The following is a 72,089-nucleotide window of genomic DNA, read 5'->3' as shown; positions in this document are numbered from 1 at the left end:
TATGAATGTACTCAATATGAGGAATATGTATAAACATAAACGTGAAATATGTTAAGTCTTGAAAACGTGACAATGCATGACCAAGTGAAACATCTCAATTCTTGATAAGCTATAATCATAAATCATGCGACAAGGTTGTAACATTTAAAAATTATAACATAAGCTTAAATCATCATCTTTGAGGAATTCATAAACTCTTTAAAGAAAATCATAATCTTTTGTGAGATGTTTACCATTAACTAACATAGACCATACGAGCTATAACATGGAATTCGGTGTCTTTCCCACATTGAAAAGTGTGAACCGTTAGAAATAAGGGTATTTTTTAGCCAAAAATTTGTCACCAAGGATATTTGGGGGCCAAAAGGTGGATGGAGGGTAGTTTTGTACCAATTTGAATAGGTGAGGAAGATTTTATTTCTTTCGCCATTTTTTAAAGGGAAAAAAGGACAAATATACCGCCCGAACTGACGTAAATGGTATGCAGATACCCTCCATCCACATTTTCTACATTTAACATTTTTGGAATAGTTTGATAGTATTACAACTTATTTTCTGAAAGAATCGTGATAGACATTGATAGTTAAATATTGATTGAACGGACCTTTTAGGCTTATTCATTTTGTCCTATTCTCTACTATTTCATGTATATTTTTCGTAAAAGAGATAAACTTAACATCTGAAAATGAAAATTTTGGTTAAAGTTTGAACACATAAATCACTCTTCTGTAATATTTGAAAATGCTAAAAAAAAAATTACATGCAAAGAGAACTGTATCCAATATTAATATTTATCTATGAAATTTTTGCTTAAAGTATTGAAAAACTGCATAGAATGTATTTCCGAATAATTCTCAAAAGAAATGAAATAACAAATGGATTATAAAGAAAGACATCTGAGTTTCCATGGTAGCAAAAGTTAAGATCGCCAACAATCTTCTAGCATGAGGGAGATCTTAACCCGTTTGTGTGATCGTCTGCAAAATTTGGGTCAACATTGACCAGTGTACTTAGAGTGATTTAAGGGATAAGGTCACTCCTATCACAAAGTAGAGTTGGAAGCTACATCACAAACTAAATTTCAAATAAATTCGCATATGTTCCAATTTCAAACAAGAAAATTTCCTAGACTACTATAATGTGTATATGGTGAATTACATATAAAATTAAATGACTTTCATCAAGTTTTCAATGTATTAACGTTTGTCGGTCTGGATTTTGTACACACAATTTTGATATTTTACTGAAATGTGTTTAATGAAGTACAAATTGTGTAGCACAAATTACAACTCATAAAATAGCTAAGTCTGTATTAATAAAGAGTAATTTTTTTGATTTGATTAATAAATTTTAGAATCATTTTTACTAATATTAGAACAGATATTGTGTTGTCTCATTTGCACAAATGTCTCTACTTTGATGTGGTCTTTAATTTTAATCTTCATCACTTTAGTAAGACAAAAATGACCGAAAATATCCCTGAAACCTTAATAACAAATAACGTTTGCTCGGCATAAATTAATAATTTCATATCATAATATAATATAAGTTAATTCTTAAAAGCTATAATAAGTTATGCCACTTAATTTCTAAAGAACCTATTTCCATAGAGGCAAAAAATCGATTCAGATTTCACGAGTTAAGCTGAAAAAGAGCAAAACTTAGTTCCTACAAAATTTATGTCAATAAATACAAAACTTCAATTTTAGAACCTACAAGTTATGCCGTAAAAGACATAATTTAGTTTCTATCAAACTTATGTTGAGCAAAATATTTTTTTCTAAATTTATGTCTAAGGAAAATAGGTCATAGAATGACTACACAACTTATGCCGTGATATAAGGTAAAATGTATATATATTTATCCATTATTTATCCTATATTTTAGTACATTCAATTGTCTTTTGAGTATTAATTATATGATTTTGTGCATAATATAATATTTTTATTGTATAGAAATATGGAGCAAAAACAAATTAAAACTAGAACAAAAAAATAAAGAGGAAGAATAAACATCAAACCATCGAATAGAATACAGTAAAAAATCGAATTATTCATGAGTCCTTTCAAAAAATCCTAAACCTTGCCTAGATTCATCGGATTATGACCGCGGCGGCCATGGGGCAGCCTCCACCACTGGAATTTGCTCCAACATTTAAGGGAGTTATTAATAATTTAGGGCAACCATTGAATACCACTTACGCCAACACCATTAAATCAAGAAACTCACAACACAAACTTATTCCAATGAAACAAGTAGCATATCTCCATGGAGAACCAAGGATAGTGTGGGAACAAGAAGAGGTAGAACAGATGATCATCAACGAAGGCATATCGTTTGCAGTGATAGGAAAATCTTCCTATGGGTGGCTGGAGATCCAGGAGTTACGGAGATTAATACCAAAACAATGTAAAAACTGAAAGGGGATGTAAACATCGGCTTACTAAGTAATAGGTATGTTCTATATGGACTACACTATTGGAAGATTATGTTACTCTACTGTCAATACCACAGTTCTACATCACGCATAGTTATTGATCATATCCTATGAGAATCCTTAAGTGGGATCCAATGTTTGATCCGGAGGAGGAAACATCAATTACGATTGCGTGAATATCATTCCCACCGCTCCCTCCCAATTTCTTTGGGAAGGAAGCAATTTTCTCGTTGGTATTGGCTATGGAAAAACTTTTACAAGTTGACATGGCAACCCAAAATAAAACAAGACCTAGTTGTGCAAGGGTCAAGGTAGAAGTGGATTTAATGGGAGATTTCCCTAATAGAATCAATGTGGGAGTAAGGAAGAAGACAGGGGAATTAGTGGAGAAGTGGGTGGAAACTAAATTAGACTATGCACCAAATACTGCAAAACATGCAAGACATAATGAAAATGAATTATTTATCATTCATCCAAAGTTATACACTAGAGAAGAGAAGGAAGGTAATCTTGGAAAGTTGGCAGGGGAAAAGAAGGAAGAACTGGAAAGAAGATCAAAAGTGAAAAAAAAATGGTGGAGCATAAGGGGGATACTAAGCACAGTGAAACCAATAATTTGAAAGAGCAAAGCAAGAAGAATTTGGAGGAAGGGGATAGATATCATAACCGATATGGAAAGAGAGAACATGTATGGCATCCAAGAAGACATCCATCGATAGATCAGAATGCTCAAACACATAACATGTATGAAGCTTTGGGGGAGAATAAAGAAAAGGAAGAAGGGGAAGTCAGTGGGTAAAAGAAATGGCAGAAGGAAAAATGAATGAAGAGGACAGAAGAGATGTCGATCAATGTGAGGAAGAACCAACAAAGTCACACATTGGAGGAGGGATAAATAGTGATAAAATAGAGGATGAGAACAAAGAAAATGATAATTGTGGGGAAAAGATCGAAGAGGAGAAGAAAGATAATCAAGCGAGACAGGAACACGATATCATAGGGGAAAATCAATCAACAGAAGGATTAAATGAGGGTGAAATCTTGATCAAGGAGAAATACTCAAATGAAATAGGGACATCGAGGAGTACAAATAACTCACCAGAGAATTAACAAGGAGAAAAGATCCAACATCAAGTTGAAGGAGTAAGGAGACTAATTAAGGACAAAAATCACATGGATTGAATGTGGAGCTACCCCCCCCCCCCCAAAAAAAATCCATACCATTAAGCAGTAGGAAAACCAACATAAACTGGATATAGAGGAGGAAGAAAACATGGATGCAAATATAGATAATATAGGTAGAAATTGAGACTTATCACTAACACAGATAGAAAGATTAAAGAGAAGAAACAAAAGAGGATCCAAGCAGAATCAGTCGTCACAAAGAAAGACAAGGAGTAGGATGAGGTCTTCATTGTCATCATATCAATGATAGATAAAGTTCTTTTTAGGAATATCAGGTCGGTTAAAACTTAAAATGCTTGTGAGCGAGTAATCGACTTAAACGAAAGACATCACTATTCATATATTGCAATACTAGAAACTTTTCAAAGTCCCTCCGAACTGGAAAAATATAGGAAAAAGTTGGGATTACCAAATTCTAAGGTGAATTGCTCGGCTAAGATTTGGATTTTCTGGGAGAAGAAAGGTTCTACAGATACCATTCAATAATTCATGATGAATTACAAATTAAAAGGCACACAATTTAGATTTGCTACTTACAACAGTCTATGCGAGATGAAGTACGATAGAAAGATTAGAGTGATGGGAGGATTTGGAATTCGTGGCAAACCAGAGTGTACCTTGGATGGTTGGGGCGGGGGACTTCAACACAATAGTGGATGGCATTGAGAAATTAGGAGGCCCAACACGGTCTTATTTTGAGACACGTGACTTTGTTCGATGTATTAATAAATGCGCTTTGAATGACCTGAAATTCATAGGTAGTAGATATACTTGGTGGAATGGGAGGGTTTAAGAAGATTGCATCTTTGAGAGACTTGATGGGGTCTTTGGAAATAACGTTTTTATGAATATTGCACCAGAAAGTGAGGTCCACCAGGTCACACACCACTACATGTAAAGTGTAACTTTGATCAGGAACCAGTCAGCATGCCTTTCAAGTTCTTGAATTTTTGGACCAAACATGCATAATTCAAGAAGGTTGTAGAGGACAACCGGAGGAATCAGGTTGAGGATCCCCTTTTACCATTTTTCATACAAAATTGAGACGACTAAAAATTGTACTCACGCAGTGGAGCAAAGAGACATTTGGGAACATCTTTCAAAAAATTGCAACTTTGGACGATGTGATTAAAGAAAATGAGGTGCAGTTTGAAATAGCTCCTACGGAGGTCAACAAGGATGAACTTACCAAGGCTAATACCGAGTTAAAGAGATATATGAAGGTGGAAGAAGAGGTTTGGAAGCAAAAGGCGGGAATGAGGTGGTTTACAAATGGGGACAGAAACACAAAATGCTTCCATACATATGTGAAAGGGAGAAGGAGGAAATTGAACATTTAAGAAATCACAACTAGGCTGGGGAGACTATTAACTCACCTCAGAATATTGGAGAGGAAGCAGTAAATGTTATCAGGGAATAGTTTAAGGAAACACAAGAGGCAGTGGACTTTTCACTACTTCAGTGTATCCCAAAAATGATCACAGAAGAGGAGCATAACGAAATGGAGAGGATGCCTACAAAAGAGGAGGTGAAGCAAGTGGTTCTTAACTTAAATGGAGATAGTTCGAGTGGGCAATGTGGCTACTCAGTCCATTTCTTTCAGTATTGTTGGGAAATCATTGAAGATGAAGTTTGGAATATGGTAAGGGCCTTTTTCAGTGGTTTTGAGCTACCAAGATACATAACACACAAAACTAGTCCTAATTCCAAAGAATGAGGTAGTGGAGAGCTCTAAGGATTTAAGACCAATCCGTTTGAGCACGTATACATGAGAGAATCTCATTAGTGCTACCACAGATTATATCAGTGAAGCTGTCGAGGTTTATTAAAGGGAGGAGAATAACTACTCGGGGTTTGTTAAAGGGAAGAGTATAACTAAAAATGTTCTATTATCTCAAGAGATCATAAGGGATATTAACAGTAGAAACAAACTACATAATGTGGCTGTGAAGTTAGATATGGAAAAGGCCTATGACAGAGTCTCTTGGAAGTATCTTATTCAAGTTATTAGGAAGTTTGGCTTCTCAGAAAGAATGATTGACATGATAGTAAAACTGATTAGTAACAACTGGTATTCAGGTAACATCTCGCTAATTGAAAGAACTAGAAAGAAGTTAAAAATTGGAAATAGTCATTTTTGGAAAGAATATAAAAAACTGGAAAATTGTTTAAGTATGTAAAGTTGAGTTTTTGGCCAACATCAAGCGACCATAACTCCTAGATCGGGATGAGTTAGGTGTGTTTCCAGATATCGTAGGAAATATCTTGGAATAATCTTTTCAGCGCCTCCGAGTTTGCACGATTCCGAGTTCGTATGAGTGAGATATGCACATTTGAAGTTGGGTTGGTCAAATAAGGAAAGTCTAATCCGGATTTTGAAGGGTAGTTTAGTCTTTTCCTTACCCAATTACTTAAATCCATTTTTAGTAAATTATTTTGGGTCTAAACTGAATTAGTTCAGTTTACGCAATTAAGAAATACACTAGGGCTTTGAGAGAAAAGAAAAGAGGAGAAATGAGAAGAAAAGCTCAAGATTCGTCGAGTTCTTGCGATTTTGGTTGTGGAATTCGCCAAGGATTCAATCCTACAAGGTATGTAAGACTTTCATAGCATTGAGTTCGTTCACCCACGCACCAATCATGTTTGTTTCAGCGAAATTCGTTTATAGAAAGTTAAGAATATGATGTTCTTGAACTATGTTCTTGAAGTTTGCTTTAGTTCTTGAGATTTGATGGGATTGTGGAGTTCTTGAAGAAATCATGTCGATTTAAGAGTTTTTTTGAGTTAGATTCTTGTGTGTATATATTGGGTATTTGAATCCAAAGAGGGATTGAGAAAAAGAATCGAAATTAGGTGAATTGGGGTTACAAAACAAGGAACAAAAATATAGGACAAGGAACAGGTACCAGGTCCGCGTCGCTAACCTGTTCCTTCAATGTGTAAATTTTCTCTATGCGTCACGGAGAGGTCGCGGACTCCACTGTTTCAAAAATTATTTCGCGATCAAATATTTAAATGCATCTCCGCGTCACGGACTTGTTTTCGGACAGTGATTTCTTGAGATCTTTCCTATCACAAATCACAATCCTTGAATCCATAAATTTAATTCAAGGAAAGTTAAGGGTCAAGTTAAGAAGTTAAGAATCAAGTCAAGAGAAGTTCATAAAGTTTTTCAAAAGTCTTTTACAAACGTTTTAACTTTGTTTTTAAGACTTAAGCTTTGAGTTGAGTAAAGAGTAAGAGTAAAAGTTCTTTTCTTCAAAGATTATACGGGAACTAAGTATTCCAAAGAGTTAGAAATGTTTTCACATTTGAGCAAGAAAGGAAATATCGATTCCAAGAGAGCTTTTAAGCTAAGTTTTGAGTAATTATCTCAAACCANGATTGTGGAGTTCTTGAAGAAATCATGTCGATTTAAGAGTTTTTTTGAGTTAGATTCTTGTGTGTATATATTGGGTATTTGAATCCAAAGAGGGATTGAGAAAAAGAATCGAAATTAGGTGAATTGGGGTTACAAAACAAGGAACAAAAATATAGGACAAGGAACAGGTACCAGGTCCGCGTCGCTAACCTGTTCCTTCAATGTGTAAATTTTCTCTCTGCGTCGCGGACTCCACTGTTTCAAAAATTATTTCGCGATCAAATATTTAAATGCATCTCCGCGTCACGGACTTGTTTCCGGACAATGATTTCTTGAGATCTTTCCTATCACAAATCACAATCCTTGAATCCATAAATTCAATTCAAGGAAAGTTAAGGGTCAAGTTAAGAAGTTAAGAATCAAGTCAAGAGAAGTTCATAAAGTTTTTCAAAAGTCTTTTACAAACGTTTTAACTTTGTTTTTAAGACTTAAGCTTTGAGTTGAGTAAAGAGTAAGAGTAAAAGTTCTTTTCTTCAAAGATTATACGAGAACTAAGTATTCCAAAGAGTTAGAAATGTTTTCACATTTGAACAAGAAAGGAAATATCGATTCCAAGAGAAGCTTTAAGCTAAGTTTTGAGTAATTATCTCAAACCAAAGCAAGAAGTTTTGTTTTAAAAACATATGAGCTAAGTACATTTTGGGAGTAGTATTCAGCACCGATATGGGGACATAAGTTCATAATAACTTAAGTCTCCATAAACCATGTAGCCATCATGTGTAGTAAAGGATCATACTTTTTAGATGATTCCATAGTGCTTTTTAGCATAGACAAGTGGATCCACTTAGTTAAGGCGTCCTATATTAACGGCAAAGTATAGGACAGTTCTGGCAGCGTGGGAAAGATGATGTATCACCACTTAGGCTCATAGTTGTGGTTGTCGGTTAGAGAAACTCCCACTGAAACTATATTACTTTGTTATATGAGTAAGATGAGTTGTTATTGCATTTATTTAACAAACTAAGTTGCTTTTCCACTGTTTTAAAAAGCTTTCCATTTATTGCATGTGTTTTATTGCTTTATATTGAGTTAAATTATTCACGAGTTGAGTAAATCCAAGGTAAGTGTTTCTTTCATATTCCTTTCAAGCTTATGTTATGTTTAGTTTTCCCCTCGCATACTCGTACATTTCAATGTATTGATGCCATTTGTCTTGCATTATTTTATGATGCAGACACAGGTAACTAGGATCAGCATCCGGCGCCTCGTTGATCCAGTTAAGCATTCAGAGTCAGCTGGTGAGCCTCCTTGCTTTCCGGAGGGCTCCTTTTATCATTTGCTTTTAGTATTTTATTGTTAGGATGATCGGGGGTCTTGTCCCGACATCCATCCTTACTTTAGAGGCTTCATAAACAGTCAGTAGTTTAGTTGTCTTTACATTGTTATTTATTATGTTAAGACTTGAGTTGCCATTTTGGCCAAGTTGAATGTTTGACCTTTAAATGTTTTAAATCATTTTTATTAAACAGTTGAGTAGAAATACATTTGATCATTTTAATAATCTTTAGAGTCTTCCACTGAATAAGTAAGTCAGGCCAAGGGTTCGCTTAGGCCCAGCAATGGTTCTCGAATGTCAGTCCCACCCAGGGTGTAGGCTCGGGGAGTGACAAACTTGGTATCAGAGCAAAGAGTTCAAGAGTCCTAAGGAGTCTATGAAGTCATGTCAGTAGAGTCCTAGTTATTGGTGTGAAGCACGCCACTATAATTAGGAGGCTGCGACACTTGGGAAAATATTCTCACTTATTTCACACTCATTTCGTGCGTTAGAGTTTGATCTATAAAAAGTCTCTTTCTAATTCGTGCTTGCGCATGTTTTTCAGTTAAGCATGCCTCCATGGAGAGCTGTCAGAGGTCGTCCTTCTAGGAGGAACATTGAGGAGCAAGGGGTACCTAATGCACCTGAAGTGCATACCCCATGGGGAAGTCACAAATGTTGAGTTCAGGGAAGCGATAAGAATGCTAAGTCAAGCTGTGACTAACCAGTTTGGGCAATAAAGAGGGGCTCGACAAGAAGAGGTTGATACTTTGAGGATCCGAGAGTTTTTGAGGATGAATCCTCCAAGTTTCGCTAGTTCAAGCACTACTGAGGATCCAGAGAACTTTATTGAGAAACTGCAAAAGGTATTTGATGTTATCCACGTTGTCGATGCTGAGTGAGTAGAACTAGCTGCATATCAATTGAAAAATATTGCTAGGACTTGGTTTGACCAGTGGAAGAAGGGTAGAGCTGAGGAAGCACCACCTACGAGTTGGGCATGTTTTGAGGAGGCCTTCTTGAGGCGTTTCTTTCCCTGAGAACTGAGAGAGGCCAAGGTACGAGAGTTTCTTACCCTTAAGCAAGATTCCCTAAGTGTTCATGAGTATGGTTTAAAGTTCACCCAACTATCTCATTATGCTCCGGAGATGGTTGCGGATATGAGGAGTAGAATGAGTTTGCTTGCTGCTGGGCTGTCTCGTTTGTCGATTAAGGAAGGTAAGGCTACAATGCTAATAGGTGACATGGATATAGCAAGGTTGATAGTATATGTGCAGCAGGTTGAGGAAGAGAAGTTGAGGGCTAGAGAGGAGTTTAGAAACAAAAAGGCTAAGACAGAAAGTGAATCCGGGCAGCAAAGAGGTAATGTGAACCATTCGTCCTTTCAGCAAAAGCGAAAAGGACCTGCTCCATCATCTGCTAGTGCACTTGTACCTAGAAACAAAGGTGAGTACAATAGTCAAAATTCACAGCATTTCAAGACTAGACCTGCACAGTCTCAGGGTAGTGTGGCACAAGGAGGTAATTGGGCTCCTGCATATGCTAAGTGTGGTAGAACCCACCCCGGTAAGTGTCGCGATGGCTCCACAGGTTGTTACAAATGTGGACAAGAGGGTCACTTCATGAAAGAGTGCCCTAAGAATCGGCAAGGTAATGGGAATCAGGGAAATAGTGCCCAATCTTCATCAATTGCTCCACCAGACAGGGCTGCAACTAGAGGAGCTACTTTCGGTATTGGCGGAGAAGCAAACCACCTTTATGCGATCATTAGTCGCCAAGAGCAAGAAAATTCTCTAGATGTTGTCACTGGTGTGATCAAAGTCTTTATTCTTGATGTTTATGCTTTGCTAGACCCAGGAACAAGTTTATCTTATGTAACCCCTTATGTTGCAAATAATTTTTGATGTTCTTCCTGAGAAACTCTGTGAACCCTTTTGTGTTTCTACACCTGTTGGGGAGTCTATTCTAGTTGAGTGAGTATATCGTGATTGTGTCATTTCTATCAATCACAAAGACACCATGGTTGATTTAATCAAGTTAGACATGGTAGATTTTGATGTCATTCTAAGTATGGACTGGCTTCATGCCTGTTATGTTTCCATTGATTGTAGAACTCGAGTTGTTAAGTTCCAAATTCCTAATGAGCCAGTCTTAGAGTGGAAAAGTAGTTCAGGAGTGCCTAAGGGTCATTTTATTTCGTACCTTAAGGCAAGAAAGTTAGTTTCCAAGGGTTGTGTCTATCATTTGGTCCGAGTTAAGGATTCCAGTGTTGAGACACCTCCTATTGAGTCAGTTCCAGTTATAAGTGAGTTTCCAGAAGTCTTTCCAGATGATCTACCAGGAGTCCCTCCTGAGAGAGAAATAGACTTCGGTATAAACATTCTTCTAGATACTCATCATATATCTATTCAGCCATATATAATGGTTCTAGCAGAGTTGAAAGAGCTTAAAGAACAGTTGAAAAATCTCTTTGATAAGGGCATTATTCGACCAAGTGTTTCACCTTGGGGCGCTCCGGTCTTATTTGTGAGGAAGAAGGATGGTTCCCTTAGAATGTGTATAGATTATCGCCAGTTGAACAAGGTTACCATCAAGAACAAGTATCCTCTTCCAAGGATTGATAATCTCTTCGATCAGCTTCAGGGTGCTACTTGTTTCTCTAAGATAGACCTCAGATCAGTAAGGGAATGTGATATTCCAAAGACAACATTCAGAACCCGTTATGGTCATTATGAGTTCTTAGTTATGTCCTTTGGTTTAACTAATGCCCCTGCAATATTCATGGACCTTATGAATAGAGTATTCAAGCCTTATTTAGATATGTTTGTTATCTTCTTCATTGATGACATACTAATCTATTCGAGGAATGAAGAAGATCATGCTAGTCATCTCAAAATAGTTCTCCAAACTCTAAAAGATAGAGAGTTGTACGCCAAGTTCTCTAAGTGCGAGTTTTGGCTTGAGTATGTGGCATTCTTAGGCCACAATGTGTCTGGAGAGGGAATTAAAGTTGATACCCAGAAAATAAATGCGGTGCAAAATTGGCCTAAACCCACATCTCCAACCGATATTAGGAGTTTCTTGGGTTTGGCTAGCTATTATAGAAGGTTTGTGGAGAGGTTCTCATATATTTCATCCTCTTTGACCAAGTTAACTCAGAAAACAGTGAAGTTTCAATGGTCTGAAGCTTGTGAGAAAAGCTTTTAGGAATTGAAAAAGAGGTTGATTACTGCCCAGTTTTGACCTTACCAGTAGATACCCAAGGTTTTGTGGTGTATTGTGATGCATCTAGAGTTGATTTGGGGTGTGTATTAATGCAGAATTGCAAGGTTATAGCTTATGCCTCCAAATAGTTGAAAGTTCATGAAAAGAATTACCCAACCCATGACTTAGAGTTGGCGGCTATAGTATTTGCTTTGAAGATATGGCGTCATTATTTGTGTGGTGTTCATGTAGATGTACTCACTGATCACAAGAGTCTTCAGTATGTATTTACTTAGAAAGAGCTTAATCTCAGACAATGAAGGTGGTTAGAGTTACTCAAGGATTATGACATGAGTATTCTTTATCACCCAAGTAAGGCTAATGTTGTTGCTGATGCCTTGAGCAGGTTTTCTATTGGTAGTACCACCCATTTTGAAGAAAATAAGAAAGAGCTAGCAAAAGATGTGCATAGACTTGCACGATTGGGAGTTCGACCAATGGATTCCACAAAAGGAGAAGTAGTGGTGATGAATGGGGTTGAGTCTTCATTAGTGTCAGAAGTGAAAGAGAAGCAAGACCAAGATCCTATTTTGCTGGAATTGAAGGCAAATGTTCATAAGCAAAAAGTATTGGCTTTTGAACAAGGGGAGATGGCGTATTGAGGTATCAAGGTAAGTTGTCTGTACCTAGGGTAGATGAACTACAAGAGACGATCATGGAGGAAGCTCATAGCTCCAGAAATTCCATTCATCTGGGTTCCACAAAGATGTATCACGATTTGAGAGAGGTTTATTGGTGGAGTAGTATAAAGGAAGGCATTGCCGAATTTGTTGCTAAATGTCCAAATTGCCAACAAGTTAAGGTAGAGCATAAAAGGCCCGGTGGTTTGGCTCAGAATATAAAACTTCCAGAATGGAAGTGGGAGATTATCAATATGGACTTCATCACAGGTTTACCCAGGTCTCGCAGGCAGCATGATTCTCTTTGGGTGATTGTCGAAAGAATGACAAAATCAGCCCACTTTTTGCTGGTAAAGCCTACCCATTCAGCAGAATATTATGCTAAGTTGTTTATTCAAGAGGTAGTGAGACTTCATTGGGTTTCGGTCTCGATTATATCAGATAGAGGAGCTCAATTTACTGCGCAGTTCTGAAAATCTTTTCAAAAAGGCTTAGGTTCAAAGGTGAACTTAAGCACTACTTTTCATCCTCAGACAAATGGCCAAGCAAAGCGCACTATTCAGACCTTAGAGGACATGTTGAGGGCTTGTGTGATTGATTTCAAAGGTAATTGGGATGATCACCTACCTCTCATTGAGTTTGCTTATAACAATAGTTACCACTCTAGCATCTAGATGGCTCTGTATGAAGCTCTTTATGGGAGAAGATGCAGATCTCCAATTAGGTGGTTTGAAGTTGGTGAAGCGGGGTTGATAGAACCAGACTTAGTTCATCAAGCTATGGAGAAAGTGAAAGTTATTCAAGAGAGGTTGAAAATAGCGCAGAGTCGTCAGAAATCCTACACTGATGTTAAGAGAAGGGAGTTAGAGTTTGAAGTAAATGATTGGGTCTACTTGAAAGTTTCACCCATAAAGGGTGTTATGAGATTTGGTAAGAAGGGGAAGCTTAGTCACAACTATATTGGCCCTTACAGAATATCCAAAAGGGTTGGTAATGTAGCTTATGAGTAGGAGCTACCACAAGAGTTAATTGCGGTTCATCCGGTATTTCATTTTTCCATGCTGAAAAATTTCATGGGAGATCCTTCACTTATCATACCAACTGAAGATATTGAGATTAAGGATAGCTTATCTTATGAGGAGATTCCTATTGAGATTCTAGATCGCCAAGTCTGCAAGTTGAGGACAAAAGAGGTAGCATCAGTCAAGGTTCTTTGGAGGAATCAATTTGTTGAGGAAGCTACTTGGGAAGCTAAGGAAGATATGAAGAAGAGATATCCACATCTCTTTGAACCCGGAAAAATTCCAAATAAAGGTACTAATTCTCTTCTTAGTACTCTTTAAATTATAAGTTGGCATGTTGTATTTGCATTGCTTGTTAGATGTTTGAGCTGAATGTTAGATGTTACACCCTTAGCCTATTAAGAGTAATCTCATTCGAGGACAAATGTTCCCAAGGAGGAGATATTGTAACATCTCGCTAATTGAAAGAACTAGAAAGAAGTTAAAAATTAGAAATAGTCATTTTTGGAAAGAACATAAAAATCTGGAAAATTATCAAGTATGTAAAGTTGAGTTTTTGGCCAACTTCAAGCGACCGTAACTCCTAGCTCGGGATAATTTAGGTGTGTTACAAGATATTGTTGAAAATATCTTGGAATAATATTTCTAACGCCGCTGAGTTTGTGCAATTCCGAGTTTGTATGAGTGAGATATACCCATTAGAAGTTGGGTTATTCAAATAAGGAAAGTCTAATCCGGATTTTGAAGGGTAGTTTAGTTTTTTCCTTACCCAATTAATTAAATCCATTTTTAGTAAATTATTTGGGGTCTAAACTTAGTTAGTTCAGTTTACGCAATTAAGAAATACACTAGGGCTTTGAGAGAAGAGAAAAGGGGAGAAACGAGAAGAGAAGCTCAAGATTCATCGAGTTCTTGCAATTTTTGTTGTGGAATTCGCCAAGGATTCAATCCTACAAGGTATGTGAGACTTTCATAGCGTTGGATTCGTTCACCATACGCTTGTTTCAGAGAAATTCGTTTCTAGAAAGTTGAGAGCATGATGTTCTTGAATTATGTTCTTGAAGTTTGCTTTAGTTCTTGAGATTTGATGGGATTATGGAGTTCTTGATGAAATCATGTCGATTTAAGAGTTGTTTTGAGTTAGATTCTTGTGTGTATATACTGGGTATTTGAATCCAAAGAGGGATTGAGAAAAATAATCGGAATTAGGTGAATTGGGGTTAAAAAATGAGAAAGAAAAAAATCGGACAAGGAACAGGTATCGCGCGCATTGCGGACCTATTCCTTCAGTGTGTAAATTTTCTCTCCGCGTCGCGGAGAGGTCGCAGACTCCACTGTTTCAAAAATTATTTCGCGATCAAATATTTAAATGCATCTCCGCGTCACAGACTTGTTTCCAGATAGTGATTTCTTGATCTTTTCTCATGTTTAGCTATCTAAAAACATTCCTGAACATCATGAGATCTTTCCTATCACAAATCACAATCCTTGAATCCATAAATTCAATTCAAAGAAAGTTAAGAGTCAAGTTCAGAAGTCAAGAATCAAGTCAAGAGAACTTCATAAAGTTTTTCAAAAGTCTTTTACAAACGTTTAACTTTGTTTTTAAGACTTAAGCTTTGAGTTGAGTAAAGAGTAAGAGTAAAAGTTCTTTTCTTCAAAGATTATATGGGAACTAAGTATTCCCAAGAGTTAGAAATGTTTTCGCATTTGAGCAAGAAAGGGAACATCAATTCCAAGAGTGTTTTTAAGCTAAGTTTTGAGTAATTATCTCAAACCAAAGAAAGAAGTTTTTGTTTTAAAAACATATGAGCTAAGTATATTTTGAGAGTAGTATTGAGCACCAATATGTGGACGCGAGTTCATAATAACTCAAGTCTCCATAAACCATGTAGCCATGATGGGTAGTAAAGGATCATACTTTTTAGATGATTCCTTAGTGCTTTTTTAGCATAGACCTGTGGATCCACTTAGTTAAGATGTCCTATATGACAGCAAAGTATAGGACAGTTCTGGCAGCGTAGGCAAGACGTTGTATCACCACTTAGGCTCATAGTGGTGGTTGTCGGTTAGATAAACTCCCAAAGAAACTATATTACTTTGTTAAATGAGTAAGTTGAATTGTTATTGCATTTCTTTAACAAATTGAGTTGCTTTTCCACTATTTTAAAAGCTTTCCATATATTTCATGTGATTTATTGTTTTATATTGAATTAAGTTATTCACGAGTTGAGTAAAGCCAAGGTAAGTGTTTCTTTCAGATTCCTTCAAGCTTATGTTATGTTTAGTTTTCCCCTCGTATACTCGTACATTCAATGTATTGATGTCATTTGTCATGCATCGTTTTATGATGCAGACACAGGTAACCAGGATCAACATCCGACGCCTTGTTAATCCAGTTGAGCATTCATAGTCAGTTGGTGAGCCTCCTTGCTTTCCGAAGGGCTCCTTTTATCATTTGCTTTTAGTATTTTATTGTTTGGATGATCGGGGATCTTGTCCCGACATCCCTCCGTGCTTTAGAGGTTTCATAGGCAGTCAGTAGTTCAGTTGTCTTTACATTGTTATTTATTATGTTAAGACTTGAGTTGCCATTTTGGCAAAGTTGAATGTTTGACCTTTAAATGTTTTAAGTCATTTTTATTAAACAGTTGCGTAGAAATGCATTTGATCATTTTAATAATACTTAGAGTCGTCCATTGAGTAAGTAAGTTAGGCCAAGGATTCGCTTGAGGCCAGCAATTGTTCTCGAGTGTTAGTCCCGCCCAAGGTGTAGGATCGGAGCGTGACAATTCAGTCCTCATGAATGGGAAGTCTTATGGTTTCTTCCAATCATCAAGAGGGCTGAAATAAGGATACCCTCTCTCACCTACTTTGTTTATTATTGCAGCTGAAGTCTTGGCAAGAAAATTAAATGATTTATATGAAGAAGCTGACTTTGAAGGTTTTGGCTTCCAAAATGGAGTCCCAAAATTAATCATTTATCTTATGTAGATGATACTATACTTTTTTGTTCAGGACAATCTAAATCAATGGGGATGATGATGAAGGTATTAAGAAGATATGAGGTTGTCTCTAGTCAAATGATAAACATTGACAGGCTATTTGCATGAAAAGGTGTTAGTAAGGGTATGCAATAAAATAAAAAGGATTACAAGGGTCAAACAAGGTAAATTTCCATTCATCTATCTAGGATATGTTATATTCTATGGAAAAAAGAATAAAGGTCACTTTGAAGATTGGATTAGAAAAGTAGCAAAAATAATGGCTCTGTGGCAGAATAGGTTTCTTACATTTGGTGGAAGGTATGTTTTAATAGAACATGCCTTACAGTCAATGACAATGTACTTACTATCATTAATGAACCCTCCAGCCAGTGTCATAACTCCATTGCATAAACTACTAGCTAGATTTTTTGGGGGGAAATGCTAATGGGGCCAAAAATAAACATTGGGTGTCTTCGGACAGTTTATGTTACCCTAAGGAAGTGGGAGGTTTGGGTTTCATATCTTTACATGATGTATCAACAACTTTATTTGCAAAGTTATGGTGGAATTTTAGGACTTCAACGTCCTCACCATGGAGTGGATACATATGGAACAAGTATTGCAAGAAGTACCATCCAATTATAGCTATCAGATGGGGTTCATCACATGTGTTGAGGAAAATTATTGGGGTGAGGGATAAGGTAGAGCACGACATCTGGTGGAAGATAAATGAAGGAACATCCATTTTTATGTTTGATAACTGGACAAGATTAGGGGCCCTTTATTACACTGAAAAGTGAAGATGTTAGTGAAGAAGAAATTGAAGTAAATGACTTTGCATAGAGGGAAGATGAGATGAGGAAAACTAGTTGAATACATGTCTACAGAAATGGTGGAGTATGTTAAGGATAACACAATTCCTCCTAGCAGGGAACATCAAAATGATATAACTTGGTAGATGAGCAGTACACGGGGAAATTTTACAGTAAAATCAATATGGCAGATAGTAAGGAAAAAGAAGGAGATCAGAACTGATTTTGATTATATATGGAATAATGGTTTGCCTTTTAAAGTTTTTTTCCCATGGAGGGTATGGAAGAGGAAAGTCAATTGATGATGATCTAAAGAGAATGAAAATCCAGGTAATACCAAGATGTTGGTGCTGTGATAAGAAAGATGAGGAAATAATGACACATTTGTTCCTAACAGCCTCTATAGCCAATAGGCTATGGAAGCAGTTTGCTGGTCTTGCAGGTATACATATGGAAGGGATGCATTTGCAACAATTAATTATTGTATGGTGGAAACACAAAAGCTCACCACAATTGCAAGGAGTTTTGAGGGCTATGTCACTATAATCATGTGGACTTTATGGAAGGGGAGAAATAATCTGAAACATGGAGGGAACTCAACCTTTAATGGGATGGTGATGCAAGTGCAAGATATGGTTAAAAATCTAGTGAAAAGGTTATACCCTTGGATATATTTGGAGTCAACCGAATGGTCAGATATAACTAGAAGGTTGAGGAGGTACAAGCCAAAACTACACTATTCCCTAACATACAAAAGTTGAAATGCAATGCAGATGGAGCATCAAGAAGTAATCTAGGACCAAATTCATATGAATTCTGCATAAGAAATTCATAGGAGGGTCTAATTTATGCAAGAGCTGCAGGGGTGAATAATACCACTAATATTGAGGAAGAATCTTTAGGAATTTATGAAGCATTGGAGTATTGTTGGAAAAAGAAGCTAATAGAGATCATAATAGAAATAGACTCTTTGAGTTTAGTGAATATGATAAGGGGACAATGGAAGATACCATGGGAATTGGTGGAAAAAGGAGAAAGGGTAAGGAAAAGGTACAAGGACTAAATGCTACAATTATCCATACATTTAGAGAAACTAAAAGTGTGCCAGATCTACTAGCAAAAGAGGTGATGGACTCACAATATACAAGAGAGTATACAACCTTTAGGGACCTTTCAATACACATCAGGAGATAGATAAACAGCAACAAAGCACAAATACCAACATTAAGAATTAGGAAGATAAAGATAAACATTCAGCAGTAAGGATAACAAAGGCAGCAACAGAGAGGAAAACAGTAACAACTCAACAATAAATATGAAAGGAGCTTATTTACAACATAATAATAGAAACTACAGTTTTGAAGCTGCAAAAGTAGGTCCAGAGGTAGAGTTGTTCATCTTGAAGATCGAACCAGGGGTAACAGAAAGATTCACATCATCATAGAGAGCTCTAAGCAGTGTTTGTCGTTGGTCCATTGAGAATAAACCCCGACCATCTACTCAGATGCAACATCGATTAGGGGAGAACAAAATGAAAATAACACAAAAGCGAGGGGCAAAAGAGATATTAGTTTCCAACATGGCAAGGCAAGATTGATCTTGAAGATGAGAAGGAGCCACAAAGCTGGGATTAAGGAAACACAATGTCATTTTAGGGAAAGAAGGTGGAGAGCTCAGTGGACTATTGCTTTCCTAATAGGGATAGACAAAGATGATTTTAGGAAACCTAGGTATTTGATTTTGGACCTTGGGTCGATGTTTGATTGGGTCACTTTGATTATTTAATAAAAGGTCTCTAGACCAAAAAACTACTTTAAAAAAAAGGGAGAATAAATGAGGGACAAAATCATTTTCATTATTCCCCCAAATTAAGACAATAAAAATGGCCCAACAAAGGAATTCAAGATGACAACAAGGTAAATTGAGCTGCTAGAGGAATGCCCTACTGCGTCGCTAGGCACTATGTGGTCCACGGCTCGCCAACTTTGTTCTGATTCTTTCTAATTAGTTTTAGATTTAGTTTTTTTTTTAGGATGTTTTCTACTCTTAATATTATTAAGAACATTTTGGAACACAATTTTTGACCCAGAAAAAGCTAGAAATCATCTTAGAAGTCAAAGAAAATTGGTTCTTCTGTATGTCATTTATTTTTTATGTTTTTCTTTGGATTATTGTTGTAACTTCTCATGTTTGTGTGGAGCTAAACTTCTCGTTCTAAGTTATGGTAGTTGCATAATTGTTGTTACATAAATTTGAATTGACATGTGTTACGGCTCGTGCGGTTACTTAATTCTTTTTCATCTTAATTATTTGATTGTTTGATCATCTTTTAAATAATGTCTATGACAAATTGGACTCGAAAGAGGAAATTACATAATGAGAGAAAGTACTACAACTTGGTCTTGAACTCCATAGGGAGGGGTAATTGATTCGCTAACATGCATAGAAATATATTTGTTGGCCTGGCTTGGTTGATACAGAAGAAATATATATATATATATATATATATATATATATATATATATACTAGTTTCACGGCACGTGCGTTGCATGTGTGAATCGTATATATAGTATACGATGTTGTAAAATAGAATTAATATTACTAAATTAAATTTTTTTAGTAAACAATTATAATTTAAAGAACATAGGACAAGTGTTTGAAAATGATTAATATAGATTGTTATAGAGTAACTTGCATTTTGAGATCAAAATGATCAGATATTATTGAAACATTTCAAAATACATTCAAAGTTTAAATATCGGGAAAAAGTGACATCTCTTTAGTAGTAGTATTATTTATGAAAGTCATTGTTCATCGAAAAAATCACAATCTTTTGCAAAAGTCACAACTCATCGGAAAAGTCACAACCCTTTGAAAAAATCACAACCTTTCGGGAAAGTCACAACTCATCGAAAATGTCAAACATAAAATTTTCTCAAATTAAAATGAACACAAAACAATATGAAAAAAATATATGGAAGGATATATAGCCAATGAAGAAGGAAGACGAAAATATATGTTCATGTTATATTCACTATAGAGTTCCATTTGATTAAAATATCTTGTCACCAACACTTTACTTTCTTCGTTCACTTTTACTTACATATCCATTAAAAATAATTATAATCATGTCTATAGTATCATATTATAAGTAAAAGTGAAAATCTGTTTTTGAAATAGTGGATTCAACATCAAAATAAATGATTCAATGGACTACGTTGATGCTCGTTGTTTTAGCAAAATTAGAAAGAAACTGCTTCATTTAAGGGTAAAAAAATAAAAAATAAAAAACCGAAGAAGAAATATCTTACCCAAATCATATGACTTTATTCATATTTGTTTATTATTATTATCTTTCCCACAACATTTCGTCACTGTTAACTCATGGAAATCATAAGAAAAAATACGAGTGTGAATTTATGTATGATTTTCTACAATTTGTTCACCAACTCTTTCCTATGTGGTACCTCGAATTTCTTTAAATTTTTAACTTAATCAACTGTTAAAAATAACCCTGAGATTTTTTAAGAAGAAGAAGAAGAGTAGAAAATTTTCAAATATCGTAGTTTAAAAGTGAGAGGGAACCCTCTATTTATAGCTAACAAATAGTATATTAATAGCTGCTAATTATTCCTTGTCAGAAAAGTTACAACCTTTTGTAAAAGTCATTGCTCATCTGAAAAATCACAACCTTTTGCAAAAGTCACAACTCATCGAAAAAGGCACAACCCTTCGGAAAAGTCACAACCCTTTGAAAAATCACAACTTTTCGAAAAAGTCACAACTCATAGAAAATGTCAAACATAAAATTTTCTCAAATTAAAATGAACACAAAATAATAGGAAAAAGTTATATGGAACGATACATTGCCAATGAAGAAGGAAGATGAAAATATATGTTCATACTATATTAACTATAGAGTTCCATTTGATTAAAATCTCGTCTCCAACACTTTACTTTCTTCTTTCTTCGTTCATATTTACTTACATATCTCTTAAAAAATAATTATTATCATGTCTATATTATCATATTATAAGTAAAAGTGAAAATCTATTTTTGAAATAGTGGATTTAACATCAAAACTAATGATTCAATGGACTACGTTGATGCTCGTTGTTCCAGCAAAATCAGAAAGAAACTACTTCATTTGAGGGTAAAAAAATAAAAAATAAAAAAACCAAAGAAGAAATATCTTGCTCAAATCATATTCATATTTGTTTATTATTATTGTCTTTACCACAACATTTCATCATTGTTAACTCATGGAAATCGTAAGAAAAAATACAAGTGTGAATTTATGAATGATTTGCTATAATTGTTCACCAACTCTTTCTTATGTGGTACCTCGAATTTCATTGAATTTTGAACTTAATCAACTATTACAAATAACCCTGAGATTTTTTAAGAAGAAGAAGAGTAGAAAACTTTATAAATCGTAGTTTAAAAGTGAGAGGAAACCCTCTATTTATAGCTAACAAATAGTAGTATTAAGATGTGCTAATTGTTCCTTATCAGAAAAGTTACAACCTTTCGTAAAAGTCACTGCTCACCGGAAAAATCACAACCTTTTGCAAAAGTCACAACTCATCGGAAAAGGCACAACCCTTCAGAAAAGTCACAATCCTTTGAAAAAATCACAACCTTTCGAAAAAGTCACAACTCATCGAAAATGTCAAAACCCATCAAAAAAGTTGCAACCCTTTGGAAAAGTCACATCTCGTTGAGAAAATCACAATTCTTTAAGATGAAAGGGTATCTACATTTAATATAATACAAATAATTAAATTAATAAATAAAACAAATTGAGTATTTTTAATTGGAGGTATTATAGTAATTCAACATTCATTTTAGGAGTTCATGCTTTTAAGGTAGTATATATATTGTCCCTTGTTGTTGGCAAATGGTCTCTTATTTATAGCTGAGAAGTCGGACTTCAAATTCGAATTTCAAACTTTGAATAAGATTTCTTCACATGCGGGGTGTTCATTAGGCCTATATATATATATATATATATACTTCACTATCGACTGACGATCGTGTAAATATAGGCATTAGAAATAGTTGAGTAGTCTTAGAGTTATCGGCATGATGCTCAATAAGTGACATTAACATGCAACTAGTAACACGATAAAAAATCAAAGTCAGTTCAAGTGATTTTGCTCAACATGATTGAAGAATTCACAATTCTAGATCGATTTCATTTTTTGTTTGTATAAAAATATGATCTTTGTTTGGTTAATTGTTCATTAGTTATTTTCATTTTATTTTTAGTTTAGTTAATTAAAAATAATAACTTTGGGACTTACTGCTTTGAATTGATAATTAACATTAGTTAAATTTAATAAATATTGTAGTTAACTAATGGATACGATATTTGGACTTAACATCCGATTACTAATATGATCATGTGTATTTGTGTGCCCGTTTGGACACAACATCCCACTTTAACTTAATTCGTACGAAACTTATATCCAGCGGGGCAAAAGTTCGCTAGACTTGTGCCTAGAAAAATTAGATCATAAATAAGAATATTTTTGTCCACAATTTCCATTGAATGAGTAGTAGGAACGAAAAATTAAAAATTATATATGGGGTCAAAATTAAAAATCACCCCACAGGTGCAAAAAAATCTACTTTTAACGCCTTTTTATTTTTTATTTTTTTCTATAGGGGAAATAATTGTATCTCCCTTTTCCAACCACTTTAGTTTTCTATGTGCAGAGTCCACTATAGACTTAAATTTGAAATAGACTTAAACTTGAAATAGAAACACACTATCTTCTTTTATTACAGTCTATACAGAATATATATGGCTTTTCATGTCATGATATAGCTCAAACAATGTTTCGTAATCATATATATATATATATATATATATATATATATATAAACCTAGGTCCGCCTACGTGGCGCCACCACAAACCACAATTCTCTTTTTATTTATTTATTTCCAAAACTAGTCTTCCCCTTTAATGAAAATGCGATTTTTATGAAAAGTTGTGATTTTTATGAAATGTTGCGACTTTAATGAAGAGTTGCGACTCTTATGAACAGTTGTGACTTTTGTGAAAGGTTGTGACCTTTCCAAAGGGTTGCAACTTTTTCAAATAGTTGTAACCTTTCCGATAAGGCACAATAAACATTTGTTCACATTAACCTTTGTTGTTTATAAATAGAGGGATTTCCTCTCATTTTAAAACAACGAAAATTCTGAACTTCTTTTTCTTCTTCTTTTGCACAATTAAATATTCGTATACTTTGTTCCTGTTGAGTGGCTCACTGACACCATTGCTTATGTTACAGATCTTGGTATGTATATTTACAGTCATTAATTTATGCTTATGTTATTAAGGATAACTGATAAGATGTTATAATTTTTATTTTCCTTTACATTATTAATGTTTGTTACTTCGTAATATTGTATGTAAAATAATATAGTGTTTTAGTTTTAATGACCGATAGGTTTTAAGTATTATTTTATAAATTTCGTAATATTAAATCCACGCGAAGCGCGGGTAATTTTACTAGTTATATATATACTGATACGATAGTAATATTCTCTTTGCGCCTTTTGTTACTCCTAAATATAAGTTCGATAATAACTGACTGAATACACTTAAATATAGTGATCTGCAGTGATAACAGCGCACATTGGAATAGACAAGGTTTGACATTTAACTGAAAGTACTATACTATATACTTCTACAGAATCTACAACATCCAAAAAATATTCAACTAGAAAGAATTGAAGAATAAAAAGAGCACACAAGAAAACTAACTTTCTTCATCATCCAGAGGAAAAGAGTATATAGACAGTTAATTTACCAACCGATTAAAAAAAGACTGGCAGAACCAGATGAATGAGAATAAGCAAATCGTAGCAATATTTGAAACAAGGATTGTTGGTAAAATTTATACCTGCTGGTTACAACTTGAACTATGCTCCTTAATGGTGTTTTGCAGTGCTTTCTGAAGGAACTTAATGTAGAAATAATGATTATTCCTTAAACTAACTAACTAACTTCTTTTTTTGATTGACAAAGAAATGTTAACTAATTATTGAAAATCAAAGGCTCGCTGTATTCTCAGCCACCTTGCACTTTCACAATATCCTTCAATTATCAAGGTAATGGGTTTCCAATAATATTTTGTTACTGCCGGTTAATGCAATTGATCAGAAAGAAAACAGAACAGTACTGGGCCTTCAACTGTTTTGAGTTATAGTTGCTTCTTGTTAGGAACCTTCCGTATAGATCATTGCAGAATAATTGAGTTTTCAATTCTGCTCTCCTGAACGAAAATTTATTGTGGACATTGGTTAGAGAGCTGGGTGGTGTGAGCATCCACTAATATGATTCATGAAAGTTGTAGGGTTCAGCCAAACATTTGATATGCGAAGCTCAGATGATGACTGAAATTGCATAGTACTTGGTCCACCAAAGTAAACACCTTCATAATGGTGCCTCAATGTCACGTTGCTGCCGGTTTCAACAACACATTTGGTTTTGCTTCTTCCGAAGACTGGTATTCTTGTCGCATGCCACACTGACTGCCATTTTCCATTCTTCCATCCTCAGCTATTCTTACAGTTCTGCTTTGTCGTCGCTTGCGCTTCCTCCATCTCGATCTGCTAATCTTCTTGGAAGCCACTTCAGAGCCTAAGACATCACTTCTCTCCTGGAGGTGGTCATGCATGTTCAAAACCAATAAGATTCTACTCAAGCATTAAGACGACTATGCAAAGAAAAGGCAATATTTAGCATTATTCTCCCTCCATCCCTCCTGGGAAACATGCAAAGGGAAGGAGTTGATTTCTACTCTTTATTTATTTCTTTTCCTTTCTGTTATAACTACACAGTGACTGAAAAAGAGATGCTTGCCTTGGTCTTTGCATTTGACAAGTTCAGATCATATTTGGTGGGTACCAAAGTTATTGTTCACACTGTCCATGCAACTATTAGGTACCTATTCAACAAAAAGGATGTGAAACCGAGGCTTATTAGGTGGATCTTACTACTGCAAGAATTTGATCCGGAGATCAAGAATAGAAAAGGTACAAAGAATAAAATTGCAGACCAGTTATCCAGGTAAGAAAGTTCACTGCATGTGCGTGAAGAAGGGCAAATTCATTAGGAGTTCCCAGATGAGCAATTACTAGTCTAGTACACAATTCAAACTCTATGTACACACTTGCGAGTACTTATAGTTACAAGTGGAATTGTTTATTTGCTGGTCATAAGTCGTTTGGATTTGATAGTCCAACTCTTAAGAGTCACTATATTACTCGTTTGACCACGAACACTTGTGTGTGCATTTGGACACAACATTGATGGAAAATATTTTATTCTAAATTCCTTAGAGACTAAAGATAAATATTGTGGAAAATATTTCTGGTGGCTTGTGATATTCCATTGCTTATGTGACACAATTTGAAAGAGGTTTCCAAAATAGTTTGAGAGCCTTGTATGAATACATTAAAAAGGAAAAATATGTGGCTACTGAAGAGTTAAGTTCTTCCATACAAGATTCATTTGAAGAGAATCTACGGAAATGAGGGATGTGACCTACCTCACCCAAAGAAACAAAAGAATGGTTCTCTTCATTTGAAGTTCCTACACTTCAAGCAAAATTGACGTTGAGATAGAAAAGAAAAAGGTACAACAACATACCTAGCGACCAGTGTAGTCCCACAAAATGGGGTCTAGGAAGGTTAGAATATACGCAGACCTTACTCCTACCTCAAAGGTAGAGAAGTTGTTTCTGATAGACCCTCAACTCAAGGTAATTATTTAATGGTGACTATTGTAAATAGGTATTAGTGGGTAAAAAAATTAGGTCGAATTGCTAAAGTCTATACTTTTAATGGTAATTAAAATGTGTTTTCCCCTTCTTCATTATGGTCTAATTTCCTTTTGCTCATATTCATTTTGCCCATTACTGATACCTCTTCCGTATTCACTATTTAGTTATTAGTAGATCTAGTTATTTGTTCGAATAAGGGCAGATATAGTTGTTTTGTGAATATTTGATCATAATCGGATTTAATTTGTAGGATCTAATTGATCCGATAAAATCAGATCTAATGTTAAGTATTTAGGAAATTAGATCAGTTTAAATCATCTTTTGATTTCAAAAATCCTAAAATCAAGAATCAAACTTCTAGTTTATTTCGTCATCTCTATTGCCATAGTGTTTCCATATCATATGATATCAAAACAACTTTATTCTTGGTACCATAACTTACATGTATCAGAGCTATTTTATTCTTGTGTTGTTCATCATTAAGAGCCTGTTTGGATTGGCTTATTTTAAGTGGCTTTAAGCAAAATAACTATTAACCACTTTTAGAGTGTTTGCTTAAATCAAAAAAGTTCCTATAAGCCCTTAGCATAAGCTGAAATTTGATAAAAATAAGTCAATCCAAACAGGCTCTAAACAACATTTACAGGGCAACTTCACCTAGCAGCATCAATAGAAGCTAAGAGTTCTATCAACAAAGTTCCGACCAAGACAACTATGAGTCAAAGTGACGATTCCTCTCATTTATCATTTTAACTTACTTGTCACAAGTTGAATGGCAAGAATAATTTGGAATGGGCACGATCTGTCTGTTTGGTAATTGATGGTCAACGGAAACTTGGACACCTAACTAGATAGACAAGAAGGCCTTCACCAAGAGACCCGAAAATGAATGCATGGAGATCACAAAACTCAATGGTAATCGCTTGGCAATTAAACTCAATGGAACCTGCCGCCATAGGTAAACCATATTTGTTTCTCCCCACTGTTAAGATGTTTGGGGAGCTGCTAGAGAGACTTACTCTGATGTAGAAAATGTTTGTCAGATTGTAGAAAGGAAGGCAGGGGGAGAGAGGTGTTATTACTATAATAAGATGGTTTCTATATGGAAAGAATTAGATAAATGTTATAATGATGAATGGGAATGTCCTAAGGCTAGTGTTAGAATAGAATAGGAAAACACAATCCTACACAAACTAGGAATAGTTTATAGACTCCTATTTGGTAAGGAATTGTATTATATAGTGTCTATAAATAGGGTTCTCTATGTAATTATTACAACAACAATTCAATAATATTCTTTCCTTATATTTCTCACTTGGAGCATTGGTGAGAGAAAAAAAAAGTCAGAATCCGGTGACTGTCAATGGTTGGTTTGCATTGTTGTCTCGTTTTACAAGTGTAGTGCGACAACCCACACCACCATGAGGTGCGGAACACTCAGGCGAGCAAACCCCAGTGAGCTCCTCTGAGTTTCACCGAGTCACGCGCCCTCACGCGCCACCAGGAGTTCCAGGGTCACGTCACCACGCGCATCACGTGCCGGCGCGTGCGACACTTTTCGGCCAGTTTTTTCAACAAAATGGTGTAGCGGAAAGAAAGAATAGGCATCTCATTGAAACTGCTCGCACTCTCCTCATTGAATCCCATGTTCCGCTGCGTTTTTGGGGTGATGCAGTCCTTTCATCTTGTTATTTAATTAATAGAATGCCCTCATCTTCTATTTCGAACCAGGTTCCACATTCCATACTATATCCACAGTCACATCTTTATTCTATCCCTCCTCATGTATTTGGGAGCACATGATTTGTTCATACCTTAGCCCCAGGAAAAGATAAATTAGCCCCTCGTGCTCTTAAATGTGTCTTTCTTGGTTACTCTCGAGTTCAAAAAGGGTATTGTTGCTATTCACATGATCTCCGCCGATATTTTATGTCTGCCGATGTAAGATTCTTTGAATCTCAACCTTACTACACATCTTCTGATCATCTTGATATCTCTGAGGTCTTACCCATACCTCAGGTCTTACATGTACCGACTTTTGAGGGACCTACGGTATCTTCTCCATCTCCAGTTATAGTGCCACCACTCCTAACTTATCATCGACGTCCACGTCCAACAATAGTCTCATATGATTCATGTCATGTGTCGGACCCTGCTCCCACTGTGGCCTTGCCCCCTGCTAGCCAATCGATTGCACTTCAAAAAGGTATACGATCTACTCGAAATACTAATCCCCATTATACTTTCTTGAGTTATCATCGTTTATCTTCACCCGATTATGCCTTTGTATCATCTTTGTCCTCTATTTCCATCCCTAAGACTACAGGAGAAGCACTTTCTCATTCTGGATGGAGGCAAGCTATGATTGATGAGATATCTGCTTTACATTCGAGTGGTACTTGGGAGCTGTCTCCCTTCCTACAGGTAAGTCTACTATTGGTTGTCGTTGGGTTTATGCGGTCAAAATTGGTCCAGATGGTCAAGTCGATCGGCTTAAGGCTCACCTTGTTGCTAAAGGGTATACTCAAATATTTGGGCTAGATTATAGTGACACTTTCGCTCTTGTGGCCAAAATAGCATCAGTCCGTCTTTTTCTATCTATGGTTGTCGTTCTTCATTGGCCTCTTCATCAGTTGGAGATTAAGAATGCTTTTCTGCATGGTGATCTTGAGGAAGAATTCTATATGGAGCAACCACCTGGTTTTGTTGCTAGGGGGAGTCTAGAAGCCTTGTATGTCGATTGCGTCAGTCACTATATGGTCTGAAACAGTCTCCTCGAGCTTGGTTTGGAAAGTTCAGCACAGTAATTCAGAAGTTTGGCATGACTCGTAGTGGCGCTGATCACTCTGTGTTTTATCGGCATTCAGCACCAAATCTATGTATTTATTTGGTTGTTTACGTTGATGATATCGTTATCACCGGCAATGATCAAGTTGGTATCGCTAATTTGAAGCAGTATCTCTTTCAGCATTTCCAAACTAAAGACCTTGGCAGATTGAAGTATTTTCTTGGTATTGAGGTTGCTCAGTCTAGATCAGGTATTGTTATTTCTCAACGCAAGTATGCTTTAGACATTCTTGAGGAGACAGGAATGATGGGATGTAAACCCATTGACACTCCTATGGATCCAAATGTTAAACTCCTTCCAGGACAGGGGAGCAACTCAGTAATCCTGAAAGGTATAGACGGTTGGTTGGAAAGTTGAATTACCTCACTGTGACTAGACCGGACATCTCTTTTCATGTGAGTATTGTAAGTCAGTTAATGACTTCTCCTTGTGATGGTCATTGGGATGCAGTTGTTCCTATTCTGCAATATATAAAGTCAGCTCTTGGTAAAGGACTACTCTTCGAGGATCAAGGCCATGAGCATATCACCGGATTTACAGACGCTGATTGGGCAGAATCACCTTTTGATAGACGTTCTACATCCGGATATTGTGTTTTAGTTGGAGGTAATTTGGTGTCATGGAAGAGTAAGAAACAAAGTGTGGTTGCTCGATCTAATGCAGAAGCAGAATATCGAGCAATCGTTGTAGCAACTTGTGAGCTGGTTTGGATCAAACAGTTGCTTGGAGAACTGAAGTTTGGAGAAACCGGTCATATGGAACTTGTGTGTGATAATCAAGGGGCCCTTCATATCGCATCAAATCCAGTGTTTCATGAGAGGACTAAGCACATTGAGATTGATTGTCACTTTGTAAGAGAAAAGATACTCTCAGGAGATATTGTTACCAAATTTGTGAAGTCAAATGATCAACTTGCAGATATCTCCACCAAGTCTCTTACCGGTCCTCGTATTAATTACATTTGTAACAAGCTAGGTACATATAATTTGTATGCTGGTGCTTGAGGGGGAGTGTTAAAATAGAATAGGAAAACACAATCCTACACAAACTAGGAATAGTTTATAGTCTCCTATTTGGTAAGGAATTGTATTATATAGTGTCTATAAATAGGGTTCTCTATGTAATTATTACAACAACAATTCAATAATATTCTTTCCTTATATTTCTCACAGCTAGCGTATGAGAAATGAAAAAGGAAAATTTCTAGTAAGATTGAACTAAGAATTCTACAAACTTCTTTCACAAATTCTTAGAAAAGACCCAGCCCACTTTGAAGGATTAGGCGAGAAGAAACAAGGAGGAATGTTATGCTAAAAACATACTCCAATTTGGAAGCAAAAAATATAGATTCTTCTGCTCAAGTTGCTACAAAAATGAAAATGATATGAAAAAGAAGACGTGTGATCTTTGCAAAAAATACTGGCACACTCGCTCTAGTTGCTGCGAAAAATGAAATCACAAGAAAAAGAAGTCATGGTGCGATTTTTGCAAATATAGTGGCACTCGTGAAACCTGCTAGAAAATCCTCTGGAAATTGCATAACTGGAAGAGTAAAGGGGCAGACAACAGTGGCAGCTGGGTCTTCTAGAGTACCAGGTCGCTCTCGAAGAATCAGGGTTGAAACCTTCTCCAAAAATGTCACCATTCACCAAGGAGCAACTAGAGCTACTGAACTTCTCCAATCTCAACTACAAACCAGTAAACCTGATCATTCCACTCTCACTTGTTTTTTTCCCAAACAGGTATTGTACCATCTGTTTTTTTGAGCACCTGATCACATGACATGGAATTCCCATTTTCTCTCAACTTTTTTTTTTTTTTTTTTTGAAATAGTCCCATTTTCTCTCAACTTGTACTCCTTATGCAGGAAATAGAGAATTCAGAGTTGATGGTGGTTCCTTCTCAGCAATTGCTGGAAAAGAACTATCAAATTAACCCCTCTTTTGACTCTTTTTGATGTCCATGATCCAAAATTTTCTTTCAATCTTGTCTCCATCAGTAAAATTGACTCGAAACCTTAATTGTTGTGCTATCTTTGACTCAATTTCATGTGTATGTGAAGACAAGGTTTCGGGCAGGACGATTGGCAATGCTAGAGAGTCTAAAGGTGTATTTTCTTGAAGATGGTGACTATTCAATAAATTTTAGTTCACCTTGTTTGAACTTTGTTCTAGTTGATAACAAACTTGTGTTATGGCACTATAGACGTGTACATCCTAGTTTTCATTATTTGAAACTCTTATTACCTCTTTACTTTATTAATAAAAGTTTGTTTCTTTCCAATGTAAATTTTGTGAAATGGCTTAACATCGCCTTTCATTCTTTTCTTCTCAAAAATATCATGCCCACAAAACACTTTAACTTAATCCATTGTTTAGGGGCCTTCTAGGGTAGCAATTGTAAATGGAAAAAGGTGGTTTTTGAATTTCATACATTATCACACTAAACTTAGTTGGGTGTACCAATTGAAAGACAAAGGGAAATTAAAACATACATTGGAGGCTTCTATTTATGTTGAGATAAAATTTCATGAGAAGATTCAAGTATTTCGGAGTGAGAATGAAAGAGTTTTTTAATGACCAACTAGGCAATTTTTTCACTTCCAAGGAATAGTGCACCAAAGTTCTTGTCATGATACATCCCAACAAAATGGAGTTACGTATTGAGGAAAAATAGTCATCTTATGGAAGTAACTAGAACCTTAATATTCACAAGTGGAATCCCTAAATTTCTTTGGAGAGAAGCTCTTTTGACAACTACCTATCTTAGTAATAGCATGTGTTCCCGTGTTTTAGGTTTTAAAACCCATATCATTATGTCATGACATACTTTCCTACTTCTAGATTGACCATTGATCTATCTTTCAGAATCTTTGGGTGTAGTATACTTTTTCATGTCCGTGATCATAATAGGAATAAACTTGATTTACATGCTAAGAAATGTATTTTTGTTGGCTATGCCCCTAGTCAAAAGGGATTCAAGTGTTATGAACCAAATACTAGGAAGATTATTATCATAATGGATGTCACTTTTTTAAAATATCAACTGCTTTTTGGAACTCATCTTCAAGGGGAGAAATGTAACATAGATTACAGTAATAATAAGGATCCTATTGACCTAATATGTGAGAATCAAAATGTTCTAGGTTTCGTGATAGAAATAGTACTTCTTTTTTTTTTGAGTAAGGTATCTTTGTATTAAAACCAGTACTTAGGTAGTACTGAAAAAACCAATTTACAAGTGGAAGAGATACATAATATACCAGATATGAGACCAATCCTAAATGGTGCCTAGGACATCTAAGATTGATTCAGTGTCACTAGAATACAGTTTAGTGCACCAAAAACAGAAAAGCAAAATGCAATTTAGCTTAATATAAACTCCTCCTATCCTCAAAACACCTATCATTTCTTTCCTTCCAAATAGTCCACCAAATACATGATGGGATGATCCTCCATCTCTCTTTGTTTCCTGCACCCGCTCCTGCTTCCTCCCAGCTAAAAAGAGTGTCAGCAATCTTGCTTGGCATTGTCCAGGCTATGCCTCTGAGATTGATGAATATCTTCCATAGTTGATCAGTAATACTGCAGTGTAGAAACAAATGGTTTACTGTCTCAGCTTCCTTTTCGCAAAGGAAACATCTAGAGCAGAGAGCAATGTTCCTTTTGATCAAATTTTCATGTGTCAAAATTGCTTCTTTAGCTAGAAGCCAGAAACAAGATACTTTGTAAGGTATGTTAGTCCTCCAAATATGCTTCCAAGGCCAGTTAGTAATATGTGGCTCTACTTGATTCAAAACCCTATACCCTGAGTTGACCTTATATGCTCCACTTACATGTCCACTCCACCATAGGCAATCTGCACCTTCTTGCAAACCTTGAAAACTCTCCAACTAGTTGAACAGTTCCGCAAGTCTAGGTATCTCCCAATCATTCAACATTCTTCTAAATCTAAGGTCCCACCCTTGTTGTGTCCACATCTCGGCAACTGTTTTATGCTGGTCTAAGGCTACAACAAATAAATCTGGGAACATGCCTATAAGGCTCCTTGTCCCAATCCATTTGTCTTTCCAAAATCTAGTCTTGTTCCCATTAACCACTCTGATGTGGGAGTGATTTTTGAGAAAAGGCCAGTAGCATCTGATAGTCCTCCAAAGACTAATTCCATATGGAGTATTGACCTCCTTGGAGACCCAGTTGTCCTCTTCCCCGTACTTACTCTTTATGACTCTGCTCCATAATGTTTGAGGTGCCTGTGAATATCTCCAGAGCCATTTAAGCTTCAAAGCTTTGCTATGACGCTTCAGATTCCTGATGCCGACCCCCTTGGCTCTTACTTCTGGTGATTTCCTTCCACTTGACTAGATGAAAAGCTCTTTTTTCTTTATTCCCTTGCCACGGGAAGGATCTCCTGACCTTGTCCAGCCTTTGAATAACTCCGGGAGGGATTGGGAATAGGGAGAGCATATAAGTAGGCAAAGCATCCAAGACAGCATTAATCAGAGTGAGTCTACCTCCAAGGGACAAATACTGAGATTTCCACCTTGTCAATTTCTTCTCACACGTCTCCAATACTGAGTCCCAGATCCCTTTGGAATTAGATTTTGCTCCCAAAGGCATACCTAAGTATATTGTTGGTAGGTTACCCACTTCACCACCTAGGATTATAGCCAGCAGCTCCATATCAGGCACATGATTGATAGGATAAATGTGGCTCTTCCTCCAATTGATGTGAAGGCCTGAGATGGCCTCAAACAGAATTAGTATCACTCTCAAGTACTTCAGTTGTTCCTCTTCTGCCCCACAAAATATTAAAGTGTCATCAGCGTACTGAAGATGAGTGATTTCCATTCTTTGGTTATTGTTTTTAGCCACCTCAAAACCTCTGATCCATCCATTAGTAATGGCCACCTTTACCATGTTGTTAAGACCTTCCATGGCTAAAATGAACAAAAACGGAGACATGGGGTCCCCTTGTCTGATCCCTCTCTGAGCATTGAAAAAACCTTCAGGGCCACCATTGACAAGAATGGAGAACTTCACTGTTGAGATACAAAACTTCACCCAGTTGACCCATTTAGCACCAAAACCTATTTGCCTAAGGACTTGCAAGATGAATTCCCAATTGACATGATCATAGGCTTTCTCAATGTCAAGTTTACATAGAATGCCAGGTTTCTTTTGAGAAATTCTTGAATCGACTGCCTCATTGGCTATCAACACAGCATCCATAGTTTGTCTGCCTCTAATAAAAGCCATTTGTTGTGAGTCTACCAATGTGTCCACCACCTTTTTCAACTTTTCTGTCAAAACTTTGGAGACCAATTTGTAGAAACTCCCTACTAGACTAATCGGTCTGAAACTTTCAACTTTTTTGCCCCTTTCTTCTTGGGTATCAGGGCTATATAAGTAGCATTGAAACTTTTTTCAAACATCTCCTTAGAATGGAAGTTATGGAAAGCTTGCATGATATCGTACTTCAGAACCTCCCAACACTTGATGTAAAATCCCATAATATAACCGTCTGGGCCTGGGGCTGTCTGCTGCACATATCTTGAGACAGTTATAAACTTCTTGTTCTTCAAATTCTCCCTGCAAAACTTCTTTTTCAGCTTCCGTAATTCTAGGGCAGTTGCTGATGTTCCCAATAGGCCTCCATTCTACCTCCTCTGTGTAAAGCTTATTATAGAATTTGACTATCTCTTCTTTTATTCTTGCTGGTTCCACAATAGTCTCCCCTTGCACCTAGTTTGTCAATGTGGTTGTATCGCTTATGGGCATTTGCTGATTGATGAAAAAACTTGGTGTTTTTATCGCCTTCGTTGAGCCATAGTGCCCTTGATTTCTGTCTCCATACACTCTCCTCATTTTTTAGGACTTCTTCCAGTTCCAATATAACTCAGCTTTTTTAGCAATTTCCTCTTCTGTCATGATCCTGGAATCCAGAATTGAATCCAGATCTGCCATTTGGTTAAGCAATCTTGACTTTTGAAGTTTCAGACTCCCTTGATCACTCCTACTCCATTCCTTTAGCTTTTCTTTGAGGGCTTTAAGTTTGGAGGCTAAGATGTAATCAGGTCTCGCCGAGAACTCAAAAGAATTCCACCAATCACTAACTTTGTCCACAAAACCTTCTTTTGTTAACCACCAATTCTGGAATTTGAAATAGGATTTTGGGACCTCCCAGCTACCACATTGAAGTGCAATAGGCACATGATCAGAAACCAGCCTTTGCAAAGGCACTTGTTTTATGTTACTGAAACTTCCATCCCATTCAGAAGAGAGAAGAAATCTGTCTATCCTTGATGCAGCCTCTTGATTGTCTCCCTTAAACCATGTGAAAGAGCCATCTTCCCACTGTGCATCGACCAATTCCATATCATCTATGAAGTCGGAGAACTCCACCATTGCTGAAGTTCTTCTGTTGCAGTTCTTTTTTCAGAGTGAAATCTGCAGACATTAAAGTCTCCACAGATAGCCCAAGGACTTTCTATCAATCCTCTCACTGCCCCCAATTCATCCCAAAGTAACCTCCTTTCTATCTTTCCATTAGGTGCGTATATACTAGAGATATGGCAAGAAAATTCCTGCAGAACTGCCTCAAATTTACAGGTTAGGGAATAGGCTCCTATCTGTAACACTTCTCCCTTCCAGACCCTACAATCCCACATCATTATCATTCCTCCTCTGGTACCACTAGCTTCCAGACAAGCAAACCTTGTCCATCTTCCTCCCCCAATCTGTTTAATGTGATCCTGACAGTTTCCTTCTAACTTTGTTTCTTGCAGACATAGTATGTCTGCTTTCCAGTCTAAAAGTTGGCTCTTGACGATTCTTTTCTTCCCCTGATCATTCAATCCCCTCACATTCCATGAAACTATTTTTCGCTTCATTGGTCATTCTGAGTTTTCCCCTTCCCCTTTGATCTGCCTCCACCACTTTTGAATTTTACATCAAAGGTGATCAGATTTTTCAGTTCTAGCGAGCCTTTGCTTCTGATTTTCTTGATATCTGTAATTGGTTCCATTCTTCTTGCTTGCCTACTCCCATCAATTTGCATAAGTAGTTCAAGAGTTTCCTTCTCATGGCCTTTAAAATCAATTGCGAACATCTTACTGAGTCTTAGCAAATTTTGTCTAACCCAGGCAGTTGCTTCCGACTGCTTTTCCAGAACTGCTTCTTTCTGTTCTGCTTGTAGTGGAGATACATCTTCTACTTCCCACAGATCCCCATTGATTGACGGGTCAAAGATTGATAATTGTTGTTGTTCCTGGATTCGAATCTCCCCTCTCGTGTCTCCTTTCCCCTCGGCATTGAAACTCCCTTCTTATTCCCCAGGTACCACTTGCATGTTGCCATCGATTTCTCTGTCTGGAGCTTTGCCATCTATCGATGCCATCTGCAAAGTCCCACATAGATTGTCAGACTGATTCAAAAGGGGCTTACTCGACGTGAGTTCTACTAGGAGCATGTCCCTTCTTTCATTAATGGGTTCCTCCACAATATTGTTGTAAATAAATTGGGCTGGATCAGGCACAATACAATTATTGCTGTCAAGATGGCCCAAAGGGTTCAATGTAACTCCCAAATAATTCCCATGCTCCTCACGTGACCCCACCTGGGGATTAAAATTTGAAATATCCACTCCGACGTGACCCTGACCCCTCCAGTCAATAGTTGTCAACTGTCCAACAGAGTCTATTACCTCATAGGACTCTACGGACTGCTGGACAAAAAAAAAAATTGTGCCATTGAGTTTTTCATCTCCAGGCACCAGAGACACCACCGGAGTTCTTTGAAAACTAGGTTTTCTTTCCACCCAGATCGGGATAAAGAAATTTAGACCCTCTTCCGAGATAGTTACTTCACTTGGGACGTTTCGGCCATCCCCCTTTACTTCGATTCGAGCCCATTTAAGGTGATTCTTCAAACCAGTCTCTTCCTCCGTCGATTTCCAGCCACCACAAAGGTCTACAAATTGTCGAAAAGTTTCATGCGACCATAAGTGAAGAGGTATCCCAATCGCTCTGATCCAAGTCGTTTTGCTCTTCTGTGCCGCCGGAGTGCACCTAGTTATAGGGTTCCACCATTCCCAACGAACCCTAGATTTCTTCCAGGTCCACCCTCCTTGAAGTGTCTGCTCAGCCATATTCCTATTGGGGAATTCAAAAAGGAAAGTGTTGTCTATCATCTCGTAGATGTTAACCCCAAAAACTTTCTTCCAAGTTGACGATGCCCATTTCCTAACCTCGCAGAGGGTAGGCATCTCAGAGCCAAGATTGCCAAAGTTTCCTGTGATACATCTTCCAAGCAAACCTCTGCCATACTCAATTGTAGCAATAGTGGAAACCTCCTGCCTTTTGCTTTCTGGAGCTTCAGAGGTAGATGAAAGCCATTTACTGTTCTCAACAACCTTGGCATACGAGTGGTTAGTATCAACCATTCTGTGAGGAGCTATTAATGTTCTTGGTGGTGAGTAAATAATGAAGTTTCCTATCTTGAGTGCAATGTCTTTCCAACCAGCATTGAAAGCTTCTAGCAGTATAACTACTGCTCTGTCCACTCCTTTTAGAGACAAAAGACTCATAAATCTTCCATGAGCATTAAACTTCCTTGTACTAAAATACTCTGCCATTTGGTCCTTAATTCTCCATCTCCTCACAAAATTCTTGTTGTCGTTTGAGGCTTCTTTCAAGACAAAACAGATCCACTCCATCACTTCTTTGCTGAGAGTTATTCTTCTCATCATGTTTCTACTGCGCTCCACCCAATCAAACCAGACTTCCTCGCCAGATGTCCAAGTGGTAATATCAAATGACTTGAAACCAGCATGGAAATAAATCCTATTTTCCCCCATGTCTGTGGAAGGGAGCTGAAGTTAAGGAAGGGAGAAAGCTATTGCAGAAAGAGATAGCTGAGGGGAGGATGAGGTTGGTAGTTTTCAGGCGACCTGCCAGAAAGAGGGTGCTCTCTCTCCTAGAAAATAGGAGAGAGAGTTTTGGGGAAGTGTTCCTGAGAGCTTTTTTTCATGACTACAGGTTTTTATTTTTCACCAAGTCCTTACGAATCCCGATAGAAATAGTACTTTTGGTAATCAAAACCTAGATAAGGTACGAGATAACGAGTTAAATAATTTAAATGAAAAAATTGAGACAATAAAGCCTTTTCATGACTCAATTAATGACAAGTACATGGAACATACAAAGGAATTACAGGTTTACTCGAGGAGAAACCGGAACAAAAAATAAAAGATTAAGCACACCCATAAGAACCAAACTCCACCCCCTATGATCTCACTGATATACAAGTGCACTTTTTTTCTTTATTTTTTTTTTTATAACCTAGAAATCCGTCTGTGACCCGCCCTTTGGACCAATCACAGCCTTCTAAACGCGGTGGATAATGGGCCCGCCCCTCTATCCTTCTCCACTTAAATACCGGGCTTCGCTTTGCATGGTGTGGGGCTTATACAAGTGCACTTTGATGATCATACTTACAGGAAATGACTTCTTAGAATGACGAATTTAAAAAATCAAAGAACATCCAATCTGTCCAAGACTTGGTGGAAAGGGTTACCTGCTACATACTGCTAGTGGGAGGTTGTTAGACCCCTAGAATAGCTATGCGACGTCGGTACTGACATGACAAGGACTTGGCATTGGACTTGGCATGGGCATGGGAAAACAATGCGGGTGTGCGACTAAGTGTTGGAGTGCAGCGAAGTGTTCAAGATGCTGGAGTGTTGGCTAAGCAGCTTGGATGTGAAAAGACTAAGTATGTTGGAGTGTTGGGAAGGCAGACTTAGGACCAAGGATGCTAGAGTGTTGGCTTGGCAGACTTGGGCATGATGACAACGACAGGCGTATGGCACCTTAGGGGCATACATGCAAACAGTGGTATCGGCAAGACAAGGCAAGGCAGCGTGCTGACTTGACAAGACAAGGTTGTCAGAATTTGATGAAGGCAAGGCAGGACAGCATGTGGGCTTGACAAGGCAAGGCTGTGTAGACTTGACGATGGCAAGACAAAGCTTGATCAGTGTTGGAACAAGTTGGCAGAATTGAAGAAATAAAACTAAGGCTGGGAGACGGCTGAAATATTCTAAGTATGGGCAGATGCAATTCGGCTAAGGCAAATAAATAATATGTGCTAGGCTCATGTATTGTGTTTATTTGAATTCGAATTGTAAAGAGCTGTTAGAGTTAGTTTTATTTGGACAGATTTGGCCATGACATGTGTTAGACACTTGGCAGTTTTGTAACTTTTTGTAACTGCCATGTGTAGATTTAAAATGGGGTGGAAATTCGGCTAAAGCAAGCAGGAGAGTGTTCTGTCCCTTGGTCGAATTCATGAAGCCTTTCCTTTGCTGAATACATATTAATAAAGGTTGGGATTCATCCTGTAAACGTCTGAGTGTTCCTCAATATAGTACATTGCCTAAAAGTAAAAGAAAACTCTTAAGTGTTAGACAGATTCGAGTGTATTGATAGGCTGAAGTTTGCAAGCATTGCAGGTGCTGTGCAGTGGTGTTAGACGAAAAAATCGAGCCCGTATCAATTGGTATCAAAGCATAAGACGTACGAGATGATGACGAACACAGAACTACAAGAATTGGTGCGCAATATAGAGGCATTTGTTGGTATAAGGGATTGGCACGGGACTGATCCTACGTTTTTGGATCTGTTCACCCAAATTAATGGCTTGAGAACGGAATTTGAGGCATTTCCGACAGAGTTGAATCAATATTGTGTTGATGCTGAAGACCAACTGCTAGAAGGTCTTAATTTTCGTAAAGCAGCAGCACTACAGATCGACGGACTGCTGAAGGAAGACAAAAACCTTCACGCAGAGATGAAGGTGTTGCGAATGACCGTTGCTGCTTCTAAACCGACAGGTGGGGATGTCTCTAAACTAAAGTTCCCTTAACCTAAGTCTTTCAGTGGTACAAGAAGTGCCAAGGAACTGGAAAACTTCATTAGGGACGTGGAACAATACTTCAAAACAAGCCGAATTGCGGAGGACGACAAGTTGAACATTGCTTCCATGTATTTGTCCAGTGATGCTAAACGTTGGTGGCGGTCTCGGAATTTGGATGATGAAAGTGTTGGTCGACCAAGGATTGATACTTGGGCCAAATTGAAGAAGGAAATGAGAGTACAGTTCCTCCCAAGCAAATGCATCATGATTTTTCACATTCATATATACACAAGTATATTTTTTTATGTATACATCCTTTATATAATTCTATAACATCTTCTGACTATTGGTTAACTATACCGAGAGAGAAACTTAGACCCCTGCAGTCTGGACCTTTTACAGGCAGCTATTGTCTACTGCAGCAGATAATAAATTCTTACTACCAAACATGTTTCAAAAACGGATTTCTCCTCTGTATTTCCCTTCTGAGACTAAAAATGAAACTAGCAGTCAACCTTTCCAGTTCACAATTGCCTCCCAGAAGCAGGTGTTGGTCATGCTGCCACATCACACATGTTGACATCCTATTCTCTGCTACAATGTATTAATTTACGGTAAATATGTATTAATACCCAATTAATAGCTATCCTATCATCCCTAACATCACCAGATACTAGGCTGAAATTACTGAATGTTCATCAGAGCTGAGCCAGAATCAACAGTAACCAGTCTCACCATACCATAACTTCCTTTCTCCTTAAAAACAGGACAATATTGCTTACTCTTAGTAGTTACATTGAAGCATATTATTGACTTGAAGATCACAAGATAATCTAAACAAAATAAAACGCTAATTTATCTAATATGATTTACTCAAATACCAACCTGCCATTCTTGAAAGTTGCCTATGTAAGCATTAACATCACTTGTTGAATAGAGGTTAGAAATAGTACCAGGGGTTGTAGACTCACCATTTGCTGAAGAAGATCCTGGACCTGGAAGAGCAGAAAGAAGGGTTAAAATGCCAAACTTTTGTCCTTGCAACAATTCAAAATACAACAACAAATACCAGTTTACATTAGTTCAACCTTAATGTTATTTCTTTTCACTTATCTACTCCATTCATTTACATCTCAAGTCACTCTAAAAGTTCTTTTATCAAAGTCAATACAACAGTCCTTTTCATTTTACTCCTAAATCTATACAATTCAATCCAGGTCAATTTAATGGAGCGGAGGAACAGCATGTTTTATTGGACTACATCTTAAATCTCTAATACAACTATCTCCCTTCAATAATATGTTTATATTTGTTATAACTGTATGATTTTTTTTCAAGATTCCAAATTTTGTGCAGACTGCAGCCTTTACAGTAACATACAGACATCACTTAACATTGATCCATTCGTACAATTTTTCTGGAAGGTGCCCTATGTGAGGTCATCTGTGTTAATAACTTTTGAACCATGATTTCTGAGGCTACAAAATTTTGATGAAGCATGACTAGAAGTCTAGAACAATCAATGTGATCCTACTAAAGAAGAATGAAACAAATTCATATGGAAATCAAGTATATATTCGCAAGAAGATGGCACATAGCAAAGACCTCTCCTACTTCTAAAATGGTTCAAAAAGATACATCCACACAGAGAAGGAGAGGCGGCACCCCCTGAATGCAAACAAACTCAATAGTTTCTAGATCTACTGAGCCATACCTTCGCAGATTCTCTGTCTTCACATAAAAGATATTTATCTCCTTTCTTTTCGTCTTGCAATGTATGATCTGCTGCATTATTGCCTTCACTGCAAGAGGGACCAGTCCCGCCTTTCTTGCAGCTACGAGAAGCTAACTGAATGTTCCCACGTAAATTTAAGCAATCCTTACACAAACAGAATAAAATTAAATTACAGATCAATATGATGTGAAGATTGGCTAATAGAAATTGTAGAAAGTGGCAGATATGACTTACTGAACCCAAATGACCAAGCTTCCCACAGTTGTAGCAAGATACTTGTTTTGGTCCATAATCTTTGTAGTCTACGCATAAAAGATGGCCAAAAGCTTTGCAAACCCAGCATTGAATTTTCTATCCACATCAGATCATCAGATTCACCATTAGTTTAAAGTGAACATTGTTTACAATTTACTACTTTCAGAAAGAATGTAATCGAGATAGCTAACTAGAATGTTTCACCCAAAGGTATTCCCTAGTAACCAATAAAGATGGACTAAAAATCATAAGAGAACGGGGATCAAATCCCAACTTAGGCACACAAAAAATGATTTCCTTCCGTGTTCCTTCTGAGCATGGATCAAACTCTTCTCTAAGCATGATGGGCACTCAGCAAGGAAAACCGGAACCCAAGTGCTACACTAAGCTATGTGTTGCCTGGGGTAGCATGACTTGTAATTTAATATTTATGATTGTTTCCTCTCTAACTTGACCACTTGATGAAATGTAGATACAGGTGGGTAAATGGCCAATTTTACTGGACAGTTTTCTCTTTTGATAATTGGTGATCTAACCAGTATTTTTGTAATTGGTTTCATAGGTATTGTATTTCATGGTTCATATTTTGGATCTGGTTTATTCTTAGTGTTTTAATAGGCTGTGTCAAGACTCTAATTATGACCCAACTGTTGCCCCTATGTGGGAGGGACATAGCTTGGGGAGTTCCTATCTGTGGGGAATAAAATTATGATCAGCCTAATCCTTGGCTTGTAAAGTTCCAGGGTGTCTGTGCTGGTGAGAGGTTGTAAATACCTGGTGGAATAGTAAAGACGCGTGCAACTTGGCTCAAACACCATGTTATGCAAAAAATAATAATAATAATAATAACAACTAATAGTAATGTTGCTTCAATTCAAACATAAAAACATAAAATTACAGAATAGATAATTATACGGATTTTCTTATTAACGCTGTGCAAATCAAACATTAATATAATAGTCTAAGTAAGAGCTCATAGATTACCGTCAGTGAATTAGGGAGTGTGGAGTGAATATTATTTGTTTTAGAAGTCTTAAAAGAACAGTTTCCTGAAGTAATGACTCAATAGACAGCATAGCACGTATAAACAACAATAATTGTTTACCAGACAAGGATTTATGCCAATACCAGAATTAAGTTGATAATCCTCACGTACCTCAAGATCAGTAGAGGAATAACCATCCTTACAAGTGAACATATCATGTCCCGTGTCACCGCATTTTAAACAAAATTCACAAGATTGGGCTTGTAGTATCTGTGTTTTAGCATTCGGACAATCTTTGGCTAAATGACCTCTTCTCTTGCAAATGAAGCAAGCAGTGACCTGGAAATGAAAAATATGGTTTTGTATGAATATCTGTCCCTTGCTACCCCCTCCCCCTCAAAGAAAAGTAAAAGAATAGAAAAGGGAGATAGCATAATATATGTAAGAAAAGTAAGGCCTCAAAAAAGAATGGTAAGCAGGAAGATGAAGCAAACGATTGAGCAAAATGTTGCCTACCACACAGATTGCTTTGATTTGTCGAACAAGCACGAGTTCATGATTTGCTATTTAACCTAAAACTAGAAAGGAGCTAAGACTAAGAAAAGAAATATTTTTTCTTTCTATATATTTTGTGAATTCCTTTTTATATGATTATGTTGCAAAACATGCATATATCATATGCAAAAACCAAAAACATGCATGAAATTTATGGTTTGGATGCTTCTCTTATTCTAGTATCGAATGAGTTCTCATATGACAATGAGCTCAAATTTAGTGGAGATTTCTTTTTGGAATTTAAAGGTTCTGCTAAGTTTCTTGAACACTCTAGTGCTTATGTGAATAGCTTTTATGTGAAAGAATTTGTGGGAGGTGTACGTACTTGAGGATCCTTGGTTATATCATAGAGGTGTTTAATTTGATACATAATTTAGGGAGTTTGTGTCGTTGTTGCCATGCGCATTGGGATACTATATTGATAGAAGTAAATTGGAGTTGCATGTATCATTTCCTATGGCATCTAGACGACAATATTATTGTGCTTATATAAGTAGAAAATATTATATTGGGATGATGTCATCCACATGCTTTAGAAGGGTGTATTTATACATGCTAGGATTAATTGGGCTAAGTGAATACATGGTCACCATCTTGTTTTGTTCCAACCATTATTGCTTATGATTAATGAATGTTGTTTACTAGTGCATGTCTTCTTGATTTTGCGAGGTTTAACTTCGAGAACGAATTTTTCAAGAAGAGGAGAATGATAGCATTCATGGTGGCATACCTCCAGTGAAGGGCTTGGATGAAGCTTGGGAAATCAAGAAGATGCTTATCATTGAAGAAGGGCCCAGGAATGAGCCGACAAGATGCTTATTGTAGATCAAGAACCCAATAATGAGCCCAAGAATTATGCCAAGGAGTGGACTAAGTGCTACACATATTTCATACTTCAGTCCAAGTCCAATAGGAGTAAGATTGGGGCCACATGGAGCCCAAGAGGAGGGGCCAAGAAAAGGGTTGTTACATGTGAGAATCAAGCCTCCAAAGGGCTGCAATTAATGACCATAATGGCTTTTTCTCAAGCCTAAAAAAGCAGTTCAAAAGTCACAAATTAGGTGTGTTGGGAGCAAGAATTTGACAGTTTCCTTTTTTGTTAGCTAGTTTTGGGAAAGTTTGACATTATATTTTACTTGTTTTCCTAGTTTAAAGTTTCCTAGTTAGGTTTTCATTATTTGTTATTTCCATAAAACAAGGATGTGAATCCCATGCTATTTGGGATAAGGGTAGATTTTGTTATTTTACAATGAACATTATTATTAATATTACTAGCCTCTGGGTACGTGCGTTGCACGTGTATCCAAGCAAGGACTGATTCAATGTTATGGTTTCCAACACTTCCAATATGAAGCATAAATCTATGTGTAAAAAATCACTAAATTGCAAAAAATAGTCAACATGAACCATGAGTCATTTAGTACAAAATTGAACACATAAAATATGATTTTAAGACATTAATAATAGAATCAACAGTGAGAAAAACATATTAAATAAAACAGTGGCATAACTAAGATTTTCACTAAAAGGGGTTCAAAATATGAAGAACTAAACACACGAAGGTCAACATCTACTATATATACATAAAAAAACTATTTAAACCATATGTATAAATAGTGTAATTTTCCGTCAAAGAGGGTTTGAATGAACCCTCTTGGCCTTACCTGACTCCCCCGATAAAACAGATGGGTCAAGAATGATCCTTTCAACTTCATCTCATATCAATTTCCGATAAGATTGTGCTTTGTAATAACAATAAATATAAGTGAATAGATTCATTTTCTAATCAGGGTGGCTTGCATTTTTCCTTAAACTTTTGTGTAACCCATAAAATTATTGTGCCATGGTAACTCTTACAAATCTCTATGACTTCATTGCATTACACGTTAGCTTCTAAATAACTTTAGGAAATGACTGTTCAAATTCATTTTACACTGCAGCATATGAATCTGATATATAATTATACATGAAAGGTAACTTTTCAAATTACTTATCCATTTTTTCAAATTAATTAAGGAAATCAATGCATTGATTTTGAAAGAATACATTATACCTGCATTTGAATCTAGTCCATATTATTGAACAATACAAAGTAACCTTTCAAATTCTTAACCTTTTGAGAGTAACTGAGAAAATTAAAGAATTTTTTTTAAAAGAATGAATTATATTAATTTAACACCTTCTCACTTTTAGTATTTAGTATAATATAATATCATTAAATGCTTAATATTTAATTAATTAAATATTTTATAGTATTATGATTGAATGTAAGGTAAAACGGTAATCCAACTTTGCACTTTGGAGCTTCCCACTTTTAGTAATATATGATATGATGATATGATATGATATGATGATTTAAGAGTTTCTTTTCTTTACACCTTTGGGTGTTGGCAACTTGGGATTTATCTTAACAACTTTATAAGAACGATTCTTCTAGAAGTAAGATTAATTCTTTAACTTGCTATTTTGACTCTTATTTGTGAATTAAAGAAGGTAATTAGTCTTATAGTAATTATTGTCTCTAATTTCTTCAAAATAGGGATCTAGATCAGTTTATTATCTAAATTCTTGATTTGACTCTATTAATATCATAATTAGCTTTAATCAGCTAATTTTTGAATACTTTAGATTGAAATTAGGGTTCTTAGCACTTAATTTTGAAATTTGGGAATTTTATTCTCGAATTTCGCATATCTTTAATCTTCTTATTTTCGTTTCTGTAATATTTTCTTGTTTTTATTCAAGTAACCCGATTCCTAACAAGTGATCTCCTCGAGCATGGTTTGGAAAACTTATAGCATTGTTATTCAGGAATTTGGCATGGTTCTAAGGAAGCAAATCATTCTATATATTATCCTCTCTGCTCCAGGATTGTGCATGTACTTTTTTAAAAAAACTGGTAAGAAGGTTTGTGCATGTACTTGGGAGTTTACATTAATGACGTAGTATCACAGGTAATAATGACGAAGGAATTACCAAATCAAAACATTACCTTCTTAGCACTGCCATACTAAGGATCTTGCTCGACTAATGTACTTCTTGGGCATTGAGGTTGCTCAATCCAAATCATGTTGTTTCACAAATGACATACATAGTTGATATTCTTGAGGTGGCAGGATGATAGATTGTAGGCCTATTAGTACTCCAATAGATCCAAATATTAAGCTCCTACCAGGTTAGGGGAAGCCTTTTAGTGATCCCAAAAGATATAGGAAACTGATAGAAAATTGAATTATCTCACTAAGACTCTACCTGAGATTGCCTTCCAGGTTAGTGTTGTAAGTCAGTTCTTGAATTCTCCTTATGACCGTCACTGGAATGTCGTTATTCACATTCGCATATGCATAAAATCTACTCCAAGGAAAGGACTACTTTACGAAGACCGAGAAGATGAAAAAATTGTTGGATATACGGATGGAACTGGAGGACCCTCCTACAAATGATCCACTTTTGGATAGCGTGTTCTAGTTGGGGGGAAATTTAAGGTGTCTTTGAAAATTAAGAAACAAAATGTGGTTGCTAGATCGTGTGCACAAGAAGAATACGAGCTATGGCAATGGTCACATGTAAAGTCATATGGATCTAGCAACTGCCGAAGGGTGAAATTTGAAGAGATAAAAGAAATGAAACTTGTGTGCTAATGAGATTGCACTTCACATTGCATCGAATCTAGTGTTTCACAAGAGGACCACACACAGAATGATTGATTGCCATTTTTTTAGTCATGCGACATCGTCACAAAGTTTGTGCAGTCAAATTATCAACTTGCCTACATATTCATCAAGTCCCTAATCGATCCCAAAACAAATTATATATGTACCAAACATGGTACACAACTTGAGGGGGAGTATTAGAATCCTTGTGAATATTCTAGAATATATGCAAATATAGTAGGTAGCTTAATTTACTCCTATTGTAATTAGGTATTTATTTCCTATCCTTTTAGGTCATATAAACATAGTTATTAAAATCCCAATGGCTTGAGGACAATCAAGTTGAGTGCTCTTTAGTTTCTCTTCCACTTCAAATGTTGAAGTGTGTGACCATCTCATCTAAAAACTAAAGTTACAACTTAGGTTGTTAGAGAGAACACACTTTGATTTACTATATTATATTCTTACCACGCTAGGTCAAGATGAACTCTCTGAGCTAGTTCATAATCAATGAGGCTTGTTTGCTCCATGATCAAGTCCATTTGTGCTACCTTTCCTAAGATATCATTTTTCTTTCTTTCTAGGCTCCCATGACTGGTAGCATTCCATTCTTGAGCTTTCCTTTCAGAAATTTCAATTGTGTGGCTAGTATGAAATCAGATCTGCCTAATACTCAAAGAATTCCACCATTGCCTAATCACTCCTTGAACACTGTTGTCTAGAGCCATCAATTCTCGAATTTGAAATAGGATTTACAATGATTCCAATCTACAAACTGTAGTATGAAGGGTGAACTATCAGTGAGTCCTGGGCAAAGTGGATTGCCTGATTTGCATGAAAGTCTCATTTCATTCTGTAGAGAATAGAAACCTGTCTATCTTTAGGGTCTTCCTTTGATTGTTCCCTCTGTTCCAGGTGAAGATCCACCAAATAAAGGTGGATCTATTAGCCCCATGTCCTGGATGAAGTCTGAGAAATCATTCATAGCTCTGGTGAAAATAGGATTGTTGCATCTTTCATGTATGAACCTTGTTGTGTTGAAATCTCCACACACCACCTAGGGACCCTCACAAATACCCCTACGAGCAACAAACTCCCCCAAGAGCGCTCTCCTCTCCAACCTGTTATGAGGGCCATATACTCCTGATATGTACCAAGAGATATTGTTGCTTAAATCTGTCAACTGACTAGTAATGGAGTAAGCACTTGTGTTGACTAGCTCCCCCTTGTAACTTCTTTTATTCCACATAATCACTATCCCCCTTCTAGTTCCAGTTACTTCCTGTAAACAAAATCTACCCATCTACGTCCCCATATTTGACTGAAGAAACTAATGACATCCCCTTCTAGCTTTGTTTCTTGTAAAACAACCACCTCTGCCTACCATTTTAACAACAGCAGCTTCATTACCTCCCTTTTGTTCTATTGTTCAATCCCCTCACATTCCAGGATAGAATTTTTAGCTTCATTGATCACCCATTTTTAAAAGCCTTCCCCTAGTTCTTTGTTCACCATCCTTGTATCTAATATTACTTATCGATCCCTGAACCTCCTTTGATTCCCTGTGAGTGTAGTCTTGATGTTTGAACTGTTGAGTTCACCCTTGGTCCCATGTCTCCTTTTGTCAATTTTCATAAAAAGAGATGGAACATCCCATTCACACCCTTGACAGTGAGCACCAAATTTCTTACTCATTTTTAATACATTCTGGTGGACCCAAAATGTAACTTCAGTTTCTGCATTCTGTTCTCTCACCTTCAATTGTGACTTCTTACTGTTGCACAGTGTAATCATTGCCCCCTAGAATCATTGCATGCATGCTCTGATTTTGATCTTCATCCCCTGTTTCTGCTTCTTGAGGCTCTAACTCGAATTCCTCCTGTCCTTGTTCTTCCAGTTGATCCTCCAGGTCTGCTGACATAATTGGTGTGAAACTGATAATATTCTCTAGCAATGGGGAGATAGAGCCCTCTTCTGCGATCGGGTCTAAGATCTGTATGTGTTCCCCAGTGCAAATTCTTGGCTACAATATAACCTGAAAAGGAAGGTCTGATTCTTGCTTCGATGGCTCTTTTGACAAATTTTTGCACCGATTTCCCCTCAAACAGACTGGTGTTTAATTTTTACTCCTACTGCTCATTTATGAAAATTTGTGTATCAAGGTACCCTTATCTTTCAAGACTTCATTCGCTAGGGCATAAGTTTAGTGTTTTTTACTAACCTTTGATATCTCCCCACGTGCCCCCTCACATGTTAAATTTTTGAATTTGAAAACCTCCCTACTTAAATCTAGGTCTTCTAGACCCAGGTCTTTCCCCAAAAAGGGTGATTTTCCTCTCTCCTCGGTCTCCTATTCATTCCAAATCCAGTCTCTGCATTTGTTGTCGAACTCGTTCATCATTTCTTTGGTCCACAAGTGTAAAGGAAGACCCAACACTCATATCCAAGTGCTGGAATACTGGCGCATCTTTGGAACACAATCAGATGAGGGAGACCACCAAGCTAAGTGCAGCTTCTTTTGCTCCCACTTCCAGTCACAGATCATAGTATATTCTGCCAATATCCTTGTTGGAAAATCGAAGAGAAATTGATGGTCGCAAAGCTCAAAAACTCCGACAGAACTTCCCCGTTGGCATGTGCCCACCTGCAAACAACAGTCTGATTTGGGATCTTTTCCCCGTTGAAATGCCCCACCCATCTCTCAGGATATCTTTGTTGTAGATTTCTGCTGCTCCGGTGGCTATGATGATGTTGCCTTCACCAGAATGAACTGTGATTTTTCCAAACTGCTACTATGGAGATAAACCTGCCAAAGACATTAAATTTATTTCCGCAAAGTAAATGGCATTGTGGTCCCTAAGTTTCCATCTTCTGACTTCCTTTCCTTTAACTTCTGAGGCCTGATGCAGTAAATAACAGATCCAAGATCTGACTTTCCAGCTGATTGTCATGCTTCAAAGCACATTGTTCCTCGATTCCATCCAGTCAAACCATGTTACTCAAGGAGTAACATATTTGTGATATTGTATGACTTCTCCCCAGCTCTAAAATAGATCTTGTGGTCCATTTTCTTAAGCAATCAAGGGGTGATTGGAGAAAAAACACAGTTACGAAGGTTTCCGGCAGAAAGACTTATCTTCTTCTATTTCTTGTTCTTTTTCTTCTCCTCATTTGTATTAACCTTGATAAACTTAGAGAAGATTGAACGAGTTAGAAGAATAACCAATCATAGGTTGAACCTTGAACATGCGCAATCTCAGGATACCTCATGCAATGCTTTATGTAGTCATACAGGGTAGTGAGATTTCCAACGTTTATTAGTCTTCAATAGTTCAATTATATATTCCGGAAATTAAAAAAACTATGTCAAAACTATCTCAGTACCAAAAACTGTTGTTTTATAAATATTTTCTGGTGAACTACCAGAAGCATTTGAGTAAAAGAAATTCATTACCCCAGTACCCCAAATTTTAGCATGAGACTGCACATGCATAAACTACCATAAACACCTCCAACTATTATAAGTATCTCCACTATACTAAATGAGAAGATCTGATCACAGATGATAAACCCCAATGGTCAGGTGCTTAACTAGCTAGTACTTTTAAGAACACCAGCGTTCCCAAGGTATTAAAAACATGAGGAAAAAGATAAGTCAAGTTTTAAAACATCTAACAAGAAAGATGAGAGAACGAAATCAAATGAATGTTAAACTTAGTCAATAGATGGCCATCGCATTAAACATCATTGTAGAAACCACAAAATAAAAGACAGAGAAGAAAGAGAATAAGGAGAACTCAATATAACCAACTTGAGAGAGAGAGGACTCCATATAATTGGAAAGGTTCTAACATATCATTTTGTATTTTCCCACCACGGTTAGACGCTATTGTTAAGGTTTTTTATTCTAAGTTACTTCTTCAAGGTACCAGTAAAAGAAAAGTTACTTCTGTAAGATTCATGGGTGCAAAGAGAAACCAAGTCCTACGTTAAGTGTTAACCCAGCTGTTCATTTCCTAGACATATACATGTCCAATGGGTAGAACATAGATGTGGATATATCATTTGGAACCTTCAAATACACATCAGAGCTGCATCAAATTGATCATACCAGTTTAAAACAGGTGGAAACTCACGTCCACGTAACACGGGTAGGACGGGAGAAATAACTAAAAGGAAACCCAGGGAAAAGGTATGTTCCAAGTGTCGACATAACTCACATTGAAGTTTTTGGTCGAGAATGATAAATAATATATATCATAAAATTGTGAAGCAGCTAAGTACGATGGTGAAACTGGTGAAACAATTGTAACCAGACCTTCTTGCAATATTTTCCATTATGCCCATAATGTCCGCAGATAAAGCATCGCCGTTTCTTCTTTTCAAGAGGACTACAACCTGCTGCTCCATGGTTTTCTTCACCACATATTTGGCATGCTTCCCATATGCTCCCTTTGAAGTTAAAATATCTTGGGGGCCGCTACAAAAATTGGTAATGATATGCTATCACAGTTGTTGAAAGCAACTATTTAAACATGACATCTGAATTTTAAGTACACTCACCAGAAGTCTCTGCAACACCACAGTTCCCTTTTTTTCAAATAATTCAGTCTCCAACACCATCACTTGTTTCACATTTGTTTCAGCATGCACCTGCAAGGCACTCACTCTCCTTAATAAACCTCTAAAATCAATTGCCAAAGGCTCGAAAAAATCAAATTTTATTAGGAGCTTTATGCTTCCAAGTTCTTCACTCAATGCACAACCAGAAGAAACGTTGCCAATAGAAATGGAGGATAAAAAAAGAAAAGAGAAGCTATTAACTTTCAGCACATCATTAAGTTACAAGCAGATGATGAAATAATAGGCTAGTAAGGGGTTAGGATAATAATTGGCACCTAAACTATGTTTCTTCCGTTTCAATCCAGTACTATTAAAATTACAAAAAGGTGCAAAAAAATAAAAATATGAGGCTGAATATCTTTCAATTTCTGTACCTGACTGTAAATAACAGCAGCAACATGAATTTATGTTCCATCGACTCGGCTACTTGTATAAGTTTAAGTGTATTGCAAGAAATCTACACAAACACACACCCATGCCAAAAGAAGCCCCCAGAAAATAGCTAAGTCTAGACAAAAGCCTGTAGCTACCTAGGCCTCGTAAAATGTGCCTGGGAACATTTTTTTTGTGCTCAAAAATATTAGATTGATTTTTTGTAATCATGTTCAGAAACTAAAATTTCTTGAGGCTTCTAGCTGACATAGAGGAGATACAGGATCACAGAGCACTAGAGGAAGAAGAAATAACCTCTAGATTAGCACTTAACATGGAGTTTGAAAACATAGCTAAAAGGGCAGAGACTACATGGAGGCAGAGGTCCAGGGAAGTGTAAATAAAGCAAGGGGAAAGAAACACCGGTTTCTATCATAGAACTGCTAATGCACAAAGGAGAATAAACACAATTGCCAAGCTGAAAGTGAGAGGATAGATCTTGACTTAATCAGAAGAGGTGCAAGAGGAGAAAGTAGATTATGAGGAAGCTTTACTCGGAGTCAGAAGATTGGAGACCACAACTTGATATAAGGAATTGTCCCATAATTTGAGAAGAGGAAAATAATTAATGTTGATGGCAGTCTTTGACCAACAGGAAATACTGGAGGGCATAAAAGCATGTGCAGGTGGCAAAGCACCAGGGGAGGATGGATTCTCCATGGCTTTTTTTAATGAATGTTGGGATTAGACGGCTGTGATTGGTCCAAAGGGCGGGTCACACACGGATTTTTCGGTTATCAAAAAAAAAAAAAAACTAATGATGAAATGGCTATAGAAATTTGTAACAGGGGAAAATATGCTATAGAAGGAGGTTATCAGGGCAAAATATGAAATGGAGGATTAGTGGGTAGCAAAGATGGTGGTTACGCATTTGGAAACCCCTCAGAAACCTTTGACCACTAGTTCTATCTAGAATTAGTTTTATGGTGGGGAATGGTTTGAAAGTGTCATTCTGGGAGGACAAATGGATAGATCATAGACCCTTAAAACAGTTATACCCAGGCATCCACATTTTAAGCCTGCAACAACAGGCAATTGTGGTTGAAATGTGTACAGGTCAAGGGTGGAATCTGCATCTCAAAAGAAATTTAAATGACTGGGAAATGGAGAGGATGGGGTGCTTTCTACAACACAATAGCATCTTTCAGTAACTTAACAGGGAAGAGGACACAGCAGTGTGGAAGATAGGCAGCAATGGGATTTTCACTGTCAATTCTGCATATCGAGATCTAATTGTCTTAAATAACAGGGAGGAGAATTGGTCACGGAAGATGATATGGAGGGTTAAAATTCCATACAAGGTAAACTGTTTCTCTTGGCTGCTGGCTAAGAAAGCAGTGCTGACACAGGAAAATATGAAGAAAAGGGGGTTCCAACTTTGTTCCAGATGTTGCTTATGTTGGGAACAAACGGAGACAGTCAACCATCTATTTTTTACATTGCAAATGGGTAATTCAGCTTTGGGGGATCTTTATCAGCTTAAGAAAGATAACATTGGTTAAGCCTTGGAATATAGAAGGTGTTCTAAAATGCTGGATCAGTGTGGGCAATGCTACTGAAAAAGGAAGAGAGACGAAAGATTGTCCCAGCGTGTATATGGTGGACAATGTGGAAAGAAAGTAATCAGAGATGTTTTGAGGCAAGCAGAACAATTTAGAGAATTTTAAGATGAATTGTTTAGCTCTTTATTACTTTTGGTGTAAACAGGAAGTGCTAGTGCAGCCAGAAGATAGTTTTGATGTTTTAGACTATTTGTAACAAAAAGTACAAATAGGAATCCAGTGATATAGACGGTAATACTTTTAGGGGGGGAATACATTTTTTGACGTAGCATACATGTGGATATATAGATGAAAAGTTACCATTCTAAAAAAAGGGAACCCTAGTGCTGCAAGCGAGGATAAATCACCTCAAAAAGGCAGCAATGGCTCTAATACCATGAGGATTTCAAGGAGAAGAAAACGCTTCTTTCTACTACTTGATGAATTTCCATCCCATGAGAATGGGTACTTATACAATAAGTCCTACGACTAAATAAGGAAAGAAATATTACATAATCAATTGCCATCAATACTATATCAATTCTTGATCAATTTACTCCTATAATTATGCCAGGAAATCAATATCAATCAACAGTAACCTTAATTTTCTTTCTCGTTTTAGAATAGGTGTACTTCACTATTTAAACACCCAAAAGGCTTGAGGGAATAATCAATCTAAGCTTTCTCTCAACATTCTTTCATGCGACTTTATTTCCCACATGGTATTAGAGCCATACTCATTCATATGTTTGGTTTACCCAATGTTGGACCCTTATGTTTAGCCCCTATGTTATGTTGTTCATGCTCCAGATGTCCAGTCGTGAGCATGTAATTCTTGATTTATGAAAGGTTGGGTCCCATGTTATGTTCCTCCAAATGTCAAATCTTCGGCGTGCAGAAGAGTGTTAAGCATCTCAACTAGGTGGAGGAAATGAATAGTTCGTTCCCTCATATCGTTTTGAGCAATCCTCGCTTCTTGAGATAGTTTTTTTGGGGTTGAGTTATGCCTAAGGGTCATTTCTTATCCCCAACATCTTTATCTTTGTTCTTTCTTTTAAAATACTGGTTGTTTGGTCAACAGTTGAAGTGGAACCCCAAAGCTCCCCATCTCTACAGGCATTTCTTCAACTTCACTGTTGGACAACCAGATTTAACTGTCCGTTGAAGACTCCACCACAACATCATCACTTAGTGCTCATGATTATAACCTTCCTCACCATTAGCCTAGAGATCCATTGACAATGAACTTTTGAAAATACCATAAGCAGATTCATACTCAAAAGGTAACCACAAAACCAGTAATTATGCTTACTAAATAGTCTATGAAAGGAACAACTTATTATTTGCATCTATTTTTTCTCTGAACTATTGTAAAAAGAAACAAAAGTATGCAATTAAACCCAAATTCAAAACTGGATCTCCTTTTATCATCTGTACTTAAAACTCTACTATTTGAATGACAATTCAGTGAAGTGGCAGAGAAAAAAGAGTGTACACACTGAGAAGTAGAACTAATGACTTACAATGGTCTCTCGCTCTTCACTCCTCTTTTCTTCTGCTAGTGGTGGTACCGACTGAGTTTTAAGTTGAGCTGAAGGGCACCCCATATCTGCAGACAAATCTTCACCACCTTCAGGGAAGCATGAACATTGTTCAGTGACTATTGAAGCCATTACATCACCAATAATTTCAGCTCCATCTTTTTGTTGATTATCTTCTTTCCCACCATCAGCCTAAGAGAATTTAAAGACACTTTTTCTTCAGATACCAAGAGGAGGTTCATATTCAAAAAGAATAATTACTATGCCTCTGATCGTTTTGCTTTTAAATTCAATCTGACTCTGTCCAGAACTAATGATAGGAGGTAGCAAGAAACATTGAAAAACGAATCCGAGACAATCTCCCTTCGGTAACCTACTTGAATGCCCACAATAAAAAATAGGACCAAAAAGGAAAGGTACAATAACACATATCAGAAGTAGGATTAATGAGCTTACAACAGCCTCTTCTTCTTCAATCCTCTCCTTCTCGAGTATTGCTGTTTTGGTCAGAGATTTAAATTGTGCTGTAACAAAGCCTATATCTCCAGACATTCTTCAACTATAGAGTAGGATATACACAGCTCACTGACTGTTAAAGACTCCACCAAGTCACCGGCTATTCTTCTCCAGATTTTGGTTGATTATACACTTTCACACCATTAGCCTGTGAAAGATATTAATGTAGAAGATTCTCTTTAAAGCACCAAAAAATGTTATACTCAGTAAATACTACTAAATAGTGTGGTTACAAAAAATAAGTAGATATTTAAAAGTGTATAAACAGAGATCTTTTTCATCTCTTCCTTATAGTTTTGCTATATTTTCTTTGCCTTATTCATAGGTCCTTGATTGAAAAGAATTTGGAATCATAATTACTATAATTGGGAAGTTAGTTCTTCTTTTCCTATTGTTAATGCCAAGATTCGACACAGATCAACTGAAGGATCAAAATCCAAGTCAAAAACCAAATCCTTGAAGCTAGTTTGCTGCAGGACGATAATCGTCTTCATAGTGATGGATTAGGCCTAAAACGGGCTTGGCCAGTCAATTAAGAAGTTCTTTGGCAAAGATCATGACGAGAATGGGCTGTCCAAGAAGATAAATTCAAGAGACAGCTATAACCCAATTTAGCATGGTATATGAGAGTTACCGCATTTGACCAAGTTCAAGGAAGCTCTTACAGTTGGAGGAACTAGTTAACAACCAAGTTCTCACAGATTGTGAACGGATGAGTGTTTCTTGGTCAGATAATACAACCACTAAGGATTCAGCCAATCCAGCCGCCTATCAAGCATAAGATATTAGGCATTGATCCAAATATAGAAGAATGATGAAGGAAATCTAGCAGAAAGCAGCCAAGCGGGAAAGGGAGCCCAGCAGCTAGCTTTAGTGTTTCTAAATAGGCTAGCTGGGTGCACATAGTAGTGGTCATCATCATCCACATCCAACATATAAAGTTTCTTGTTATCAAAAAATTCAAATTCTCCCTGTTCAATTTGAAAACCTCACTTTATTTACAAGTGTTTTCACATTCCTTAATGCTTCTTTTAAGTTTTAACACCTCATGAATTTACAGGACTTTTAGTGATACCTTGGCCTTGGCCTTTTAGTGTTGATTCTCCGACAGTAACACTAAGAATCAACTCAACAATAACACTAAGAACCAACTCAATGGTCCATAGAAATATCATATACTGTCGGAGAGTTGAATTTCATTACTTCCGAAATCCTGATGATGGATGTGGAGAGGTGTGTGAACAGAAAGATTATATCAAAAATCCACACTTCTGCTCGTCTCAGCCTTCACATCTAGTATACACTCAAACAATGTAGGCTCTTTGTCTTCCTCACGGGACGTGGAATTCAGTCAAAAACTTAGTAATAGTTAACCCACTCAGAAACAATCGGTAAAGTAGCATCCTAAGGAAAAAGATATCTTCTCATTGCCCTTGGGCGAGTTGGCAACGACAGTAGTACATGAACATAGCCTTGGAAAGGAAATGGCATCAAGATGCCGAAGGATACGTGTTCTTTGTTAGTAAAGGAAGACACTGATTTTGGGGCCATTATATGGGCAATCAAGGAGCTACAATTTCGAATAAGGAACTTAGGCAAATGCAAAGATGAATAGGGTTTTCGCTCTCCCATTGCCTCTTCTCTTATATAATGGGGAAACCAAAGGAAGGTCCAAAAATAACCATTAGCTACTTAACCAAAAAGATATGCAGAGATCTAGATGAATTTATTTTCTCATAACGCGAGACCTACACGAATTTAAATGGACTTAATAGTTATCTCTTGGGAACACCCCAAGAATTCAATTCATGTCTGACTCTTAAGTACAATAAGTCATCCTTTTTTACTGTGCACAAAGCTAAAAGTCTTAGGAGCTAGAGTGCAAATGCCAAAATTTGATGAAGATGAACCAAAAATTAATTCAATGAATTCGAAACCCGAATCTTGAAACTACCAACTGAATGAATCTTGGATGAATTTCACTTAAAATAAACTATGGGTTTTCAATTAAACAAGGCCAAGATCATGCCAAAAATTGGAGCAAGTCCAAAGGTTGGCCATATACAAGAAGGAGAAACCTACAAAATATGGTTCTCTCCAAAAAGACACTCAATCCTCTATACAAACAGGAACAACATGGGTGCACCAAAAAACTATAAGGGATCGATTACTACTCCTCAATTGAGCGAAACTCACCTCCACCCCTTCAAAGCTCTCCTATTTTTATCCTTCCAGATGACCCACACTAAAGCAAGAGGAGTAACATTCCAAGCTTTGTGCCTTCTTTTCCTAGCTATATAACCTTTATATGTCATGACAACTATAAGTGATTTTAGGAACCTATAGTCATGAAAGTTCATCCCTTAGTGCAACTGTTTGAAAGGTGGAAACTTTCTCGGGTTATTAAGATTCCCCAGATAATGTCTGCAGTGTTCAATTATTAGCTTGTACAATATTACCTTCATCTCTTAATCATTTTTAAAAACCTCGAGGTTGGTTTAATTCTTTCAAGTCTTTATCCCATGTATCCAACACAAATTAATAATAAAGTGAAGTATGTTATCTTTGAATTTCACCAAGTGAATTGGGAAACTAAAAGGAAGTCAAGCAAACAAATAGATGCAATAATTCTCATAGTTAGAATTCAAATTTGTACAATGAACTCCTGAAAATATATACTCCTTGCACGGGTAAATCAAAGCAAGGAGCCCTACCCTGTAAATTTGAAATACTATCAACCATGAAAAAAGGTGACTACCCCACTGTGAAATCATGAAACCCCAAGTGAAATCATTGAATAATATCTTCTATTGCTCGAGTCCTTTCCCTGTGAATGTTTTAATGATCTCTTTCAAACAACAGCTTATATATCCTTAACGTTTCTTTAACTAACAAAAGCAAGGTTTTCTACTTAATTACAAAATGAGAAAAAAAAAATTGGAAGAAGAAGAAAAACTTACATGAAACATAAGAGGCCTTCCACTCGCCTGACTGTGCAGTTAGTGGGATGACGCTGACCGGAAGCAGACGTGTGTTGACGGAAATTACAAATAGTGAAAGATAAAGGGGAAAATAGTAATTTTAAATTAGTATTGTCTTATTGTGATTTCATCTTATGACTTAGGAAGGTGTTTAGTTAGGTATTGATTTTTGGTAGTACATATATTATTTATATTAAAGAGAACCCTAGACCTGCCTACGTGGCGCCATCACAAACCACAATTCCCTTTTAATTTATTTATTTCCAAATCTATCATTCCCCTTTCATGAAAAGATTTGACTTTTATGAAAAGTAGTGACTTTTATGAAAAATTGTGATTTTTATGGAAAGTTGTAACTTTTATAAAAAGTTGTGACGTTTATGAAGAGTTGCGATTTTTATGAAAAATTGTGACTTTTATGAAAAGTTGTGACATTTTCCGAAGAATTGTAACTTTTCCAAAAAGTTGTGACATTTCCGATAAGGCACAATAAACATTTGTTCACACTACCATTTGTTGTCTATAAATAGAGAAATTTACTGCCACTATTATTTGTAGATTTTTTTCCGCTCTGGGTAGTCGAATTTAAATACATTAATTAAAATTTTTATGAAGTTTGTTTCATTCCTTAAAGTTTTCTTCCTCCTTTTTCATGGAGCTTAATCTTTACTGTAAGTCGTAGTGATTCATGTAACTCTTACAATTTCTTTTTGTTATTTTGGTGACTTTTTTTTAATTCTATTAAAGATTTCAGTAAAGATGATTGAAAATTGATCTTCTCTTTTGTTCCTTTCTACATGTTTCTTCATATAAACAAAGAAATTGATTTCAATTGCAATGTGACATTACTACTCTTGCACCTCTCAGTCCACAACTCATAAAGTTGGTGAAATAGTTGAATTCATTACATTTGGTTCTTTAGTAAACAAAACTTTTATTTCTGCCACTATTATTTGTAGGTTTTTTTTCGCTATAGGGGAGTTGAATTCAAATACGTTAATTAAGCTTCTTATGAAGTGTTTTTCATTCCTCAATGTTTTCTTCCTCCTATTTCATGAAGCTTAATCTTGTATTGTAAGTCATAGTGATTCATGTATCTATTGCAATTTTTTTTGTTATTTTGGTGACTTTTTTAACTCTATTAAAAATTCCAGTGAGGATGTTTGAAAATTTATCTTCTCTTTTGTCCCTCTCTACAGGTTTCTTCATATACATTTTGGATAAATGGCTTGTGGGTTGTGCTATATTTGATAGCACATAACTCCAAATATGTGATAACTAATACGGAACCAATGATGAAGTTTGTTAAAGAAACCAAAAGGATTGCTCTCTTGCTTGCCACTATTAGTATATTATTTTGATTGTTTTTTGTTAGGTAGAAACATTTTAGATGTCATTGCACTCATCAAGAATATTAGTATAGAGACAATTAGTCCACTTCTTTTATCGCAAGTTAATTAATTTGTCATATTTTTTCGTCTCTTCTTTTTGGGCATAATAAGAGATCAAGTTTTCTTGAACCTAACAAATGTCCAAAATACACTATAACAAAAATAGTTTTTATCGGCAGTAAATATGCATATTAACGAAGAGTGCTAGAGCATTTACCGACGTTAATTAATTCTCATTAGATTCAATATTGCTATAGACTTTAGGGACATTTATAGAGGGTACCAATTGCCTCTGAAAATACATATTTAGCGACAATTACACTATTAATTGTCGTTAAAAATCATTTTTGTTGTAGTGATAACTCTTTCTTTTGATAAAGTTTTTTGTTTTTTTATAAAGAAGTAATAACTCTTTCTTTTGGATTCTTTCAATTAAATTTGTGAACTGTAAACTTGGATACAACCTTTGAAAAATATGTTAAGCAACATGTCTTCTTCTTCTTGATTGTTAGGAAAGTAAGGTTGTCTTTATTATTAATAGTGGATATTTGTGAGTTCAAGTGCTCACACAATTATGTTGTGAGATTTTAATATATGTTATATGTCAAAATTTTGGATTAGAATATCCAGTTTTGAATTGTTCGATTCAGATGTCACCTACTACTTGGTCGATAATTGTATTAATTCTTTGTAACTGCATACTATAACCATAACAATAACTATGGTTCAATTCCAAATAAGTTGGGGGCCGGTGATATGAAACCTAAACAATAGTAATGACTATTCTGAGACAATGAGGAAAAACATTTATTATACTAACAACGAAGATTCAGAACCTACTCTTCCTCTTCTTCTTCACAATTAAATATTTGTGTACTTTGCTCCTGTTGAGTGGCTCACTGACACCATTACTTATGTTACAGATCCTTGTATGTATTTTTACATTCATTAATTTATGCTTATGTTATTAAGGATAAATGATAAGATGTAATAATTTTCATTTTTCTTTACATTATTAATGTTTGTTACTACGTAATATTGTATGTAAGACAATATACTATTTTGGTTTTAATGACTGATATGTTTTAAGTATAATTTTATAAATTCCGTGATATTTAATTCCCGCGCGAAGCGCGGGTAATTTTACTAGTTTGACAAATATAAAAAGAAAACTTAAAATTGATTTAAAATAAGTGACAAGGTCAAAACTCAAAAGTGACTCAAAATAAGTTTAAAATGACTCAAAATAAGTCAAAAACCAAAAGTTTCCCTACTCTTTATTTTTTTACTTAAAAGTCATTTCAGTTTGACTTTTTATTTTTGACTTAAAAGCTACTTTTTTAAGTCAATCCAAGCGAACTCTTAGTATATTTTGTTAGGGTTTTGCCATGATTTTTTTACTTTATTTGAAATTTATTTTTCTCTTGGAGGAAAATCAAAATATTACCATAAATGCTTCAACTTTTCCTGAAAGAAAAATATAATTTTCTTTCATATTTAGTTTATTCTTTCATTAGAGGAAAAGTTTGGAAATCTATAAATTGAAGATCTCTATTCTCATAGCTAAACACAATAGCATCCACATTGTAGACGTTTAAAAGTTTAGTTTATAGGAAGATTATTCTCTTAATAAAATTATATTTTTTTAATATTAGTTTTCAATATGTAGGTCTTTGACCAAACTATATTAATAATATGTTAAGTATACTTTTATTTGTCATCTGATTATCAACTCTATGATTTGCAATTATAAACTTTTGCATGACACTCTAATCATTTTCGAACCCAACAAGTGGTATCAGAGCACATGGTCCAACGATCCCTTGGTCCGATGGTTTTATGGTTCAATGAAGTTGAAGACATGCTCAAGATAGTTTCAAATCAATTTGTAATCAATTTGATGATAATGAAGATTTTTGTCTAGCTATATGTGGAGAAGAAGTTCTAAACCATATTTTCAATATTCCTACTGCTGCAATTTTAAAAATAAAAACATAATATTTTTAAATCATTTTAACCCATATATTTTTTAAACTTTATTTTTAATCATGACAAGACAGTGATGAAGACTATGTGAAGAACAAGATTATCATACATATGAAGAAGGTTGATCAAATTTTGTTAAGAAAATCCAGTCAAAAGGGGAGATTTGATAGAGTTTTACTCTGATTTTCTTACTTTATTTGAAATTTACAAGATTATCATGCATATGAAGAAGGTGGATCAAATTTGTCAAGAAAATCCAACCAAAAGGGGAGATTTGTTAGGGTTTTGCCTTGATTTTCTTACTTTATCTTAAATTTATTTTTCTCTTGAAGGAAAATCAAAGTATTACCATAAATGCTTCAACTTTTCCCGAAAGGAAAATATAATTTTCTTCCATCTTTGGTTTATTCTTTCCTTAAGGAAAAAGTTTGGAGATCCATAAATTAAAGATCTCTATTCTCATAGCAAAACACAATAACATCCACAGTGTAGACGTTTAAAAGTTTTAGTTTATGGGGAGATTATTCTCTCAATAAATTTATATTCTTCTAATATTAGTTTTCAATATGTAGGTCGTTTGACCAAACTATATTTATAATATGTTTAGAATACTTTTATTTGTCATCTGATTTATCAACTCTATGATTTACAATTGTAAACTTCCGTATGACGCTCTAATCACTTTCAAACCCAACATATTTGACCTTCAGTTAATTAAATTGTGTTACTTCACTCTCTAAAGCTAATGGATGTTAAAAGGTTTTGATTAGAAACTCAAAGTATTTAACAAACTCTATATAAGCGAAGAATTAGAGCCAAAAAATGTATTATCATATTGTGATTTGCTAAATAGACGTGTGTTAATTGATTATTTCAACCTTGAAGGTGAAATTTAAGCCAATAATGAATGCACAATCATTCGTGAAGTATATGACAAAATTTTTAGGCATTAACACCTAACAATAAATTAGATATTCACTCCTAAAAAAGATAGCAATTGGGTGTCAGTAGAAGCAAAAGAATACCCGTAATAAATAAATAAATACTACTCCCTCTGTCCCAATTTATGTGACTTACTTTCCTTTTTAGTCAGTCCCAAAAAGAATGACACATTTCTATATTAAGTAACAATTTAACTATAAAATGTCTATTTTATCCTAAATGGAATGATTTACAGTCACACAAATTTCTATCATTCATTTTGGACCACAAGTTTTAAATGACTTCCTTTCTTTCTTAAACTCCGTGTCGAATCAAACTACCTCAGATAAAATGGGACGGAGGGAGTATCTAATAAATGCTAATAATCTAGCCCCTCTCTATCAACATGCCTACTTGTTCGCGGAGGAGTATTTATGTAAATCTCATCTAAATGAAGTGATGTAATTGGCTAAAGTGAATCTTCATACATCTCATGTCAAAAGAATACTTTTCTCATCAGCAATAAGTGACTTTTCTCTCATGGCCAAATCTACCCAAGCTACACTGAACCACCATCCATGAGACCCCTGACACACTGGAACCACCAAATTTATCTAGCCCCCTAGTAGAAATAATCAAAGATACCACACTTTCAAAGAAGCACTGATCGACAAGGAAAATGCCTTAAATCGGGTTTATGAAATCCCTAAGGAACAAACAGACATAAAAGAGACAAATAGGATTCAAAATGATGCAATTGTCCTAATTGAAGAAGAAAATAACAGATTGTACCAGTCATGTTGCTTGTCCGTCATCATTAAAGTATTTGGGAAAAGGCTAACACACACCTACCTAAAGAGCAAATTAACAGACACTTGGAGACTCGTTGAACCACTTACTCTGATAGATTTAGGATGGGACTATTACATTGTAAAAATAAGTCAAGTGCAAAGTATGCACAAAATCCTACATGAAGGCCCTTGGTTTGTCGCTAGGAATTTCCTATCTGTTAAAAGGTGGGAGCCAAATTTCGTCCCTCGACAATCCACACTAACCCATACATCTATATGGGCTAGACTGCCTCAGCTGCCAATAGAATTTTATGACAAAAACATACTAGAACAGGTTAGACAAAAACTGAGGGAACTATTTAAGATCGACACTTGCACACATTGGCTACACTCAGGGGATGATATGCAAGAATTTGCATCCAAGTCCCAATTGAAGTTTCGATCAAAACACAGGTGGTGATTGGGAGCCACAAACAAAGGGTAATCTATGAAGGGGAAAGAATCTTGTGTGTTGGTTGTGGGAGAATAGGCCACACTCTAGGGAGATGTACCAAAGTTGCCAAAGAGCAAAAAGATCTCCACATCCCATCAACGCCAAAGGAAGTGGAACAGCCGGACAACTGGCAATTGTCTCTTTCCCAGGAAGATGAACCCAACAACAATAAAGAAAAGTGCAGGTACACCCAAGGACCAAACAAAGCAACAACAAAGACAGGTAAGGGCTTACGACCCTTACTTAGGTAAGTTCCTAAACACCGCCGCTTCAAACCAATCACCCGTAGACGACGAAAAAAATACTAATAATAATAATAATAAAAAAAACTACACCAATTTTAGGAATGGGCCAGGAGTTTCTACTCCTAAGACCAATTCCCCAACTGTAAAAAGCATTAATACTGCTAAACCGAAGCTTTTTTACAATGATTAATGAAGGGGATCAAAAATCCAAAAAACAAATCCTTACTTGGCCAGTGTAATCCCCCCTTAAATGCCAAAGCAAATAACAGGTCCCAATGCTCCGATGAACCAAATCGCCCCCCTCGCTTCTACCCAGGGTAGTCATCACCCTTCTGCCATCGACAAGACCGTAGAGGTCGCATCAAACATCCATCACATTAACGCCAATATGATGGATGTTGATAAAACCCTAAATGCCATAAAGGAGAAGCACCAGGACACCATTCATAACAAAAATGACATCACACCAAACGTTACCACTAAACCCTCAAAACTCACCATTGATCTTCACGATAATGCCAATGCCCTCGGAGCACACTCCGGCCTAGTGGTTGGAACTGGCGCTACAAGACAAACAATTGTCATTTCAAGTCACGATAGCAGGGCACCCTGTAACCCCGATCCTCCAAGATCTGGCGTACCTTGCCTAGATCATCAAGAAGGGAGTTGATGAAGCGATAACAAAACTTGGCCAACAGATATGGATGCAGACACTGAGACAAACTCAAATGTAGGGAACTATGAACTCAACAACAATGGACGAACTCAGTGTGTTGATGAACAACACATTTCAAAGCCTACCATTTTTTCCTACTCTCTCATACCTAACCAACACTCATAGCCTCACCTTCATACCCAGAATACCATAGGAAATTTTGAATACCATGTACTCCCAAATGCCACAAAGAGAAGAGAGAACGCGAACCCACAAAGAAAAGAGCCATAAATCTTATAGCCGATAAGAAAAAACTACCAGGAACTAGAGGACATCTTGACAAAGCTTGGAGAAAAAAATACAAAGAAATGCATCTTGGAAACACTCTTCCTCAAAGAGTTCGAGGAACCCATTAGCGCTACACTAATAGCCTATTGTCCACAAGAGATGAAAGGGTGCACATTGAACTTGAGGAACGAGAAGGACATGATACCTACAACGGTGGCGTTGAAGCATTGTTGTATTGACACTAAAATAGAAGAGAGTTTAAAATATAAAGATTTTTGAAAATTAATGAATTTCATAAACTGGAACTTACAATCATATATTAGGCCTGGTTACTGTGAGGTATAAAAGCATTCTTATTCCTTTATCAGCAATCAACTCATCACTTGCATCTGTTATTTCATTACTCATCACTTGTATATGCTATTTCTTTGATATGCTTATCATACTCTCTGATTGTAGTATCCATAGGTGTTTATGCTGTCTTTGAAGCACTAAGACTATGCCTTTTTCTGATGTAGAAAACTCAATGCCAATGAAGTAATTCAATTCACCTACATCTTTTATTTTAAATGCCTTACGTAGAGCTTTCTTAGATTCTACGATTTGTTTTAGATTGTCACCATTGATGAGAATGTCATCAACATATACCAAGACTAGATGGATGCTTGTCTTTTGCAGACTTTCTTTGTACTGCAACTCATAGCTCTTAAATAGTTTCTCTTTGGATAGCGGGTAACACATAACTCTTAAGTAGTTCTCTTTGGATATCGATTGGATATATATCCATTTAATTTCAAGCTTTTGAAATTGAAATTTTATTTTATTTGTCAAATAATTTATCTTGCAAGTGCAAGGGGCATACATTGTTTAGGTGATGAATTAATTGAAGAGAAAAATATAAATATTTATAGACGGTGAGTTTCTCCATCTTTTCTCTTTGTCACTCATTTTCTTGTCACTATCTTCCATACTTTTGCTGAATCAATATTTATACTGGTTATTTATAAATGCAGAGAAACAAGCTGTTTTGAGCAAGTTTGATTTATATTCGTTTCTGCTTCCTCTCACCATGCATAATGTTTTCATCACCATATTATATTTTTGTTTTTCGTTTATTTCCCGTGCTCATTATAGTTGTCTGTTTGTGAGTTGTTTGTGGACGTGAGTATACAATAAATAGATTAATTCTTATTTATTTCAAGCCATTTTTTAAAAAAATTGTGTTATTCATCACACATTTTGTTATTATTTATGTTATTTTTAAAAGTTTATATTGAATAATATGGGATTCACGTGCAAAGCACGTGCCCAAAGACTAGTATTTTCCTAAAAAACATAAGTATATATCTAACAAAATGAGAAAAATGTAAAAATAAAAAAAAATTGAGAGCGGAGGGTTAAATTGGGCAGGGCAAAATTATTTTTCTCTTTTTCTTTAAAATAAAATAAAAATAATATTTAAATAAAATTGGAAAGGAGTGAGTGGTTTGGAGGGGAGGGGAAAAGGTGGTGAGTGTGGGTAAGAAAAATGTTTAATTTTTTTTTTAAAGAAAAATGTTTGAATTTGTTTTTTAAAAGGTCATTCCTTTTTTCGGGTTGTGATATTTTGATTTTTAACTAATACTAATAGGTCATTATTTAATTTTTGTCAAGGTGAAATGTCATGTGACAATTTTAAAAAATAAAATGAAATAGAAAGTGTGTTACACACTCATGAGGTGTATTTCTCAAACTAATGACGAATAATTTATTTATGAAACTTAAACCCCCAAACTTAAAAAATAACATAATTTAGATTTATTTTTGACACTTTACTCTTCTTTTAATAATAAATATACATAAATGAGTAAATAAGTAAGGTACTTAATTATGTAAGAAGGATATAAATAGGAAATTTAGATAAAAAGAAAGGTATTAGGAATTTACATTTTGATTTAAGGATTTCCCATTTTAATATAAAAAATATATAAATAAATATATATATTGAAGATAATATTTCGCCGAATTCAATATTTCATATGAGAGGTTGAAAATTATAAAATTTTAAGTAATTTAAATTTATTTATAATCTTAAGATTGTTTTTAATTTGGTGCACGTGAAACTTAAAGATGAACAAATAGGGAAGGAGAGGAAAGAGTATAAAACAAATGCGAATTGAGAATCCGTGTAAAGGGGAATAAGAAAAAGAGATAGTATATTATATGCGTTGAGTAAACATTGACCTCTTTCGTAGCAATTCCGACAAAGATGCTGACAACAGCCACAATAATGAGTCTCCGACGACCGACGTCAACATAAGTAGGGAAAAAGAAACAGAAAGCTACCCTTCCTCTGTAACTCCTTCGTCCCCAAAGAAAGAAAGAAAGGACGAAATGGGGGTAAGCAGGAGGAGGCTTCTGATTTCAGATTTCATCATGTCTTTCATGTGGGTTTGGTCAAGTGTGCTTATTAAGATGTTTGTTCATACAATCTTGGGTTATGGGGCTCATGATCTTAAAGGTGAAATCCTCAAACATGCTATTTCTGTCATCAATATGTTCTTATTTGCCTTGTTGGTTAAAGCTACCAAAGGTGGGGCATACAACCCTCTCACTATATTATCTGGTGCCATCTCTGGGGATCTCACCAATTTCATCTTCACTGTTGCTGCTAGAATTCCTGCTCAGGTTCCTTCTTTCTTCTTCTTTTTTTCCTAGGTCTCCTTTCACGTTTTATGTGGGTCGTGTCTTGTAGATATACAAATTTTATGGGTTTAAAATCCATATTATATTTGGATAAATTCCTAAATTCAACAAATACCAAACCCAAATAAAGATTGATTATTTAAGTTCAAAAGACACTCCAATTTTTGTTTGGGTTTGTCCATTGAGTTGACTTCCAAAAGATGACATCTTTTTACTTGCCTAAGATTCAAATGGCTATTAGTCCATCTTAAAGCCCATATGTTAAATTATGTGACACCAAGTCAAATGAAATAGCCAGTGGAAGCAATGTCAAGTCAGTTCAACTTACCAATACAAGCTTGCCAAGTATATAATAATGACATACTTTGGTCAATCAATTGGAAGCTTATCAGATTACTTTGTAATTCAATGGACCATTCAAATCTAAGCAAATGCTTTTGGCTTTATCACAGCTCTTCTATTTTAGCACTATAAATAGGGAGTTTCCACAAGGCCATGTGAAAAGGAGATGTCCAAATGTCCAGTGAGGAGATGTGAGAGGCTGACTATGGTGGGTCTGAGGAGAGGTAGAGGTAAGCCGAAGAAGTATTGAGAGAGGTGATTAAATATGACATGGCTCATCTATAACTTATCAAGGACATGACCTCGATAGAAGGATTAGAGTAGAAATTTAGTAGGTAGTCGAACATTTGTTTAATGTCTTATTAGTATTAGTATTACTAGTCTCCTAATATCTTAATCTTTGGTTTTACTACTGTCCTTAGTTTCAGTTTGTATTACTTGTTGATATTGTTCTTTTCTCCATCATTTTGGCCACAATGACATTCATTACGGCATTTCCTTCACTATTATATTTCCTTTTTGGACATTCTGTGATTTTCTTTACTTTAGCCGAGGGTCTACTAGAAACAACCTCTCTACCTTCACAAGGTAGAGGTAAAATCTGCACACGCACCACTCTTTTCAGACTGCATTTGTGTGATTACACTAGGTATGTTGTTGTTGTAGTAGTATGAATTGGGATAGAAAGAACAGGACTAGGATTCCTCAAGTTATATAAGATGAAAAAGTGGATACATTTTTCAGTCCCACTGAGATCAGCAAGTGTATATATAGAAAAATACCTAAAACCTTATTCCATATAGATGACTAGAAAACCAATCTACCACATAAATGTTCTAAAGGCACTGGTCTTGAAACGTTCCAGCAGCGCACACCATCATGATGCATCACTGTATCGCAAGGAAAGCCCTCTTCATAGAAACATGATGTTTCTTACGTAGCCAAACCTAAAATTTTGATGAGGAAATGGAACAAGATATCCCCAAACTATTTAGAGATTCTCTGGCAAAAATATTAGCACAAAAGACAAATTTGAATGAGTTGAATTTCATTGCCCTGCATACACTAATGCAACAATCGAGGTTTATGAATTTGTAAGTTTTCTTGATTCTAGATTGGTATTAAGCCTTTTGTGAGATGACCATGTAAACACATTGAGTTTCAATGAAAATTTTGCATTCTAGAGAGAGGAGGGGGGTGGGGGGTCTAGATAAACACACACATTGGAAGCACTTTGAAGGATTGTGGTGCTTTATGTTAGACAAGGTTATTGAAAGTAGAATCGTTACCATTTTAAAAAAAAAGGTTATTGAAAGTAGACTGCCAAACTGATTATCAACTCTTCAGTTTTCTTGTTATTAGAGTTTCAAAAGATATAAAAAAAACCAACAATAAAAAGATGTCCTTATGGCAGATGGAGTACAATAAACACAGTTGGCATGTGTAGTGCAAGAAAGAGCGTATTGAGACTCAAGGGTAGAGATGACTGAAAGCAAAGAATGCAAGGGACATGCCGATTATATATGTGTCTTTATATCGGATGAAATGTTAATCCTTTAGTGGTTTAGAAAGAATGGATCCTACCTCCCATATACCAAAGTTGGCACGCCCTAAATCCTTGGAGGGCTTGACCGGCACTCGGTGCCTTAACTTGACCCAGTGGACCACTTTACATTCTACATAAATATGATTTATATGTAAAAGTGGAAGAGAAATCATTTCATAAAATATTTTGCACTTTCAATAAGTATGAAGTTATAATCCAAAAATAAGTGTATTCATGAAAGCCATACAAAGCCACATCCGGGAATAACAAAATGAGACACCTTGTGACAATAACATCTATGGAACTTCTATTACTTGCACGAATAGAATAAATATTGGGACAAGACCCGGCTATACCCAAAATTATAGGAGTTCATGTCATAAGGAAAACTGTCAGGTAGTAAATGGGACTCACCAAAATCAAGAGAGCGAGAGAGCGGAGTGCCTAGTGAAGATCTGTGCCGCCCTGAAAGTCCATACCTGAATCCATAATAAAGAGGCAGCAACCACGACAAAAGAGATGTGAGTACATATGAAATACTACTCGCATGAAGAGAAACCCGTATATGAAAAAATGCAATACAATATGAATAACCACGTGAGAACAAATCATGAGTCAAGATAGATTCCATTTCGATGAGAACATTTAAATCAAGCTTAGACTTTAAATAGACATAGCAAGTTCCTTTCGTGGGACAATCCAGTAACTGACATGACATTAACCACCATGTGCACCTCATGCTACTCCGACTTTTAGCCTAAGATGGAGAGGGTCTCACCACAATGCCATGTGGTTTCGACAAGTATGCTAGCAAATCATGAATCTCAACCAAGGTAGACTATCTAAGGAGTGGCTCCCCTAGCATCCTGGTTATTTGTGTTGTTCATTCCAATGATCTCATCAATAGGCTACGCTAGCTTGATATGTGGACCCCAAGATGGTAACTTACACACTTACCTTGATGGCTATTGTAACTGCTTATGTACAACAAATGCCATTAGAGTGATTTTTTGCTGACCTAACTAGCTGAGTCCCTTGCACAAAGAACTTCTGGTGTTGTACTATTCAATTCTCTAGGACAAATGGTTATGTGAATTTGATTAACTAAAACTAACATTTGCTAACCATATACAATGGATCTGTACTTACGCATCAACGTAATGCATGTGTAAATCTTAACTTCTTTTTTAGGGAGTCTTCGTCTATTTAAGTTCAAGTATATGTACAAAACTATCGTTAATGATGATTGATGAAGTTTGAAATCAATGAAAGTAACATGTTCACCTCCATTTAATGAAATAATATATCACCATCTATTTGGCATTTTGTTAATTATTTTGTAGTATTAGTTTTTATGAAGAGTTAGTAGTCAAAACACACATGAACTATCACTTTCTCGCGAGTTCCACACTCCAACTATCAGTTGTTTCCATTTCCTACTTGAATTATCACCATCTACGTATTAAATAAAAGACTCCTCGAAGTTGCCAACTATTAGTTGCTCTCTTTTTCTATCTGCACTATCACCATCAAATCAGATAGGTGTGTTCTAATACATGTATGTTGATAGTTCAGGTAGGAAAAGGGAACAACTTATAGTTGGGGGTGTGAAACTCGCGAAAAGATTATAAAACGTTCCCAACTTTGGAAATTGATTTCTGTATTGATACTTTCTAATGAAATATTTGGAAAATTTATATAAACACTGGAAACACGCAATTTTAAACAGGCTTTTTTGTTTGGTTCAAGTGAAAAGGGAGGAAACAGTTTGGAGGTTTCGGGGGAAGATGTGGCAACTTTAAACGATGAGTAGGTTATGGTTAATTGGGACATCAATTATGCATAATTTTGAATATTGGTCCAGCAGCCAGACATGTTGTAGCTTTTCCAGTTTCTCTTCCCATTACCCATGACACTATTTTCCTTACAACATCTTGATGACTGTCTTTTATTGCTCTGGCACCTGCAACCTTTGTGTGATGTAAGTCCTTGTGAACTTGCCTGATGGACATGTTGGTTGCAGGGAAATTATCAATACCCTATCCTCCATAAGGTTCATATTTTTTGTCTAACTTTACCATTTTCCATTTCTACTCCTCTGGGGAGTGCCATCTGGTACCTTCTTTGCAGTGATCCAGTCACTTCTATTTTGTTGCGATATTTGTAACCCCCTTTAATAGCCAAATAATGTCCATGACTCCAAATTTGTTCAACGTAAAATCTGAATGGTGCAATTATTCTTTTGGAACTGGTAAGGTTGTGAATGGTGCAATTGTTTCTCTTCTTAATGAACGGAGAGGAGACATCATTGGTGGACAGGTAAAACAGAAGAATGTTTGCAGATACTTGGATGGAGGAG

The 72,089-nt window shown here is 36.2% G+C and overlaps 1 protein-coding gene and 1 pseudogene across 1 annotated transcript in view; one reads left to right on the top strand and one right to left on the bottom strand.

The window, feature by feature from the left end:
- Positions 1–24,155: 24,155 nt before the first annotated feature.
- On the bottom strand, positions 24,156–58,142 carry LOC125873436 (uncharacterized; annotated as a pseudogene).
- Positions 58,143–67,331: 9,189 nt separating this feature from the next.
- Positions 67,332–72,089, top strand: part of LOC125873512 (probable aquaporin SIP2-1) — an 8,978-nt gene continuing 4,220 nt past the window's right edge. The window contains exon 1 of the mRNA XM_049554438.1: positions 67,332–67,824. Coding sequence (XP_049410395.1) covers positions 67,531–67,824 — 294 coding nt within the window. The 5' untranslated portion in view covers positions 67,332–67,530. The remainder of the gene's footprint in view (positions 67,825–72,089) is intronic.

Source organism: Solanum stenotomum, chromosome 1, assembly GCF_019186545.1.
Source record: "Solanum stenotomum isolate F172 chromosome 1, ASM1918654v1, whole genome shotgun sequence".
Classification (NCBI taxonomy): Eukaryota; Viridiplantae; Streptophyta; class Magnoliopsida; order Solanales; family Solanaceae; genus Solanum; species Solanum stenotomum.
Note: the sequence above shows the minus strand (reverse complement) of the source record. Positions and strands in the feature narration are given on the sequence as shown.